Raw genomic sequence first — 72,089 nt, 5'->3', positions numbered from 1 at the left:
CCGTGACCTAGCCGTGCTCCGCCTTGCCGCGCGCCCTCTCCACGCTGCTGATAGTGTTCCCTCTCCTCCTCCGTGACCTAGCCGTGATCGACCTATCAAAACCGTGACCTAGCCGGTGCTCCGCCTACTTTCGGCTCCGTCTCTCCCTCTCAATCTCGGATTAGTCTTCTTCTTCTATAAATTCGATTTATTAGGGTATGAATGTGCTGATTTTGTGTGTATACCAAACTTTGAACTAACAGGGACCATTATGCAAAATTTTAGAATTTTGATTTTGAGTGTTATACCAGATTTGAACTAACAGGGTCCATTTTGCGAAATTTTAAAAGTGTAGGGGTTCATATACAAATTGTGAGATTGTTTAGAAATTAAGAATTGTTTAGAAATTAAGAATTGTTTAGAAATTGTTTATTAGAAATTGTTTAGAAATAATTGGTTTACAAATTGCTTATTAGAAATTGAACCAAGGCATTGCTTATTACAAATTGTTTATTAGGAATTGTACCAAGGCATTGCTGATTTTGTTTAGAAATACTTGGTACATTAGAATAATTGTTGGTACATTAGAATAATTGTTGATTTGGATTTATTTGTTGATTTAATTTGAATTGGTTTGAAGTTAGTTTGTGTATGATATATAATTAATTTAGGATGTGTTTTATTAATAATTAATTTAGGATGTGTTTTATTGAAAATTAATTTAGGATGTGTTTTATTGATAATTTAGGATCTGTGATAATTTGAAATTTCGGCCAGCTAAATAAATATGGAAGCTGGCCATTTAATAAAAAATATTTTTTAAAAATTCAAAAAAGTATCAGTATCGGTTCTTACGTAAGAACCGATACTGATAGTTATTTTCTGAATTTAAAAAATCTAATTTGAAATATACATTTGTATCGGTTGTACAGTACAACCGATACTGATAGTAACTATTAGTATCGGTTGTAACAACCGATACAGATTTGTTTGGTATCTGTGTCGCCCTCATCAGGATCGGTTGTGAACCGATACTGATATCAGTATATAACCGATCCTGATTCTATTTTTTCCAATGGTGTTACTTCCAGTCATTTTAAGATTCAGACTAGCGCGCGCAAGGACAATATTATTCTTGCTTTGAGTTTCATGCGAAGTTAAAATAACGGTCCAGATCCACTAATTAGAAAAATCATTCTAAAAGATTCTCTTGTGTTCATGTGTTGTACCCTATTAGATATGAATTCGCCTAAGTAGTATGGATCTTTTGCATTAACACACTATTTGAGTTTAGTTCTGCACCATCTGAATTTGATTGGAATTCATGCTAATTCAACCCGCTATTGTAATGCACAGTCCTTCGTGACTAGCGCACACTGTAATGAACGCATTGGGTCTAAACTCAATCAGTGCGTTAATGGAGAGGATATGAATTCGTGGGACTTGCACAGTTTAATCCCTTTTCCGATTTTCTCTTCTTCTATTTTTCTTTTCATAAAAAAATACACTACTAGAATTCTAGTTTTTAGCATGGATAAAATTTGACTTGTTGCATCGGCTTACCCATGCTACAACTCCAAAATTGTCAGTTGCATGAGTTACCCATGCAACAAGCCCCAAAATATACCGTTGCAACTACTCAATTTCCGACTTGTTGCATCTAGAATACTTGTTGCAATGGTGTGTCCATGCAATAAGTACCCATTCAACAAATCCGATGCAGAAAGTAGTTGCATGGGTAAAGTGTGTGAGTCCCATTGAGTAGTTGCACGGATAAATAACATGGGTCCCACATGGTTAGTTGCATGAGTAAAGAAGGTGGGCCCCACCAGGTTATTTACAAGCATTTTGTCTGAGCCCCATATTTGTATAGATTTTACGATGCAAAAAACTGTCGTTCATGAAAAAAAAAAATTCAAACCCAATTCTATAATTCACCCCGTACCAATTTGGTACCAACCAAATCTTTCACATTTCCCATGAAAATTGAAACAAAACAAGAACACAATAAAATATAAAGAGAAACATTGTATTTATCATTAATCAACATATCAAATTCAAGCATGCATTGTAACATAAAACCAAACAGAATTGTAACCACAATTATATAGAACTTGTTTCTATGCCCAAAATATATGCATGACCCATCAACAAACATTGCAGAAGGGCTGATTGTTCTGCCTTTCTTCCCCGGACCACTCGGTGTCAGCACCTAGACATGTTGCCAATTATTTGAAACTTCTTCCCAAACCTGCTGCAAAATTAAATAGGTGAATCAATTAACAAAAGGAACACCAAAAAGTCCTCTAGCATGACTACAATTGAAACTTTTCAAAATTTGGGGTTTTCCTTTTACTTTTCAAAATAGCTAAAAATTAAGTAAGTAAGAATAAAAGTCTTAGATCAACAGGTTCTGGCAAAACTTACAACTAAAATATCAAAGTATCTTTTTATATTTTGATAGCAAATACTAAAAAAATTGGGTGAGACAGATTATATCAAATGCTTTATCTTTTTAAATGCTTTGCGTAGTGCTTAAATCATAAACACCATAGTCACATATTTTTGGGTTTATTAAAATGATTTATATAAAGAATAAAAGAAATAAAAGGGGACCAAGAAAAGAGAAAATCAAAAACCTTATCCATGATTTAAGGCTGAGTTGCAGCAGTGTATTCCTCTCTTTTTTCTTTCATTTATCTAAAACCTTGTAGTCTTTTTCATTAATCATGAGCGAATGCTAGGCATTTCTCCTACTAATTCAGCAAAAAACACAAAAAAAATTGGGAGATAGTTAGTTTACAATTTCAAAAGGTAAACAAATTATATGATATATACATCAAAGCTCTAATTGGGGGCATGTAGAGGTTAATTTTGTTGCATTGATGCATGTAGAGGTTATAACCGATGAGGGAACCTGTAGCTTGGGAAATTTGCAAGATGCCGTCATTCTTGGCCTTCTTATTTAGTTGGGTTTGTTATAAAATATTCCACTCTGCACTCATTCAAGGGCAATTCTGTGATAAGTCCTAATACATATCCTCCCTTGAAACAATAAAAGTAGGTGCCCCATGAAGAATACTTATAATGCAACAGGAAAAGGGAGATAAAAGTAAAAGAGAAAATTAAAAATCTTTAAGAAGCGAGTGTGGAAAAAATGAATTGCTTGATGGCACACCAGTGGTGCAAGGTTCAACTTTCTTTCTTGCCGATAACCAAAAAGTTAAATTCATACAGAAGATTAACTTATGACATGTTTTAAATTCATCAGTCTTTTGTATGAAACTCTATGATTTTTTTTTTAATTTAGGTTATTCTAGGGTTGAAGTTGCTTATGCGATGTTTTAGGCAATTGTGTACCAGCTTGGTACCATATTTTTGTTCTAGAAACAGTATGTTAGGTTTCTGGTAAATGATGCTCCACTTAAAAAAAACTAAAACAGAAACCTAGAAACATTTATGGATAATGGTATTTACCAACCATTGGTGTTGCTTTCCACCGGTGCAATGGTTTCCTGTGGAAAGAGTTTCTCTTAATGCCTGCACATTTTGATTTTTATACCAGTGTGCATTAGCATGTTATCACCTTTAGATAATAAATGATACAACCCGAAGGAGTAAACAACAGATTACCAAATTTTGTGCAAAAGGAGTAACAGTAGTATTAGAGGAAAGGTTGATGGCACAATTGACAACACAAAATCACACTCTGCTAATTAATGGTACCGACTACCAATTGACAATGTATTGAATAAGAATACAACTAATGGACCTGTTGAGGCTGACTAGTGTTCTCCAAGGGTTGATATATGCCAGGAGGCACAAATTTGTGATAACTTCTAAGAACTGGTTTCCTAAGCCTAAAGCCTCTATGAAACCCTTAAAAACATATATAATACTGAAATTTCTCACAAAACTAAGTACATATACAATCAGCCATCAGAGATAAAAACAACTTGAGAACAAGTGATAAAAATGAAAATTTTACCTTGTTTGGGAGGTGAAGTGTCTTGTTGCGTGTTTGATGATATGTTACAGGTGTCAATTTTTACAGAAAATAAAAGATTGGACAGAATTAATTAAAGTCATATGAACAAGTAGAAAGGGAAGAAAAGTAGAAGGGGGGAGAGAGAGAGAAAGAGAGAAAGAGAGAGCTTAAACGGAGGGCTAAGCCTGAACGGTGGGTTCGAATTGGGTGAAGTTGTGTGGATCGAAACAAGGCCCTTTCTATTGACCGCCATGTCGGTTCTGTCTGCTACCAAGGTCTGTTTTGGTAGAACAATAGCTGTTCACAAAAAAAAAATTTAAATTGTTAATTGTGACAAGATCCTCCATTTCATTACTAGTTAATTCTTGGAATGGACCTGTTATTTAGAAATTGATATTGGAAATTAACTTAATTGTGCGGTATGTTACAGTTTTTTCAAGTTGGGTCAAAAGTTGAATCCTTTAGAAGTATATTAGTTATACAACACTCAACAACATTACACCAAATGGACAACCCAATACAAAACAGAAAGCTTACCACTGCAGACATGCACAAATGCATGAACAATAATGTCCCAATCTTTTCATTTCTTTTTTTCTGTGAAAGTAGCAACAGCTACCTGTTTCATTAATGAAACAAACCACATACAATATTCTGAAAATAAAAAAACAAACAAATGTGAAATTACTAAAACCTACATTAGGGAGCCTATTCTCAACAATGTACCAGTACCATATCTTTACTTGTAAGCAATCCGTCGAACACCTTGTAAGCAAGAAGGATATACGTATGAATCTTTTGACATTTCCTAATTTATAATGCCTTTGTAAGATTACTAAACAACTGGACCAAACTAAACAGTTTAAACACGAAGGCTCAACCCACTATCACCATGAGTATCACTGAGGCAAGGTTCACATGATAACACTGGAATGGTATGGCACTGAACCATGCTGCCCACTTTAGGTGCACATCATAAACCTATTACAAAAAATTAATACAAAATCACAAAATTATAAAAATAAATACACGAGTTATTTCATTTTGAGAGCGATAAATGAACATTTTAATTCTCACAGTTTTGAAGTACACATGCATCCATGAAAGAAGCACAAAGTAACCCTGTAAGATAAAGCATGGTAACAATTAGTTTTCAGATCACAAACAATTTCATGCAATGAGACATAAGCCTTATAAATCAATAGAATCAAGAATGAGAATGCAACGAGCCTAAATCTCAGTTGCAAGATCAATCGATCCCTCACACAGATAGCAAGTAAATTTTGGGTAATTTTGTAAAGAGATAAATCTGACAAGGATAAGAACTCGAATGCTAAGAAAGCAATTCGCCTATTTCATTGAGTAAAAAATCAAGAGATACAACTCCACAGGAGCTTAAGCCTTATATAGGCGATACAAACAGTAAAAGAAAGTAGATAAATTGGTAAAGGAAATAACAGTTTTACTTCTGAAGCGCCACGTCAGCGAGAGGCGATGACATGGCCTAACAAACTTCAACAGAATCAGCTACTGTCGCTAAACTGTTTGCTTTCCAATCGTCTCCAGTTTTACTTGAATGGACTCCCTCCTTCTGTATGCTTGTCCCCACCTTGTCAGCAATACTCTCCTCATTACTGCTCTTCACTTCACTTGATTTCTGGGTCCCATTTTCAGCCTTTGCGCCCCTTTTAATTAGCTGACCGACCCCTCTGACCTTTCCGCCCGAATCTCCTTCTTCTTCATTTACTTCTTCCTCTCCAACGGTTACTCCCAAATCGGTTATCTCTCGTCGCAATACCCCCTCCTTAAGATAATTCGTGTCCTCACGAATAAAATCGGGAAATTGTTGTGTCATCAACTCGAAATCTTCCCAAGTTGCATCTTCCGGTGCCTGATTTTTCCACTGAACTAGCAGTTGAGATTGAACGACATTCCGTCTCTTCAAAATGCGCCTTCCCAAAATCAGATGAGGTGCTCTCTCAGTCTCAACACCAGGTCCCCCAAGTGGTAATGTTGGGGAGGGTATCTGAGTCTCCCCAAGTTTAGCCTTTAGCTGAGAAACGTGAAATACAGGGTGTATGAGTGATCCCGGTGGTAAATTCAACTTGTAGGCAACTGGTCCCACGCATTTCAGAACCTCGAAAGGACCATAGTATCTGGAGCTCAATTTCTGATTGCGTACCCCTCCTACTGTCAATTGCCGATAAGGTTGTAATTTGAGATAGACCCAGTCGCCTTCTGAGAATTTCCGATCACGGCGATGTCTATCGTCATTCTTCTTCATTCTATTCTGAGCCTTCTTCAAATTAGCTTTCAATTGGGCTAATGCAGTTTGTCTATCTCTTAGAAATACGTTCACTGACTCTACTACACTCTTGGGAGTGCTACCCAGTGCTAGCAGTGGTGGAGGATACCCATACAGCGCTTCAAAAGGTGATATCTTTGTAGCACTATGCCAATTGGTGTTATACCACCATTCAATTATACGCTTCCAAGGTCCTAAGAAAGGGTAACTATGCTTATAAAGGTGCTTTTTTTTTTTCAAATTGTAACATTTTTTCTAATTTAAAGTTCAATTCGAGTGTCACAATCTTCAAATTTTCAATTATTTCAGGTGGATAATTTATCTCAAGAGAGGACGTGACGAGGTTGTCCCAGCAGAGGGACGAGATGGTGCACAGACTTGACATAATACTATAATAGTCCAGTTAAGTCTAGTTTCTCTCATCATAATAGTTTAGTTAAGTCCAATTTAATCAAATTGAGCCTTAATTTGTTAATAATAGGCAGGCATCTACTACCACTTTATATTAAATAAATAAAAAGTTTTATGTTGGTAGTTAGAATCAAAGAAATAAAATTATTTCACTCATGCACAATATAGGAACTGAATGTCATAACTTAATCAGATTGACATTTAAGTTTCTACAGCATAATCTTTTTTTTGATATACTGAGGTTGTATAGGGGCAGAAAAGGATATACTGAAGTACATATTTCCACAGTACACCTTTTTATTGTACCAGTATAAATCAATTCTGTATGATACATGTGTGTACATATTTTCTGAAATCTTGGCTGATGTTCCATGGAAAACCCTTGATCCAACCATACCCATAACTGTACCAGGAATTCGCATCCCCTGAGATATCTCTAACTTGAGTTGATACGTGGAAAATACGAACCGTTCAAATCCTTTCTGCATGAATCTCAAAGCACAATAATATTGCCCCCCTCATTCCGAATAGGCACTGTAAAAAATTGGCCCAGTTTTAGGTAAACTGAAAATTTGAGATATCTCAGAGGATACAGACTCCTGTACGAGTGGGGTATGATGCATCAGTACTGTTACTGAGAGTTCGATTGTTTTTTAGTATTTGTTATGTATAGGGACCTCTCATAATTTTACTTTTCTTTTTCTTTCTTTTATTTTTGGCGGCCGATATGGTACTAAAAGGTTGGCACATTGTTTGGAAGTTAAGATATTTTATATGACCCAATAAGAAACACAGCAACTTCTGATTAATATTTATATTTCTCAGGTTGGGTGATTTTTGGATGCTTGATACTGGTACGTGTCTCACTGTCTCTCTTGTGCTCTCTCTTGATACTGGTATTTATAGCTCACAGTTTGTTTGTACTAGTAAGAAACCGAGCATTGTTTGTTTGTACCAGTTATCAAGGTATGGTTACTTATTCTTCTTTATTATTCGTTTTCATACTTAAAACTAACATCACAAGGAGGTGCAGGATAATTCACGGCCCCAACAGATAATTCCAAACAAAAAAGACATAAAAGTAGGATTATTATGATAGAACTGCCTTATCATAATACAACTAGCAGGTCGGTTAGCTTAACTAAATCAAAATGTAGCACATTATTCTAAACCCTGGAAAATTTTATTTTTATAGGATGCCGACAAGAAGGGTTTGTCAGCAATAGCAGAGGAGGTGAAGGTGCTGGCTCAGAAAGCTAAGGAGAATAGCCACAAGCCCCAAGATTATGAGGTATGTGATGGAGTTCAGAATATCCAGATATAAATGGATTGGCGTATTGATATTTACCTGTCCTTGTGGAATATCTTTTGTTTTAATTAACTAATTTGATTCTTCACCTCTCTATCTGTGTGTTAATGCAGGGTGGGACATTTACGGTATCAAACCTGGGAGGACCATTCGGAGTAAAGTAATTATGTGCTATTGTTAACCCTCCTCAGTGTGCCATCTTGGCTGTTGGATCTGGTACTCACCATTTTTCTTTTCTTTCAGTTGTGCAAAAGGACTTTTTTTTTAAAATTTCTCTTGTTTCTCTTTATACCCTTACAAAAGGAATTAATTTGCTTAGAAATTATATACCTTCTGAGCCAGAATTTTCATCTACATCTCTGAAAAACTAATGTATTTTCCTTTCCTTTTGTTTCATCTTATTTTACATTTTTTTGTGAATTTGAAGATGTTGGGGATGAATTTACCTAATTGTTTATATGGACTTATCAAAGAACACCAAATGCCCTTACTAAGTTACACAATCCTTAAACCCGGTATATGTCTGCTAGGTAAAAGTAAAATAAAATGTGAACTTATCTAAATATCTTGAGTTCTACACTAAATATTGTTCAGGGCTAAAATCCCGAACTAGGCCCTATTAAGGAAGCACTTGGTTGGTGCCTAAACATTAACGATCAATCCGACGAAGATGGTTATTAATTGATAATTTTTTTGTGTAATGTGTTGCATGACAATTTGGTGAATTGTTTTGTATCTCAATTACTTTGTAAGATTTATTCTTAAGACTAAAATTTTAAGATTCTACAATTTAAGTTTCCAAATTATTTGTGTATCTCATTTACTTTTTAAGTACGATGTGAAATATATTAAGTAGGATGCGAACAAATTAATATAATGCTGTAATATTTATTGTTGTGATTTAGAAGAATTTATTATATTTGAAGGAAAATATCAAATATATACTCAAAAGGCACTGTCCAAGAATTCAGTACTTCTTGCATGGGTAAGCCCATGCAACAAATAGTTCTCAAATAATCATCAAAACTTGCTGCATGGGTTACCCATGCAACTGTTTAGTCTAAATTCGGGAGACTTCTTGCTGGGTAAAAGATGAGTTGTTGGATGGACATTTATTAAAATATATTTTCTATCTCTGCTGGCGGGTCATGGGTCATCAAATATTTGTTGCGTTGGTAAATAAGAGACAGTTGCATGGGTGACCATCAAACTTGTTGCATGAGTAACAGTTGCATGGGACTACCCATGCAACAAGTTTAACTGTGTCAAAAATGCCAATATTTCTTGCATGGACACTACTTACCCATGCAACAAATAATTTTACCCTTGCACAAAACCCAGATTCTAGTAGTGAATGTTTGTTAAAAAAATTTGACAATTTTACATATGATAAATGTATTATTGTTGTATAACAAACATAACGCACATAAACCTTTTCAAATTTTAATATTAAGATTACATTACAATTTTTTTTTTAATATCTGAAAATATGGATCAGTACTTTTACTGCATGAGTTGTATATTAGCGCAAATAAATTTACATACAAATAGTTTGACATTATTTTGAGGATTACTATTTAGTGTTTGATGAAGCGTGAAACATCTTAATTTTAAATGTCTTATACAGTATAATCCATGAATTTAATGATAAATAAGATTTTTTTTTTGACGTGAACAAAGAGGACAATACAACTTTGATCTCCATCAAAATGTAAATCGTTTAATCCATTTCGCTCACATTCATCATCAAATTAAGCTCATTGTGGCCACTAGTGTAAAAACAGGAATCTGGATCGACCTATTTGGATCTGTTATATGAGCCAACCGATCCTAAAAGATATCTGGATCGGTTTTTTTAAAATAACTGATCCTAAAAACTATTCAGATCGGGTTTTATTGTCAGCCGACCCTGATTTATGAACTATCAGGATCAGTTATTCTAAATAACCGATCCTAATAAAACTGATCCTGATAGAATCAGGATCAGTTCTAAAAAAAATCGATCCTGATAGTTGAATTATTAGGATCGGTTATTTAGAATAACTGATCCTGATAATATCAGGATCGTTTATTTATAAATAACCGATCCTAATAGTGCATATAAAGGTCAATTCAGTCTGATTTTTGTCAGAAACTCATCTCTCTTCCTAGGTCTCGCCTCTCTTAATTAGTGCAGCAGCTATTTCACCCTGCATTAAAGAAGCTATCTCAGCTCTCTTTTCTCAGGTACATTTAATCATCTATTTTCTCAAATTTGATATTATTGGAGCACCATTTATTGGCTAAGATTCGGTTCAAACCCTAAACCCTAAATCCTATATAGAAGTGAGTTATGATCCCCGCTCAAAATCTAAACCTTATAAGTCTTGATTTAGCTCTTTTATTGGTTCCACAAGCTTTTAAGTTTGAATACCTCTTCTCATTTCAAGTTTTTATTTAAATGTGGAGATTTGGATGCACATGAATATATTGTCTATATATGCTATATGTGCTATATATGAGCAAATATATCAGCTATATATTCTTTACATGTGGAGATTTTCTTTATAAGTTTGAATACCTCTTCTTATTTGAAGATTTGCATCCACACGCTTTTGAGTTTGTTATATATATGCTATATGAGCATTTTTTTTAATTTCAAGTTTGTAGGATGAGTAAAGCTAGCGTGTGACATGCTCACCAAGAAAGTTTGGTGAGCATAACTCCAAAAGTATATCGGATCGACGTCAAATGTCAAATCCAAACCGTTGAAATCCATGTACTTCATGAGTGATGAATATACATGCAAAATTTTGAAAGTTTCGAGTTTATTTGCTACACGGTCAAGTGGTCAAAGAAATAATAAAAATTGAATATATAAAATAACTTATAATAAAATGTTCATTTCTTTGACCACTTGACCGTGTAGCAAATAAACTCGAAACTTTCAAAATTTTGCATGTATATTCATCACTCATGAAGTACATGGATTTCAACGGTTTGGATTTGACATTTGACGTCGATCCGATATACTTTTGGAGTTATGCTCACCAAACTTTCTTGATGAGCATGTCACACGCTAGCTTTACTCTTGTAGGATATATAGCATGTTATATATGTACATCTCTTAATTAGATTCCGATCGATGGTTTAATTTTGTAGATTGGCTATTATTGAGAGATTTGGTGTAGCGATCTTCATCTCACTCGATCTGACATCCAAAAAAAAGATGTAAGTACAATCTATAACTCATGTTTAATTAGTTTTGTGCATTAATGTGTTTTTTTGGTAAGAGTGTATAGCTAGAGTACGTAGATGTACTTATATTAGGTATGTAGCTAGAGTATTGTCTTACGAGCCACAACCGCATCATTAATGCCTTTAGGTCATGATACTCGTTCAAAATTAATCCATTAGGGATTAATTTTGAATAGTCCCCATTTTGGGACTGCTCTGTGAATACTTTGTCTCATTTAGGATGTGGCCACATGTTAGTCGTGTTTTAGCATTTAAGAAAATTTCGGCAGCATTTCCCCTTATTAGTTCCCCGAATACCATAACGAAGAAAATGATGATATGGTGGTAGATAGATGTGATAATTTTGATCAAATGTTATGTGATTTAGAAGAAGATTTTGATAATGATAAGCAGTATTGTTTATTTGAGAATTTGTACGAAGATTCTAATAAGGAACTGTATCCTGGTTGTTCTAAATTTTCGAAATTGAAAGGTGTATTAAAATTGTATAACCTTAAAGCATCTAACGGTTGGAGTGACAGAAGTTTTATTGAGTTATTACAAATTTTGAAAGAAATGCTTTCGGATGGAAACAAGATACCACCTAATGTTTATGAAGCGAAGAAAATATTATGCCCAGTGGATTTGGAAGTTCAAATAATACACGCGTGTCCAAATGATTGTATATTATATCGAAATGAGTATAAAGATCTTCACCAGTGTCCAAAATGTGGTGTATCACGTTACAAACCAAAGCAGATAACCAGCGATAAAAGTGATGATTGTAAAATGGATAAAGGACCTCCAGCAAAAGCATTGTGGTACCTCCCTGTGAAACCGAGATTCAAACGTTTATTCTCAAATGCTAAAGATGCAAAATTAGTGCGTTGGCATGCCGATAACCCAAAACAAGATGGAAAATTACGGCACCCCGCTGATTCTCCTCAGTGGAGAAATATTGATAGAGAGTTCCCCGATTTCGGACGTGACCCTAGAAATCTTAAGCTTGGGTTGAGTGCAGATGGAATAAATCCGCACAGTAGCATGAGCAGTAAGCATAGCAGTTGGCCGGTTCTATTATGCATTTATAATCTTCCGCCTTGGTTATGTATGAAACGCAAATACATCATGTTGACCTTGCTCATATCAGGCCCCAAACAGCCCGGGAATGACATAGATGTGTATCTAGCGCCATTGATCGAGGATTTAAAAGAATTATGGCAATCTGGAGTGCAGATATTTGATGCATACAACAAGAAAAAATTCACTTTACGGGCCATGATTTTCCGGCTTATGGAAATTTTTCAGGTTACAGTGTCAAAGGAGAGAAAGTATGCCCTGTTTGCCTAAACGATGCAGTCGATGTGTGGCTACCTAATTCATCTAAAAATGTGTACATGGGTCATCGTAGATTTCTTCCTTCCAACCACGCACACCGAAAGAGAAAGAAAGAATTCAATGGAAAGACCGAGAATACCAGAGCAAATTATCCATTGACCGATAAAGCTATTTATTCACGAGTGAAGGATATCAAAGTTCAATTTGGGAAATTTAAAAAAAAGGTGGTGAGAAAGAAAGGGGCACCGAAAATTAGTTGGAAGAAGAGGTCAATATTCTGGGATTTACCGTACTGGCAGCACTTAGATGTTCGACACTATCTCGATGTGATGCATGTGGTTAAAAATGTGTGTGATAGCCTGGTTGAAACATTATTGAATATTCCGGGCAAGACTAAGGACGGTATCAATGCTCGGAAAGACATGCAATTCTTGAACATACGGCCGGATCTACAACCAGCAGAGAAGGAATGAGAAAATGGGAAAACTTGTACATATCTAAAACCCGCAATGCATACGCTGTCGAAAGCAGAGAAAAAAAAGCTTATTGGAATGACTTTATGGTGTCAAAGTTCCATCTGGATATTCTTCGAATTTTAAAAACCTAGTTTCACTAGAAGATTTAAAATTGATAGGAATGAAGTCTCACGACTGTCATGTTTTAATGACACAGCTTCTTCCTGCTGCAATTCGGGGCATATTGCCAAAGTGTGTTAGGCAGACCATCACTAAGCTTTATTTTTTTCTTTAACGCCATCTGTTGCAAAGTAAATGATCCTGATATGCTAGATGCTCTGCAGAAGGAAGTTGTTGTCACTCTTTGTCATCTTGAAATATATTTTCCGCCGTCCTTTTTTGATATCATGATTCATTTAATCGTTCACCTAATTAGAGAAATTAAGATGTGTGGACCTATTTTCTTGCGGTACATGTATCCGTTCGAGGGATACATGGGATTGTTAAAGACATATGTCAGGAATCGATATCGGCCTGAGGGCAGCATCGTAAGAGCTTATGCTGCCGAAGAGGTTATTGAGTTTTGTACTAATTATATGGATCATGTCAAAGCTATCGGCATTCCTAAATCTCGGCACAAGGGTAGACTTCACGGGGTAGGAACAATCGGTGCAAAATTATTCGAGCTTGATAGTACAACGATGTCACGAGCACATTTCCATGTTTTGCAACACCTTACTGACGTTCATCCTTTCTGGGACGAGCAAATGACTCTCTTGCGGCACCAAAATCCTAAGAAATCTGACAAGTGGTTAATTGGCGAACACAATAGAGTCATGCAAGCTCCGAAGGGAGAAAACATTAAAGAAACTGTCAAATTGTTGGCTCTTGGTCAGTCCATGTCGTTAGGACCTTCCAAGGATATGACATCAACGGGTACACATTTTACACAAGAAATCAAGATTCAAAGAGTGTCGTGCAAAACAGTGGAGTGACGTTAGTAGCTGTTTCAAGTGATTTGTCAGATCCTAAAGGTGCCGGACCATCGCATTCATCGATATCATATTACAGATTTATTGAAGAAATTTGGGAGCTAGATTACAGAAAATTTAACATCCCATTATTTATGTGTAAATGGGTCGATAACCGTAGGAGGGTTAAAGTCGACGAAGATGGATTTATTCTGGTGGATTTCAGTAAGGCTGGATATAAGGATGATCCATTTATACTTGCAAGACAAGCCACGCAAGTGTTCTACGTACCTGATCCCGCCGATCGTTCAAGACATGTTGTCCTCTATGGTAAAAGATGTATAATCGGGATTGATAATGTGGAAGACGAAGAAGCGTACGATCATTTTGATGAGATACCATCGTTTTCTACTGGCATGGCATTTTTACCAACCGGTCATGATAACGAAACAAGTCACATGCGCAACGATCATAATGAAGGAGAATGGATTGAAGGAGTTCCCACTAGCAACAATCCCTAAAAGCTTATTGGTATGTCAAAATATAAAAATATACAAAAGTGAGTTAATATTCGTTAATATTGTTGACTTTATAAAAAAAAATTTCAGGATGCATTGAAACACTAGACAGTGATAAGCATGCAAGTTATTTTTCGAAATTTGTTGTAGCTTATTTCTATTCACGTTGGATTCAAATTTCTTAGCTTGTTTTTTAATTTGTAATGTCATTTTTTAGTACCTTATTTTATTTCAAGTTATAACTAATTTTCAAGTTATTAAGATAATATACTAAAATCTTTTCTTTAATATACTAAAATACACATACACATACACATTTTTTATACAAATTATAAAATATCATCCTTAAAAGGTAAGATATTTATTTAATTATTTTGTATATAAATTTTCTTGTAAATGTAATATAGAAAGTTAATAAGTTTTTAAAAGGTAAGATATTTATTTAATTATTTTGTATCTTATAAAAATCTCAAATAAATCTTATTAATTGAAATATATCAGAAAAACTCATCTGGATCGGTTCTGTACATAATAACCGATCCAGATACCTATCTAGATCGGTTCTCTATTCAAAACCGATCCAGATATGTTTTTCCTTTCAATTATTATTTATAAAATTATAAAAGTAAATTACAAACATAACCATTAGAATAAATAACCTTATCATTATCTAATAAATTATTTCATAAAATATACCTTCCAAATTTTTATACATAATCCTGATATATTATATTAGAAATTAACTTATATATAATTAACATAACCATATGAATAGATTTTCCAAATAAAAGAAAAAACTATCAGGATCGGTTTTATTGCTAAAAACCGATCCTAATAGTATTTGGATCGGTTTTTAGTAATAAAACCGATCCTGATAGTTTTTTCTTTTATTTGGGAAATTATTAATTTGGTTTTGTTTAAGTAAATATAAAAAATTTGTTACCGAAGATATAAGTTAATTATTTAATAGAAATTTTATTTAATTTTCAAATTCTACTTAAATAATGTTAAACTGCAGAATGGTACTTATATATAAGATATTTATTTAAACATCAAATATTGGTTATAAAATCGTTTGTAATAATCTAGAAGTCAATAATACGATAAATTATCATAAAACTTTGTTCATTAATTGAATGTTTATTTATATATCATTTTGTTGCCTTGAGTATTATTGAATTTATGGATAATTTCAAGTTCATGACTGAAATTGTGAAACTCCATAATATAGATGATATATACTCTTAAAAAGTCACTGACCAAGGTAATTAGCAAGAACACTAATTACCGCAATAAGGTTAGTATCTATATTAAAAGATGGTTAAGTTTTACAAACCACCTGACACGAGATGTCATTTTAATCACATAGATACATGTTCTACGAACATGGTATTTGACAGACCCCGAATGAAACTGTTGTACCCTAAAAAGTCGGCATCTAGAAATAAATAAAAGGTTTAAAATAAAGAGAAATAGAGGTGTCCATTCTGGTTTGAAATGGAGAATTGATACATCCATTTAATCATGAAATGCTCACGGCATTGGTTGAAGTGAGAAATAAACTCATTTGAAATTGAAGCGGGCCGAACCTATTATGCGCCAAATTGAATTTTAGTCAATTGGAGACTTCGGCAATATTCAAATCAGAGGCGCAAATGACGACTCCCAATTAATCTGATTAATGGGACCCATTCACTCCCAGCCAATCAGCCACCAGCGACTCAATGCCTCGCGCGTGAGAATGAAATTGAAATCTGGAAGCCTTGCTCAACAGCTTGGTGCATGAAACACCGTACTGGAGCTCATTGCACGGCTCACAGTGCCAGGTCTATGAGACCTAAAAGCATCTTCTCCCAACGGTGAAATAAGCAAGCAAACAAAATGAGAAGGTTATAGCTGGCGCCTCTGCCAGAAGATGCTGTCTGCCTCTCCCTGTGCCTTCGACAACCGTCGGATTAAATTGCTCCAGATGATGCCAACACATGAATCTCCACCTAGTGCTGCCCTAATGCACGGCTATATAAAGCCCACAGCTGAAAGAAAGAAGGAGAGAGGAGAGATAGCCTCCATAGCCGAAATACACCCATAGATAGAAATTGCCTAATGGTATTCCTCAAATCAGCAAGCACAAAGCTTTGCTAAAAACCATATCACATCCCCAAATTCGACACAAAGCCTCAAATCCAAATAGAATAGGCAGAATTTTATGCAATTTTGCAATGTAGATGCCTTAAGAGGCTTATGTTTTGTAAATAAATCATGAAATCAATAAAGGTTCTTACATGGAGAGTGAATTTCTTTTGTTTACCGTCTCATTCTTCTTCTATTGTCTTTTCTTCTTTTATTTCTATTCTCTTGGCATTTGTTTGGTTTGATTAGGCCTCTTCTTCTTTCCTTTGATTGTCTCATATTCTTTTCAGTTTTTGATGCCTTTAAAACAATCAAAAGGGAGAGTTTGCATGATTTCTAGATTTGTCTCATGACAAATTAAAGAACATGAAAGCTTGATGATAAAAAATGCACTTTTCTTGTATTTTCTACTTTAAACAGCAATAAATCTATATATAAAAAATGTTATTTTAAATCCTTTGATGTTCTTATTTACTTCATCGTTGTTCTAAAACAAAATATATAAAAAGATGCATAAAAATCACTTTTGTAAACATCTTTCTTCTATTTTTCTGCCCTTTTCTTCTTCTCTGCCTCCCTTGTTTATTTTTATAAATTAATTGAAGGTAAATATGAGTGTAGTGAGCCACAGGCATCCTTGCTCATCTAACCCTCTGATTCTTTTATAAAAATAAGCAAAATAAGGGAATAAAGTGACTTAAAACAAAATATAAACACACAAGGGTTGTTTAAAGTGAGCCACAGGCATCCTTTGCAATTCTCAACCTAATGACCACTTGAAGGGCCTAATTACAAAGGAAGGAATCAAGAATATAAGGGGTTATGCTGCCAAAATGCTAATCTTTGCTATTCTTGAGAATTTCTTTGTAATTAGCGAAAGACTAAGGTCTAAAGTGTAAAAGGATAGCAGCTGATGTTGCTAGATTCTATTTACATCTTTTGATTCATGAAGTCTTGATGATCTTGCCCTTTCAATCAAGTGAGAAGGCTCAAAAACATGATTTTTGATAAAACCAGGGACCTCCTTGTAATATTTGATTTCTGTTGATGATTTGAAATACTCAAACTTTGATGCATATGGTTTTCTTGGAGATTTGGTCTTGTCTCTATGTTTGTTCATGTCAAAATGATGACTTAAATTCATTAAAACCATGCCATAACCCTAACTAGCACTTTAAAGCACTTGAGAACTGTAAAATATGTGATATATGACTTGAACTCAGCAACTAAACGCATAACAAGTACCATTGGTACCATGCTATACCTCAAAATACCCCTTTTTGCCCTCTCCTGGTAAAACAGTGATTCTGGACTGATACAGAGGTCAAGTAATAAAAATAATTACACCATCATCTGGAGAATAAAAAAATATGCGAAATGGACTCAAATTTCATATTATTTGGATTTTTATTCAATTTATTATGAATTTTCGAAGTTCAGCCTTTTGAAATACCAAAAACCAGCAAATACCAGAACCAGTTCTGAATCTGCCCCTATGTTCAACTCCCTGTTTGATACAGCTACGTAGCTCCAAAGTTCATGAAATTTTACCAGAATATAGAAGATTCTATCCTGAGAATTTTCATATAAAGAACATAAAATTTGGATTAGCAGAACTATTGGAATTAAATTCTGAAGTTAGCTATCAGCATGATGACAGCAGCTATTTACCAGCAAAGCTTCCCTGTACAAACACACGTGTTTCATATATCTCTGGATCGATTTTAATAAAACTGTTTTATGTGCATACAGGTTCGTTGTACCACCTGTTGACACCAGTTCGGTACTAGATCAATGCCAAATCAAAAAGCTTAAAGGAGGATCATGTCCAATTGGCAATCAAACTCCAAATCAATGTCTCTAATGGCATCCCACATCCAACACGATGCTAAATAACCGAATTCCCGAAGAAACTAGGATGAAATCGATCAAAAATCAATCCGGACCTCAATCGGTACCGACAGGTACTGTTCGTGCTAATATCGCTGCCTCTGATGATCGCCGACGACCGAAAACACCACCACTGGATTCCTGAAACCTCCACGATTATAGCCATACCCTTGTCCGGCGCCGCCGTGACCGGAACTAGCCGGACCCGTTTCGTCAGAGATGAACCCTAGCTCGACAACCCTCAGCACAGTTATTAAAGCAGGGAGCACATATCTTAAAGCAATCCTTTTGATCAGATGATCCAAATTCAAACTCAAATTCAACGATTCACTGATTGGCTGCGACCCACTTGTGGGTGATTCAAAAGGATTAAAGAGGATGTCATCAATCTCAAAGCCCAAATGAATGATAATTGATGACCCAGCACGTCCATTAAGGCCCAAAAGCCCAAATCTCAAAGCCCTTTGATCAAATCATCTCTGCACCGATCTTAAAGCCTAATGATCTCAATCCAATGGCTGGTGCACATCTCAAAGGCCCAAAAGCCCAAATCTCAAGGCTTTACACTAATCTTAAAGTCCACATGTGACCAAATGAAGCCCTTTTGCATATAAACCCCTCTATTTATTAAGAATATGCAGAGAAGCCCCCTGTAAATTTGCACAAAGGCCCCTGTCAGCATAAAGCAATCCTTTTCGTGTCATTTATGTTTTCATTCAGTGTCAGGTTCTACAGTATGAGGTATTTATCGTTCCCACTGAGAAATATGTATGTGTGATTGTTATCTAATGCTGTCCGTAAAAAACAATCATAACGGTAGCTTTTCCATATGTATAGCTTAACTGAAGAAGTGATAGTTTACCAAGAATACTATTTGTCCCTCGTATTTTATACGAGCTATAGCATCACTGGGCCCTTGATAGAGTAAGATTATCTGCTAGCGGTATAATTACAAGAGTAATTATATTTGATAATCTACTCAAGATCAATAAAAGATTCAGTTAGCAAGGATGACACACATCTACCTTGAAACTAATATGATAGCTATGAGACAGAAGAATAGACACAAGTAAATAGTTTACTGGATCGTGATATTGTACAGTACAGCATCATCTGTGTAATTGGATGGTCATGATGTATACTGCTAGATACCGCTCATGATTATAGAAGTTAAAACAGTTTTAAGTCTATTTACCAACATAACACAGATCCTATTGGGTCACACCATATAGGAGTTAATCGGAGAATCTTATTGTCATTGATTAGAAATTGGTTATGATCAATAGTAAGATGGTTATAATTAAATTATAAATGTCATATAAGATGACAAGCAAAAACAACGGTTAATTTATAAACGTACACAGTACATTGTATAAAAGTTACCGAAACAACAACCGCAAGAAATATAATTGTTCAGAATAATTATACGAATATTATTTGTATTCGGGCCGAGGGCATTCAGGTCTTTTCAGATTCGTCCTTATCCGCATGACATGTCATCGATCCTATCCAAATGACACGCATCAATCCTATCCACATAACACCTCACCCCCTAGGTGGCATGCCTTGTCATAGGGGTATTTTGGTCTTTTCACATCATTTTAGAGGCTATAAATAGAAGGGTGCATGAAGAGATTAAAATACTAATTCACTCGTATCGTTTCGTGTCGAAACGAATCGGTATTTTCTTTCTTTCTCAGTTTCTCTCCCAAATAGTGTTTCGGTTGAGAAAAGAAAGTTATACGTAGTTGACGTATAATCTTGCGGGTTGTTGTGAAGTATATTTACGGGATCGATGAATAGTGTTTTCTTGAATTTTGTGGTATTTCAGTTTTGCTCATTGATGAAACTGAGTAACCGAAAATTCGTGTTTACGGGTTTTCGTCTTTTTCTCCATGAATAGTGTTTTTGCATAATTCCGCGGTTTATAGTATTTCTGGCAAAAGAAATAAACCGCTCTCCGGTTAGTCCTGGTGATAACCGATAGAGGCATTAGTCGTCTGATGCTCCGAGGAGAATCATTCCCGTGATGTAGCTCTACTCGCTCGGTCTGCTTTCCAACTGTGATTTGGAAACAAGGTATAAATATATTATATTAATCTATTTAATTGGTAAGTAGATTAAAGTTTTAGAAATCAATCATGGAGTAGATCTGTAAAAAGAATTAAATTGGGTTTTGATGCCAAAGGAATACTGAAGGTGGACCGCCTTGGAAAGTTTCCTGACATACCTCGTTTAATCCTGAGCTTAAGTTGGCCGTAGAAATTTTTTGTTCTACGGTCATTCCGCAGCTTAAGCCTAAACGGATTTTGGTTACCTCGAAACCCAACAGTGGTATCAGAGCACAAGGCTCTCCCGCTGATTGATTTTCTAAAAGTTATAACTTATGCAAATTAGGTGCATATACCGCATATCAGTTTAATTCTTACATTTGCAGCTTAAGTCCAAAACCGATTAGAAATGAGATTTTCTTGGATCGGTTCTACTGACTAAGAAAGTTAAATTAGATTTAAACTTTCTTTATGCTTTCTTATGAAATGTAAACTTTTACATTTCTTGGATCGGTTTTCCGACCAAGAAAGATAAAATAGGATTTTATGCTTTCTTTATGTTTTTGTTTTCAAAACTTTCAACTGCGTTTGAGTATATCTAAGAATGTGATGAAGCAATAAAGTACCTGAGTAAGAACTGCTAATCTCCACCCGTAAAAGACAAGGTTAATGACAAGAAAAGTCTCGGCTTTTCGTCTAACCCTCGTTTACGTGTCCTGATAGCTGGCCCAAAGGGGACTTTGTCACGTTACCAAATTACTCTTACGCTTTTGAAATGGCAAAGTATAACTCTTTTGCCTTTTCGAAAACCTTCGGATAAGTAAAGTTCATCAAAGAATGTGATGAAGCAATAAAGTACCTTAGTAAGAGCTGTCATTTCCACACCGTAAAAGAGATGGTTCTGTCTAGGAAAGATTGAGTCTAAGCGGTCCTTGTGACCCCGATCTTTCATGGAAGCCCTTTTCACGTGTCCTAATGACTGGCCCAAAAGGAACTTTGTCACGTTACCAAATTGCTTTATGGACCAAAAAGAATATCTGATTTTAAAACATATAAATTGTTTATGTGCTTTAAATGGTATAAATAAGAACTGAGCACAGCTGCAAAATAAAGAATTGGTAACTGATAGATTATATACCCGACTTGGTCCCGTATATAAGTAAATTAGATTTACAGCTTAGAGTAAATTAGATTTACTGCTTTAAAATGAAAAATGGGTAAAACTAGATTTACCGTCTTTCTAAGGAACCGTGAAAGAAAATTTTCTTTGAAGAAAAATACGAATGTGGGATCACATTTGGCATTGTTTTCTTTCTGACTTCCTTTCCACGACTGCTTACAGAAGCATATGAAAGAGGTCTTTGAGGAAGATAGGAATTGGATCACAATCGATATTTTTTCTAACAAGCAACTTTCACGTGTCCGTAATGCTAACCAAGGTCAACATTACAAATTGAAAGAAATATAGGTGACTCGGTCACATATATAAGTAAATCAGATTTACTGCTATCATATAAAAACGTATAGATTAGATTTACCATTTTTATAAGAAACCATAAAAACTACCTCTACAATATAGACGGTAGCTAGAGTCAGTTTCAAGAACTGACTGCTTAACCAAGTCAAAGCATATGAAAAGGTACTACTAAGAATAGAAAGTAATGGGGATCATATTTGGTATTCTTTCTAGACTTCCTTTCCACTACTGCTTAATGAAGCATATGAAAGAGGTCTCCTTAAATACGAATAGAAACACATTAGTTGTTCTTTCTGGCGAAATGGTACTGCTAAGGATAGAAAGTAATGGGGATCACATTAGGTATTCTTTCTAGACTTCCTTTCCACGACTGCTTAATGAAGCATATGAAAGAGGTCTATTTAGATACGAATAAAATAACATTAGTCGTTCTTTCTGGCAAACCTCCTTTTAAATATTGCTGACACTATTAAGCATAAACACCAACCCATTAAAAATTTAGTAGTATGCCCTTCCCACTCTATCCTCCTCAAACCATTGTTCATTGGTTGATGATTAAACTACTCAGTAGACATCGCCTTTTACCTTTGGTGTTCGAGGGTTATGTCCGACATATCAAACCTTAATAGGGCATTTACAACCCTAATAAAACACTCCAATTTAAGGTGTTTGGAGCACTCCAATAGTGTCTCTATGTGGCACGATAATATGACACTTACAACCCTAATACAACACTCCAATTGAAGGTGCTTGGTGAACTCTAGGAGTGTTTCTAGATTGCAAGTTAACAGGGTATTTGCCACCCCAATACAACACTCTAATTGATGGAGTTTGGAGAATTCAAATAGTGTCTTTATACGGCAAGATAATAGAGCATTTACAACCCTTTTACAACACTCCAATTGAATGTTTTCGGAGCACTCTACTAGTGTCTCTATTTAGCACGATAATAGGGCAATTACAACCCTAATACAACACTCCAATTAAAGGTGCTCGGAGAACTCTAGGAGTGTTTCTAGATTGCAAGTTAACTGTGTATTTGAAACCCTAATACAATACTCCAATTGATGGAGTTTCGAGAATTCTAATAATGTCTCTATATTGTAAGATAATAGAACATTTAAATCCCTAATACAACACTCCAATTGAACGTATTTGGAGAACTCTAATAGTGTCTCTAGTTGACATGATCATATGGCATTTACAACCCTGATACAACACTCCAATTGAAGATGTTTGGAGAACTATAATAGTGTCTCTATATGGCAACATAATAGACCATTTACTACCCTTAAACAACACTCCAATTGAAGGTGTTTGGAGCACTTTAATAGTGTCTCTATGTGGCAAATTAATAGGGCATTTACAGCCCTTTTACAGGTCTCCAATTGAAGGTGTGTGGAGGACTCTAGTAATGTCTACAGATGGGAAGTTAACACGGTATTTACAACCCCAATACAACACTCCCAATAAAGGAGTTTGGAGAACTCTAATAGTGTCTTTATACGACAAGATAATAGAGCATTTACAACCCTTTTACAACACTCCAATTGAAGGTTTTCGGAGCACTCTAATAGTGTCTCCATGTGGCACGATAATAGGGCACTTACAACCCCAATACAACACTCCAATTGAAGATGCTCGGAGAACTCTAGGAGTGTGTCTAGATTGCAAGTTAATTGGGTATTTGAAACCCTAATACAACACTCCAATTGATGATGTTTGGAGAACTCTAATAGTGTCTCTATATTGCAAGATAATAGATGATTTACAACCCTTTTACAACACTCCAATTGAAGGTGTTCGCAGCAATCCAAGAAATTTAATAAGACTTGTCAAGGTGCCAAAATATCCAATTTTACAATTTCGCAAAATAGCCCCTTACAAGTTAGCAATTCATACACCATATTTAAGATATCTACATCTCATACATATCCACACCAAATTTCCAATAACACAATTCAATAAAGTCATGCAATTCAATCAAATTAAACTAGTTGAAATTCACCAATTTAACAATTCAAAACAAATTTAAACCATTTCAAAGCAACAATTCAACTAATACTACTAAATTAAAAGCAATTCAAACAATTAAAATTAAACATGCAATCAACAAACAATTCATGCAATTAACACACAATTTGAAATTAGCAAGTTTTTAATTTTGAAACTAGTGCGGTCTACTCGTCATTCATGGGGTCGTTTGGTGCGTCGGGCACTTCTTCTTCTCCATCACCTTCAAGCTCTGATACCAAGGCGCACCTCACAAGGTTGCGAAGCCCCGGAGACGTAGGCCTTTGTTTTGCCGAACTCCGTTATCACCCCGCGTGTTAAATTTCTCTAAACTCATTTCTTTACTTTCAATTGCAATTTAATTTCAGTTTTTGAGCAATTAGAGGTGTCCCTAAGTGTAACAAAGTGGTATCAGAGCAAGTTACTCGAATTAAGACACACTTAATTGGAGATTAGATCAACTTGACAAATGGCACCCTATAGATCCGTGAAAGAACCCCTAATTTTTGGTACTACTACCAAAAACTTCATGCATTGGAAGAAAACCATGATTAATTACTTGAATATCCTTGAGGTATGGTATGTTGTTGAAAACGGGTATACACCAACATACACAAGTGTAGCTACCGAGGGTTCAACCGATGCCAAAATTGAGACCGTCGATTCCAAACAAACCAAGAAAGACAATGACCTAGTAACCAATGCCATATTCAATTTGGTTAGTGAATCGGTAGCCTCACTCTTTGGGAGTGCATCAAGTGCAAAACAAATGTGTGATGCTCTTGTAAACCGGTATGAAGGAAATACCCAAATCAAACGAACCAAAATAACCGGTTTAGAAGCAAAATTTGAAACCTTTAAGGTTGAAGATGGTGAAAGCATTGAGGATATGTATAATAGACTTATGCATATCCAAAATGAGTTTACCGAATTGGGAGAACCACTTTCTAACAATAAAATTGTAGGAAAGCTATTGAGAGTGATGCTCATGAGGGATAGATGGTCCGGATTGGTGAGTGCTCTAGAAGCAATCCAAGGCACGCACGACACATTCACACCGGATGACCTCTATGCCCATTTTAGAAGTTTTGAAGAAAAACTTCGACAATTCGGTGATTTGAAGCAAAGCTCAAAATCCAAAACCGTAACTTTCCAAGCTCCTCAAACACCCGTCTCTCAAATGATCAATTTATCAACAAAATTCCAAGGATGCTCTTCTCTTATCCAAGATGTTTCAAGGAATGCTTGACTTTGAAAGAAAATACAACAAGGAACGAGAAGAGAAGAACAAAAGGGTAATGTGTTTCGCATGCCATAGAGAAGGGCATTCCATTCAAACATGTTTCAAGCTATTTCCACAATTGAAGAATATGGATGGCGAAACACAACAAGATCGAAAACCAAGACAAAAGTATGATGGGTATAAGAAGAAGAAGGCCAAAGCTATGCAAGCTTTGTTCTCGGATAGTGAGACGGAACAATCCGACACGGAATCGGAGAATGAAGAGGAGATCAACCTTGCATTGATGGCAAGTGTAGATGAAGATCCCTCGAAAATTGATATAGACTCAATTATAGCTAGCAAGAACATCACCGATGAAACAACCATCAACTTTCTCATGGAGCTTGTTAAATCAAGGAATGCCAAGGAGGGAGATGAAGGGGTCAACACCTCAACAAACTTTGCTAGTGAGGTACATTCAACTCTTAGTCTTGATGGTTATGAGACCGAACTTGAATTTGTAAATGAAGGTGGTGAAGAATATAGTGGTGAAATTGATATTGAAAATTGTATCATCACAAATGAGACCAATAATGACTTGAGTATAAATCGGTTAGACACCAATGATGCAAGCACTTTCAATAATGAAATTCTAATGCACGATGATAATGAATCTAGGTTGAAATCACTCCTTGATGAGTCCAATAGAACCTTGGTTGAGAAGGAATGTATTATCCAAAAATTAATTGCTAAAAATGACATGCTAGAACTTGAAAATAAAAAATTAAAAGCATCACACTTAGGTGAAATAGGCATTTTAAAAGTTAAAGTTCAAACTTTGAAAACCGAAATCCGGGCATTGAGATCTCCTAGTGAATTATCAAAAGTCACTAGTCTAGATCCCTACTATGTGAGCAAGTTGATAAATGATCAATCCTATTATAAAAATGATAGAGTTGGTCTTGAATTTGAGAAGGGTAAATCCTCACTTAAATCTAATCACATGCAAGGCCCTAAAGAAAAAGGGGAACATTCTCAAACTTCAAGTATTCCAAATGCCAAACTAAAGTTTAATTGTGAACAATACTCAAATTATCAATTTTTTACTAAAAAGGGTCTAACTCCTTTGAACAATGAGTCATCAAAATTGAAGTCTTCTCATGCCTCAAAGGCTAAACAACCAAACTATGCATTTAGGTACAAGTACAATAAAAGAAATTCCAAGAACAAGAATGCCTCTAAAGATAGTGAGAGGGACACTCTTAATCCAAAGGGGTCAAACAAAACATATTTCAAAGGACCCGATGGATGGTTTTATGAATTCAAAAATAAAAGTGCTTTACAAAACCAAACTCAAAGAAATGGTTTAGCTAGAGATGTTCCCCAACATCACAATAGATTTAATTCTAACAAAATCAAGAGTGTTGCATCTAAAGTTGCAAATAGGTCACATGATAGTAATAAGAGTAGTTTGTATGAAGTGAAGTACCAATCCATTCTCAAACAAGGTTCTACTACACTAAAGCAATCAAATAGAATGTGCAACTATTGTTGTAAACTTGGCCACACTTCCTTAGAATGTGGATTTAGGAATGTAAACAACAAACATAGTGTTGTTTGGGTTCCTAAATCTATTCTAGCTTAGGTTCACACTTAATCTCCCCTAAAATTTTGTAATTGCGAAACATAAAGGGGGAGATTAAAAACAAGGTATATGTTAGTTACTAACTCAATAATAACTAATATATACTTTGTAGGTGTGTTTGATTTCATCTCAAAAGGAAAGTGCTTGGATCATTGATAGTGGATGCTCACACCATATGACCGGTGACAAATCTAATTTTAAATTCTTAGAACCATATGATGGAGGTACGGTTACCTTTGGAAACAATCAAAGAAAGAGCTCTATTATTGGTATAGGCTCAATTGGTAACCAACACTTGACCATATCCAATATATATCTTGTTGATGGATTAGACTATAACTTACTTAGTGTAAGTAAGTTATGTGATTCGGGATACTATGCCAAATTTGATGCTAATGCTTGTCACATAGTTAGATCTTCGAATGATGCTCTAATCTATTCGGGTAAACGAAAGAAAAATGTTTATTACTTGTATTTTACTCATTTTGATTCCGGTGAAACTTGTCTAAGTGTCGTATCTAGTGGATCATGGTTATGGCATCGTAGGTTAGGTCATGTTTCAATTGATACCATTAAAAAATTGGTCAAACTAGACCTTGTGCGTGGTTTACCAACACATAAATTAGAACTTGAAGGATTATGTGATGCATGTGTTCAAGGTAAACAAACCAAGAGTAGTTTTAGATCCAAAGACATGGTTTCAATCGATCAACATTTGCAATTGTTACATATGGATTTATTTGGACCAATTAGTGTACCAAGTTTGGCCAAAAAAAAATACGCACATGTAATTGTAGATGACTATAGTCGCTTTACTTGGGTTTTATTCCTACAACACAAGGATGATGCAATTAGCAACTTCATTGAATTTTGCAAACGTGTTGAAAATGAAAAGAGGTCAAAAATCATTAGAATTAGAAGCGACCATGGGGGGGAATTTGAAAATGCAAAATTTGATCAACTTTGCTCTAAAAGGGGATACAAACATGAGTATTCGGCTCCTCGCACACCTCAACAAAATGGGGTAGTTGAGAGGAAGAACCGAACCTTAGTTGAGCTTGCCCGAACCATGCTAAACGAATACTCCTTACCTAAACACTTGTGGGCCGAGGCGGTAAATACGGCATGCTACGTGGTAAATCGCGTAAGCATAAGGACCATATTGAATAAAACACCATATGAGCTATGGAAAGGGTACAAGCCTAAGATATCTCATTTTAGAGTATTTGGTTCAAAATGCTTTGTTCTTGATGAATCTCCCAAAGTAACTAAATTTGATTCTAAATCAATTGAGGGAATGTTTGTAGGGTATTCAAATTCAAGTAAAGCTTATAGAATTTACATTCCATCTCAAAGAATTGTAATTGAATCCGTGCATGTTAAATTTGATGAAAATGCTAATCACAAGGTCGAGAAAGGTATTGAGATTGTAGGTGTTGAAGTGCCAATTCTTGATCAAGATGAAGTTGAGACAAGAACCGACACAATTGAGAATCAACCCGAGCAAACTCAACCCGAAATGGATACAACCAACATTATTGAAACGGATCAAATAATTGAAGATGCAACCAATAATGAGATGGATCCAATAGTTGAAGGAATGCAAACCGAAGAGATACAACCTTCACGAATTGAATATCAAATTCCTCAAGACCTAAGGGAAGTATCTTCTCATCCTCTTTCTAATGTAATTGGTGATCCTAGGGAAATGGTTAAAACAAGATCCGAATTAAATCAAATGATTGGTCATTGTGCATTTGTATCTCATATATAACCTAAAATTTTTAAAGATGCAAATGTAGACCCAAATTGGATTTGTGCCATGCAAGATGAACTTGTTCAATTTGAAAGGAACAAAGTTTGGGAACTTGTACCTAAGCCAAATGATAGAATGATTATTGGAACCAAATGAGTCTTTAGAAATAAAAAGGATGAAGATGGAAATGTAATTCGCAACAAAGCTAGGTTGGTAGCTCAAGGGTACAAACAACAAGAGGGTATTGACTTTGAAGAAACCTTTGCACCCGTAGCTCGTCTTGAATCCATTAGAATGCTTTTAGCATATGCCTCAAACAAAAATTTCAAACTATTTCAAATGGATGTTAAAAGTGCATTCTTGAATGGATTCATAGATGAGGAGGTGTATGTTAATCAACCTCAAGGCTTTGTTGATCCAACATTTCCTAATCATGTGTATAGACTCATCAAAGCACTCTATGGACTCAAACAAGCACCTAGGGTATGGTATGGTAGGTTAAGTTCCTTTCTAATTGACAATGAATTCATTAGAGGCAAAAATGATACAACTCTTTTCATCAAGAAGAGAGATGGATCACTATTGGTAGTGCAAATTTATGTAGATGATATAATTTTTTGTTCACCTAATGCGGCACTTGCCGAGGAATTTTCTTCTCTTATGAGTAGTGAATTCGAGATGAGCATGATGAGTGAATTGAATTTCTTCTTGGGACTTCAAATCAAGCAACTCATGGATGACACTTTTGTGAGCCAAACCAAGTATGCGAAGGAGTTGATCAAGAAATTTGGGATGACCGAAAGCAATACAAGCAAAACTCCAATGGCTACGAATGCAAATCTTGACTCGGATCCGAATGGCACATCGGTGGACATCACTCAATACCGAGCCATGATAGGTAGCCTACTCTATTTAACTGCTAGTAGACCCGATATAATGTTTGCGGTATGTCTATGTGCTAGGTATCAAGCAAATCCCAAAGAATTGCACTTGAAAGCCGTTAAAAGAATTCTTAAATATGTCAAGGGTAGTTTAAATTTGAGATTATGGTATGGCAAACAATCGGATTTAGACTTGATAGGATATGCCGATGCCGATTTTGCCGGAGACCGTATGGATAGAAAAAGCACAAGTGGTACATGCCAATTTCTTGGTGGTTCACTTGTATCTTGGTCAAGTCGCAAACAAACCTCGGTTGCCCTTTCCACAACGGAAGCCGAGTATGTAGCGGCCGGTAGTTGTTGCACACAAATTCTTTGGATGATTCAATCCCTAAATGATTATGAAATTCGCTTCCGCAACGTACCAATTATGTGTGACAATACTAGTGCCATTATGATATCCAAAAATCCGGTCCTTCATTCTAGAACTAAGCACATAGAGATAAGGCATCATTTTATTAGGAATCATATAGAAAAATGTGAAATTGAACTCATACATATCGACACCAAAGAACAAATTGCCGATATATTCACAAAACCCCTAAATACTCAACAACACAATGAATTGAGATTTAAATTAGGCATGCTTGTACTTAGAGAATAAACATATTCATAACTTATTTCAAAATAATCTTTTGCAATCAAAATAGTTCATTTAAAGAGTGTTCTACAGAAATAAAACGTTGTAACGTTTTGGGAAACGTTGGTAACGTTTTATGAAACTTCAAAAGTCCGAGAGGTGCACCAAAACGTTACACAAACGTTTCAAAAACGTTCCAACGTTTGAGAAACGTCACAACGTTTTTCAGAAACGTTGCAACGTTTGTCTGACAAGGGGCTAACATTGTAAAAGTTTCATTCAAAACGTTGGTAACGTTTGTAAAGCGTTATAACGGTTACCTGACAAGGGACCAAAATTGCAAAAATTACAAATGAAAACGTTGTAACGCTTTCCAAACGTTGGTAACGTTTTGTGAGACTTCAAAAGTCCGAAAGCTTCACAAAAACGTTGGACAAACGTTACAAAAACGTCATAACGTTTTAGGTAAAAACAATGTATTTTTAACAAACGTTGGTAACGATTTATAAATGTTGGTAACGTTTTATAGCGAAAAATGGTTATAATACCTCCAGACCCGTCCCTTCCTCTCATTTTTCTCCTCCTTCATTTCTTCTTCTTCCTCTCCCTCTCTCTCTCTCTCCCTCTACCCATTCCAGCCATTTACATCACCAAATCAAGAAATTCTTCTTGATTTCTCTTCTCCTCTCTTCTCTCTACTCTATTCTCCTCTCCAAATCTTATTTCTCTCTCTCTCCAAAACCCTAGCCAAAACCCTAGGCGCAAATCCGGCGATCCGACCGTTGGATTGACGATCCGGCTTCACCACTGCACTTCTAGGGTTCTCTTCTTCTCGGTTTAGCGCTTCACTTCTCAATCGGTAAACTTTCTCTCTAACCTGATCTAATGGCTCCAAAGAAAGGTGCGGTTGCTAAGGGTAAGAAAAGACTCCGTGTGGACCCGGAGAGTGGTCAAAATAGTGGGGGGAACCTAGAACCGAATTGGACAATTCACCGGTCAAATAGATACTTGTTTCGGGATATCGTTGCCTATGAGAACTATGTGGGGTCCTTCATGAATAGGAAAATAACCGATTGCTACCGGTTTGACAAATCAATAGTTACCTTCTCCCAACCCGAAGATGACAAGATAATTGAATATGTGAATCATTGGAGTTGTGAACCTATTGTGACTTGTAATGAACCTTACACTTAACTTCTTACCCGCACGTTCTATGCAAACATTAAAATCGAAAATGAACCCTTCATGGTCACTTCTTGGGTTGGCGGGCAAGAATTTGTACTTTCTCTGGATAATGTGGCTCAATGGCTTGAGGTTCAGAATGACGGGGAGGAAACCTATCCCTTGAGGAGTTGGCCTTTTTATGCCGATGGAACCTCAAATGACTATAAGAAATGGTTTGACCGAAACAACATAGCCGGGGCACCAATCTATGTCTCTCACCTTCCATCCCTACATCGGTTACTTTTTCTCTTCATCAACAACATCCTCATGCCCAAAGCCACAATCAAAACCAATATTGAGTGGGGACCCATGTACTTTCTTCGTCACCTCATTCAATTGGATGGAAAAAGCATCAACATACCCTACTTCATTCTTCGTCACATAAATGATGCATTTTCAACCACGGTCCACTCTCTGCCCTATGCCCATCTCATTCACAAAATCATTCGCCTCAACGGTATCCAATTACCTGAAGAAGCAGAAGTATCCTTCCCGACTAATTTGGTTGATCACCTAACAAGAATCGGGTGGGTTTATGGTCATTCAGATTCAGGTCTGAGGCGCTACGAGCCCGATGCAAGAGCCATCAACCAATGGATAAACCATCCGGAAGCCCTACCCAATCAATATTGGGACCCAGAAGAAGAAGAAGTGGCCCCAGCTCAACCTCAACCTCAACCACATTACATGCCACAAGCGGGTGCGTTTGTTCCTCCTCAAGGCCAAGAAGCGCAAATGTTGTGGTTATGCCAACTAATGAATGCTCAAAGCCTTCAGATCCAACAAAATTATCAAGAAACGCAAAGGAGGTTCGATAATCTGAAAAAGGGGCAAATGAAGATAAGGAAACAACTGCGAGCACATGCTCGAGCTCTCAATGTGCTTGATGAAGCACAATCCAGTCTCTCAAATTGCTTTATCAAGCAATATGGTCCCTCGGGAAGCCCGGCACGAGCACGTGAGAATCTAGTTGAGGAAGATGATCTAGATGATGAGGAAGAGGAGCTTGAAGGTGATGGAGAAGAAGAAGTGCCCGACGCACCAAACGACCCCATGAATGACGAGTAGACCGCACTAGTTTCAAAATTAAAAACTTGCTAATTTAAAATTGTGTGTTAATTGCATGAATTGTTTGTTGATTGCATGTTTAATTTTAATTGTTTGAATTGCTTTTAATTTAGTTGTATTAGTTGAATTGTTGCTTTGAAATGGTTTAAATTTGTTTTGAATTGTTAAATTGGTGAATTTCAACTAGTTTAATTTGATTGAATTGCATGACTTTATTGAATTGTGTTATTGGAAATTTCGTGTGGATATGTATGAGATGTAGATATCTTAAATATGGTGTATGAATTGCTAACTTGTAAGGGGCTATTTTGCGAAATTGTAAAATTGGATATTTTGGCACCTTGACAAGTCTTATTAAATTTCTTGGATTGCATGAATCGAAATGTTTTATATGCATGGTTTATGCATATTGATATATATATAAGTTGATATGGTGAATTGAAATTGAATTGTCTTGCATGTTAAAGTTATGCCCTCAACTTTATTCTTGTTTGTAAATTATTGTTGCTATATTACTAAATTAAGGGGGAGTGCATAATTTGAGGGGGAGCACTTTAAATTAGTGCTAATTTTTCACCCTTTCGTCGATTTCCAAAAGGGGGAGAAATTGGTACAAATGGATTGAAATGCAAAATCAAAATTGGATTAACTAATTTTTGAAAATTTTCGATTTATGCACTTACTCACATTGTATGTTTTTGCAAATCGCCAAAAGGGGGAGATTGTTGTTCGTACAATAATCTTTTACGTCTATTTGACTAATTTGCAAAAACATACAATTATTGAATTTTACGATTTCTTCTATTTTGAGAACTTATAGGTTCAAGAAGAGTAAAAACTGCGATATAATAAGCTTGGACTGAAGAAATCACGAAGACTTTTATCAAGAATACTAATTGTAAAATCAAAAGCTTGGTAAAGTATGTATGAGGTTGATTAAATTGAGATAAAACGTTAAGAACGTTTTCAAAACGTTGGTAACGTTTTATAATGATCAGAAGCTTCAAAATTATCAAAAGAAGAATCAAGTTATAACGTTATAACGTTATACAACCGTTGTGACGTTTTACAAACGTCATAACGGTTGACAAACGTTGTAACGTTTAACAGATACAGAACAACTGAAGTACAGCTGTTCAGTACAAACTAGAAACGTTGTAACGTTCGTAAAACGTTGTAACGTTCGTAAAACGTTGTAACGTTCGTAAAACGTTGTAACGTTCGTAAAACGTTGTAACGTTCGTAAAACGTTGTAACGATCGTAAAAAGTTGTAACGTTTTACTAAGCTGTCAGAGAATTAAAACCCTAAATCGCATTTGAATAAAACGTTGGTAACGTTTTATGTCAAACAGCTCATTTTTGAGCTGCCACTATAAATAGACTGAAGGGATCACTTTCAAATTATCTGAGCCGACCCTAATTATTCTAAAAACGATTTTCTGAGAGCTTAGCATACTCCATTGTTGTGAGAGCTTAAAACTTCAAAATCCCTCAAGCAACCTCAAACCTACTTCACTAATCTAGTTATAGATTAGGTTAGAGTGATCTATTGAGTGTTTCTCTTGTGTTCCTAGACAATCGAGACCTTGTTCTCATCTCTTTGAGTTGGCCGTTTGACTTTCCGCTTGGTGTGTAAGGGCTCAACGGTTCAAAAGTTGTAATCCTTTCGTATTGGGTAATAGGAAGGCGCACCTCACAAGGTTGGGAAGCCCCGGAGATGTAGTCCTTTGTTTTGCCGAACTCCGTTATCACCCGCGTGTCAAATTTCTCTAAACTCATTTCTTTACATTCAATTGCAATTTAATTTCAGTTTTTGAGCAATTAGAGGTGACCCTAAGTGTAACACCGAATTGAAGGTGTTTGGAGCACTCTAATAGTTTCTCTAGATAGCAAGATAATAGGGTATTTGCAACCATAATACAACACTTCAATTGATGGAGTTTGGAGAACTCTAATAGTGTCTTTATACGGCAAGATAATAGAGGATTCACAACCCCTTTACAGCACTCCAATTGAAGGTCTTCGGAGCACTCTCTCCATGTTACACGATAATAGGGCAGATACAACCCCAATACAACACTCCAATTAAAGGTGCTCAGAGAACTCTAGGAGTGTTTCTAGATTGCAAGTTAATTGTGTATTTGAAATCCTAATACAATCCTCCAATTGATGGAGTTTGGAGAACTCTAATAGTGTCTCTATATTGTAAGATAATAGAACATTTAAAACCCTAATACAACACTCCAATTGAACGTATTGGGAGAACTCTAATAGTGTCTCTCGTTGACATGATAATATGGTATTTACAAACCTGATACAACACTCCAATTGAGAATGTTTGGAGAACTCTAATAGTGTCTCTATATGGCAACATAATGGACCATTTACTACCCTTAAACAACACTCCAATTCAAGGTGTTTGGAGCACGCTAAGAGTGTCTCTATGAGGCAAGATAATAGGGCATTTACAGCGCTTTTACATTTCTCCAATTGAAGGTGTGTGGAGGACTCTAGAAATGTCTATAGATGGGAAGATAATAGGGCATTTACAATCCTAATACAACAATCCAATTGAAGGAGTTTGGAGAACTCTAATAGCGTCTTTATACGACAAGATTAGAGCATTTACAACTCTTTTACAACACTCCAATTGAAGGTGTTCGGAGCACTCTATAGTGTCTCCATGTGGCACGATAATAAGGCACTTACAACCCCAATACAACACTCCAATTGAAGGTGCTCGGAGAACTCTAGGAGTGTGTCTAGATTGCAAGTTAGTTTCATATTTGAAACCCTAATACAACACTCCAATTGATGATGTTTGGAGAACTCTAATAGTGTCTCTATATGGCCAGATAATAGAGCATTTACAACCCTAATACAACACCTCAATTGAAGGTGTTTGGAGCACTCTAAAAGTTTCTCTAGATGGCAAGATAATAGGGTATTTGCAACCCTAATACAACACTCCAATTGAAGGAGTTGGGAGAACTCTAATTGTGTCTTTATACAGCAAGATAATAGAGCATTTACAACCCTTTTGCAACACTCCAATTGAAGGTTTTCGGAGCACTCCAATAGTGTCTCCATGTTAAACGATAACAGGGCACTTACAACCCCAATACAACACTCCAATTGAAGGTGCTTGGAGAACTCTAATAGTGTCTCTATATGGCAACATAACAGACCATTTATTACCCTTATACAACACTCCAATTGAAGGTGTTTGGAGCACTCTAATAGTGTCTCTATGAGGCGAGATAATAGGGCATTTACTGTCCTTTTACAGCTCTGTAATTGAAGGTGTGTGGAGGACTCTAGTAATGTCTACAGATGGGAAGATAAAAGGGCATTTACAACCCTAATACAACAATCCAATTGAAGGAGTTTGGAGAACTCTAATAGTGTCTTTATACGACAAGATAATAGAGCATTTAGATCACTTTTACAACACTCCAATTGAAGGTGTTCGGAGCACTCTGTAGTGTCTCCATCTGGCACGAAAATAGGGCACTTACAACCCAAATACAACACTCCAATTGAAGGTGCTTGGAGAAATCTAGGAGTGTTTCTAGATTGCAAGTTTATAGGGTATTTAAAACACTTGTACAACACCCCAATTGATGGAGTTTGGAGAACTCTAATAGTGTCTCTATATGGCAAGATAATAGAGCATTTACAACCCTAATACAACACCCCAATTGAAGGTGGTTGGAGCACTCTAAACGTTTCTCTAGATGGCAAGATAATAGAGTATTTGCAACCCTAATACAACACTCCAATTGATGGAGTTTGGAGAACTCTAATTGTGTCTTTATACAGCAAGATAAAGGAGCATTTACAACCCTTTTACAACACTCCAATTGAAGGTTTTCGGAGCAATCTAATAGTGTCTCTATATAGCACGATAATAGGACACTTACAACCCTAATACAACACTCCAATTGAAGGTGCTTGGTGAACTCTAGGAGTGTTTCTAGAATGCAAGTTAAAAGGGTATTTGCAACCCTAATAGAACACGCCAATTGAAGGTGCTTGGAGAACTCCAGGAGTGTTTGTTAGATTGCAAGTTAATAGGGTATTTGCAACCCTAATACAACACCCCAATTGATGGAGTTTGGAGAACTCTAATAGTGTCTTTATACGGCAAGATAATAGCGGATTTACAAACCTTTTCCAGCACTCCAATTGAAGGTGTTCGGAGCACTCTAATAGTGTCTCTATATAGCACGATAATAGGGCACTGACAACCCTAATACAACACTCCAATTGAAGGTGCTTGGTGAACTCTAGGAGTGTTTCTAGAATGCAAGTTAAAAGGGTATTTGCAACCCTAATAGAACACTCCAATTGAAGGTGCTCGGAGAACTCTAGGAGTGTTTCTAGAATGCAAGTTAAAAGGGTATTTGCAACCCTAATAGAACACTCCAATTGAAGGTGCTCGGAGAACTCTAGGATTGTTTCTAGATTGCAAGTTGATAGGGTATTTGAAACCCTAATACAATACTCCAATTGATGGAATTTGTAGAACTCTAATAGTGTCTCTATATTGTAAGATACTAGAGTATTTAAAACCCTAATACAACACTACAATTGAATGTATTTCGAGAACTCTAATAGTGTCTCTTGTTGACAAGATAATATGGCATTTACAACCCTGATACAACATTCAATTTGGAGAACTCTAATAGTGTCTCTATATGGCAACATAATAGACCATTTCCTACCCTTAGACAACACTCCAATTCAAGGTGTTTGGAGCACGCTAACAGTGTCTCTATGAGGCAAGATAATAGGGCATTTACAGCGCTTTTACAGCTCTCCAATTGAATGTGTGTGGAGGACTCTAGTAATGTCTATAGATGGGAAGATAATAGGGCATTTACAACCCTAATACAACAATCCAATTGAAGGAGTTTGGAGAACTCTAATAGTGTCTTTATACGACAAGATTAGAGCATTTACAACTCTTTTACAACACTCCAATTGAAGGTGCTCGGAGAACTCTAGGAGTGTGTCTAGATTGCAAGTTAATTGGGTATTCGAAACCCTAATACAACACTCCAATTGATGGAGTTTGGAGAACTCTAATAGTGTCTCTATATGGCCAGATAATAGAGCATTTACAACCCTAAAACAACACCCCAATTGAAGGTGTTTGGAGCACTCTAAAAGTTTCTCTAGATGGCAAGTTAATAGCGGATTTACAAACCTTTTCCAGCACTCCAATTGAAAGTGTTCAGAGAACCCTAATAGTGTCTCTATATAGCACGATAATAGGGCACTTACAACCCTAATACAACACTCCAATTAAAGGTGCTTGGTGAACTCTAGGAGTTTTTCTAGAATGCAAGCTAAAAGGGTATTTGCAACCCTAATAGAACATTCCAATTGAAGGGGCTCAGAGAACTCTAGGAGTGTTTCTAGATTGCAAGTTGATAGGGTATTTGCAACCCTAATACAACACCCCTATTGATGGAGTTTGGAGAACTCTAATAGTTTCTTTATACGGCAAGATAATAGAGGATTTACAAACCTTTTACAGCACTCCAATTGAAGGTGTTCGGAGCACTCTAATAGTGTCTGCATGTTAAACGATAATGAGGCACTTACAACCCCAATACAACACTCCAATTAAACGTCCTCGGAGAACTCTAGGAGTGTTTCTAGATTGCAAGTTAATAGGGTATTTGAAACCCTAATACAACACTCCAATTGATGGAGTTCGGAGAACTCTAATAGTGTCTCTATATGGCAAGATAATAGAGAATTTACAACCCTAATACAACACGCCAATTGATGGTGTTTGGAGCACTCTAAAAGTTTCTATAGATGGCAAGATAATAGGGTATTTGCAACCCTAATACAACACTCGAATTGATGGAGTTGCGAGAACTCTGATTGTGTCTTTACACAGCAAGATAATAGAGCATTTACAACCCTTTTACAACACTCCAATTGAAGGTTTTCGGAGCACTCTAATAGTGTCTCTATATAGCACGATAATAGGGCACTTACAACCCTAATACAACACTCCAATTGAAGGTGCTTGGTGAACTCTAGGAGTGTTTCTAGAATGCAAGTTAAAAGGGTATTTGCAACCCTAATAGAACACTCCAATTAAAGGTGCTCAGAGAACTCTAGGAGTGTTTCTAGGATGCAAGTTAAAAGGGTATTTGCAACCCTAATAGAACACTCCAATTGAAGGTGCTCGGTTTACTCTAGGAGTGTTTCTTGATTGCAAGTTGATAGGGTATTTGAAACCCTAATACAATACTCCAATTGATGGAATTTGTAGAACTCTAATAGTGTCTCTATATTGTAAGATACTAGAGCATTTAAAACCCTAATACAACACTACAATTGAATGTATTTGGAGAAATCTAATAGTGTCTGTTGTTGACAAGATAATATGGCATTTACAACCCTGATACAACACTCCAATTGAAGATGTTTGGAGAACACTAATAGTGTCTCTATATGGCAACATAATAAACCATTTACTACCCTAAAACAACACTCCAATTCAAGGTGTTTGGAGCACGCTAACAGTGTCGCTATGAGGCAAGATAATAGGGCATTTACAGCGCTTTTACATTTCTCCAATTGAATGTGTGTGGAGGACTCTAGTAATGTCTATAGATGGGAAGATAATAGGGCATTTACAACCCTAATACAACAATCCAATTGAAGGAGTTTGGAGAACTCTAATCGTGTCTTTATACGACAAGATTAGAGCATTTACAACTCTTTTACAACACTCCAATTGAAGGTGTTCGGAGCACTCTATAGTGTCTCCATTTGACACGATAATAAGGCACTTACAACCCCAATACAACACTCCAATTGAAGGTGCTCGGAGAACTCTAGGAGTGTGTCTAGATTGCAAGTTAATTGGGTATTTGAAACCCTAATACAACACTCCAATTGATGGAGTTTGGAGAACTCTAATAGTGTCTCTATATGGCCAGATAATAGAGCATTTACAACACTAATACAACACCCCAATTGAAGGTGTTTGGAGCACTCTAAAAGTTTCTCTAGATGGCAAGATAATAGCGGATTTACAAACCTTTTCCAGCACTCCAATTGAAGGTGTTCGGAGAACCCTAATAGTGTCTCTATATAGCACGATAATAGGGCACTTACAACCCTAATACAACACTCCAATTGAAGGTGCTTCGTGAACTCTAATAGCTTCTTTATACGACAAGATTAGAGCATTTACAACTCTTTTACAACAGTTCAATTGAAGGTGTTCGGAGCACTCTACAGTGTCTCCATGTGGCACGATAATAAGGCACTTACAACCCCAATACAATACTCCAATTGAAGGTGCTCGGAGAACAATAGGAGTGTGTCTAGATTGCAAGTTAGTTGCGTATTTGAAACCCTAATACAACACTCCAATTGATGATGTTTGGAGAACTCTAATTGTGTCTTTATACAGCAAGATAATAGAGCATTTACAACCCTTTTACAACACTTCAATTGAAGGTGTTCGGAGCACTCTAATAGTGTCTCCATGTTAAACGATAACAGGGCACTTACGACCCCAATACAACACTCCAATTGAAGGTGCTTGGAGAACTCTAATAGTGTCTCTATATGGCAACATAATAGACCATTTATTACCCTTATACAACACTCCAATTGAAGTTGTTTGGAGCACTCTAATAGTGTCTCTATGAGGCGAGATAATAGGGCATTTACTGCCCTTTTACAGCTCTCTAATTGAAGGTGTGTGGAGGACTCTAGTAATGTCTACAGATGGGAAGATAAAAGGGCATTTACAACCATAATACAACAATCCAATTGAAGGAGTTTGGAGAACTCTAATAGTGTCTTTATACGACAAGATAATAGAGCGTTTACATCACTTTTACAACACTCCAATTGAAGGTGTTCGGAGCACTCTGTAGTGTCTCCATGTGGCACGAAAATTGGGCACCTAGAACCCAAATACAACACTCAAATTGAAGGTACTTGGAGAAATCTAGGAGTGTGTCTAGATTGCAAGTTAATTGTGTATTTGAAACCCTAATACAACACTCCAGTTGATGGAGATTGGAGAACTCTGATAGTGTCTCTATATGGCCAGATAATAGAGCATTTACAACCCTAATACAACACCCCAATTGAAGGTGTTTGGAGCACTCTAAAATTTTCTCTAGATGGCAAGTTAATAGCGGATTTACAAACCTTTTCCAGCACTCCAATTGAAGGTGTTCGGAGAACCCTAATAGTGTCTCTATATAGCACGATAATAGGGCACTTACAACCCTAATACAACACTCCAATTGAAGGTGCTTGGTGAACTCTAGGAGTGTTTCTAGAATGCAAGTTAAAAGGGTATTTGCAACCCTAATAGAACATTCCAATTGAAGGAGTTTTGAGAACTCTAGGAGTGTTTCTAGATTGCAAGTTGATAGGGTATTTGCAACCGTAATACAACACCCCTATTGATGGAGTTTGGAGAACTCTAATAGTGTCTTTATACGGCAAGATAATAGAGGATTTACAAACCTTTTACAGCACTCCAATTAAAGGTGTTCGGAGCACTCTAATAGTGTCTGCATGTTAAACGATAATGGGGCACTTACAACTCCAATACAACACTCCAATTAAACGTCCTCGGAGAACTCTAGGAGTGTTTCTAGATAGCAAGTTAATAGGGTATTTGAAACCCTAATACAACACTCTAATTGATGGAGTTTGGAGAACTCTAATAGTGTCTCTATATGGCAAGATAATAGAGCATTTACAACCCTAATACAACACCCCAATTGATGGTGTTTGGAGCACTCTAAAAGTTTCTCTAGATGGCAAGATAATAGGTTATTTGCAACTCTAATACAACACTCCAATTGATGGAGTTGGGAGAACTCTAATTGTGTCTTTATACAGCAAGATAATAGAGCATTTACAACCCTTTTGCAACACTCCAATTGAAGGTTTTCGGAGCACTCTAATAGTGTCTCTATATAGCACGATAATAGGGCACTTACAACCCTAATATAACACTCCAATTGAAGGTACTGGGTGAACTCTAGGAGGGTTTCTAGAATGCAAGTTAAAAGGGTATTTGCAACCCTAATAGAACATTCCAATTGAAGGTGCTCGGAGAACTCTAGGAGTGTTTCTAGAATGCAAGTTAAAATGGTATTTGCAACCCTAATAGAACACTCCAATTGAAGGTGCTCGGAGAACTCTAGGAGTGTTTCTAGATTGCAAGTTGATAGGGTATTTGAAACCCTAATACAATACTCCAATTGATGGAATTTGTAGAACTCTAATAGTGTCTCTATATTGTAAGATACTAGAGCATTTAAAACCCTAACACAACACTACAATTGAATGTATTTGGAGAACTCTAATAGTGTCTCTTGTTGACAAGATAATATGGTATTTACAACCCTGATACAACACTCCAATTGAAGATGTTTAGAGAACTCTAATAGTGTCTCTATATGGCAACATAATAGACCATTTACTACCCTTAGACAACACTCCAATTCAAGGTGTTTGGAGCACGCTAACAGTGTCTCTATGAGGCAAGATAATAGGGTATTTACAGTGCTTTTACATTTCTCCAATTGAATGTGTGTGGAGGACTCTAGTAATGTCTATAGATGGGAAGATAATAGGGCATTTACAACCCTAATACAACAATCCAATTGAAGGAGTTTGGATAACTCTAATAGTGTCTTTATACGACAAGATTAGAGCATTTACAACTCTTTTACAACACTCCAATTGAAGGTGTTCGGAGCACTCTATAGTGTCTCAATGTGGCACAATAATAAGACACTTACAACCCCAATACAACACTCCAATTGAAGGTGCTCGGAGAACTCTAGGAGTGTGTCTAGATTGCAAGTTAATTGAGTATTTGAAACCCTAATACAACACTCCAATTGATGGAGTTTGGAGAACTCTAATAGTGTCTCTATATGGCCAGATAATAGAGCATTTACAACCCTAATACAACACCCCAATTGAAGGTGTTTGGAGCACTCTAAAAGTTTCTCTAAATGGCAAGATAATAGCGGATTTACAAACCTTTTCCAGCACTCCAATTGAAGGTGTTCAGAGAACCCTAATAGTGTCTCTATATAGCACGATAATAGGGCACTTACAACCCTAATACAACACTCCAATTGAAGGTGCTGAGTGAACTCTTGGATGGTTTCTAGAATGCAAGTTAAAAGGGTATTTGCAACCCTAATAGAACACTCCAAATGAAGGTGCTCGGAGAACTCTAGGAGTGTTTCTAGAATGCAAGTTAAAAGGGTATTTGCAACCCTAATAGAACACTCCAATTGAAGGTGCTCGGTTTACTCTAGGAGTGTTTCTAGATTGCAAGTTGATAGGGTATTTGAAACCCTAATACAATACTCCAATTGATGGAATTTGTAGAACTCTAATAGTGTCTCTATATTGTAAGATACTAGAGCATTTAAAACCCTAATACAACACTACAATTGAATGTATTTGGAGAAATCTAATAGTGTCTTTTGTTGACAAGATAATATGACATTTACAACCCTGATACAACACTCCAATTGAAGATGTTTGGAGAACACTAATAGTGTCTCTATATGGCAACATAATAAACCATTTACTACCCTAAAACAACACTCCAATTCAAGGTGTTTGGAGCACGCTAACAGTGTCTCTATGAGGCAAGATAATAGGGCATTTACAGCGCTTTTACATTTCTCCAATTGAATGTGTGTGGAGGACTCTAGTAATGTCTATAGATGGGAAGATAATAGGGCATTTACAACCCTAATACAACAATCCAATTGAAGGAGTTTGGAGAACTCTAATCGTGTCTTTATACGACAAGATTAGAGCATTTACAACTCTTTTACAACACTCCAATTGAAGGTGTTCGGAGCACTCTATAGTGTCTCCATGTGACACGATAATAAGGCACTTACAACCCCAATACAACACTCCAATTGAAGGTGCTCGGAGAACTCTAGGAGTGTGTCTAGATTGCAAGTTAATTGGGTATTTGAAACCCTAATACAACACTCCAATTGATGGAGTTTGGAGAACTCTAATAGTGTCTCTCTATGGCCAGATAATAGAGCATTTACAACACTAATACAACACCCCAATTGAAGGTGTTTGGAGCACTCTAAAAGTTTCTCTAGATGGCAAGATAATAGCGGATTTACAAACCTTTTCCAGCACTCCAATTGAAGGTGTTCGGAGAACCCTAATAGTGTCTCTATATAGCACGATAATAGGGCACTTACAACCCTAATACAACACTCCAATTGAAGGTGCTTGGTGAACTCTAGGAGTGTTTCTAGAATGCAAGTTAAAAGGGTATTTGCAACCCTAATAGAACATTCCAATTGAAGGAGTTTGGAGAACTCTAGGAATGTTTCTAGATTGCAAGTTGATAGGGTATTTGCAACCGTAATACAACACCCCTGTTGATGGAGTTTGGAGAACTCTAATAGTGTCTTTATACGGCAAGATAATAGAGGATTTACAAACCTTTTACAGCACTCCAATTAAAGGTGTTCGGAGCACACTAATAGTGTCTGCATGTTAAACGATAATGGGGCACTTACAACCCCAATACAACACTCCAATTAAACGTCCTCGGAGAACTCTAGGAGTGTTTCTAGATTGCAAGTTAATAGGGTATTTGAAACCCTAATACAACACTCTAATTGATGGAGTTTGGAGAACTCTAATAGTGTCTCTATATGGCAAGATAATAGAGCATTTACAACCCTAATACAACACCCCAATTGATGGTGTTTGGAGCACTCTAAAAGTTTCTCTAGATGGCAAGATAATAGGGTATTTGCAACGCTAATACAACACTCCAATTGATGGAGTTTGGAGAACTCTAATAGTTTCTTTATACGGCAAGATAATAGAGGATTTACAAACCTTTTACAGCACTCCAATTGAAGGTGTTCGGAGCACTCTAATAGCTTCTTTATACGACAAGATTAGAGCATTTACAACTCTTTTACAACAGTTCAATTGAAGGTGTTCGGAGCACTCTACAGTGTCTCCATGTGGCACGATAATAAGGCACTTACAACCCCAATACAATACTCCAATTGAAGGTGCTCGGAGAACAATAGGAGTGTGTCTAGATTGCAAGTTAGTTGCGTATTTGAAACCCTAATACAACACTCCAATTGATGATGTTTGGAGAACTCTAATTGTGTCTTTATACAGCAAGATAATAGAGCATTTACAACCCTTTTACAACACTTCAATTGAAGGTGTTCGGAGCACTCTAATAGTGTCTCCATGTTAAACGATAACAGGGCACTTACGACCCCAATACAACACTCCAATTGAAGGTGCTTGGAGAACTCTAATAGTGTCTCTATATGGCAACATAATAGACCATTTATTACCCTTATACAACACTCCAATTGAAGTTGTTTGGAGCACTCTAATAGTGTCTCTATGAGGCGAGATAATAGGGCATTTACTGCCCTTTTACAGCTCTCTAATTGAAGGTGTGTGGAGGACTCTAGTAATGTCTACAGATGGGAAGATAAAAGGGCATTTACAACCATAATACAACAATCCAATTGAAGGAGTTTGGAGAACTCTAATAGTGTCTTTATACGACAAGATAATAGAGCATTTACATCACTTTTACAACACTCCAATTGAAGGTGTTCGGAGCACTCTGTAGTGTCTCCATGTGGCACGAAAATTGGGCACCTAGAACCCAAATACAACACTCAAATTGAAGGTACTTGGAGAAATCTAGGAGTGTGTCTAGATTGCAAGTTAATTGTGTATTTGAAACCCTAATACAACACTCCAGTTGATGGAGATTGGAGAACTCTGATAGTGTCTCTATATGGCCAGATAATAGAGCATTTACAACCCTAATACAACACCCCAATTGAAGGTGTTTGGAGCACTCTAAAATTTTCTCTAGATGGCAAGTTAATAGCGGATTTACAAACCTTTTCCAGCACTCCAATTGAAGGTGTTCGGAGAACCCTAATAGTGTCTCTATATAGCACGATAATAGGGCACTTACAACCCTAATACAACACTCCAATTGAAGGTGCTTGGTGAACTCTAGGAGTGTTTCTAGAATGCAAGTTAAAAGGGTATTTGCAACCCTAATAGACCATTCCAATTGAAGGAGTTTTGAGAACTCTAGGAGTGTTTCTAGATTGCAAGTTGATAGGGTATTTGCAACCGTAATACAACACCCCTATTGATGGAGTTTGGAGAACTCTAATAGTGTCTTTATACGGCAAGATAATAGAGGATTTACAAACCTTTTACAGCACTCCAATTAAAGGTGTTCGGAGCACTCTAATAGTGTCTGCATGTTAAACGATAATGGGGCACTTACAACTCCAATACAACACTCCAATTAAACGTCCTCGGAGAACTCTAGGAGTGTTTCTAGATAGCAAGTTAATAGGGTATTTGAAACCCTAATACAACACTCTAATTGATGGAGTTTGGAGAACTCTAATAGTGTCTCTATATGGCAAGATAATAGAGCATTTACAACCCTAATACAACACCCCAATTGATGGTGTTTGGAGCACTCTAAAAGTTTCTCTAGATGGCAAGATAATAGGTTATTTGCAACTCTAATACAACACTCCAATTGATGGAGTTGGGAGAACTCTAATTGTGTCTTTATACAGCAAGATAATAGAGCATTTACAACCCTTTTGCAACACTCCAATTGAAGGTTTTCGGAGCACTCTAATAGTGTCTCTATATAGCACGATAATAGGGCACTTACAACCCTAATATAACACTCCAATTGAAGGTACTGGGTGAACTCTAGGAGGGTTTCTAGAATGCAAGTTAAAAGGGTATTTGCAACCCTAATAGAACATTCCAATTGAAGGTGCTCGGAGAACTCTAGGAGTGTTTCTAGAATGCAAGTTAAAATGGTATTTGCAACCCTAATAGAACACTCCAATTGAAGGTGCTCGGAGAACTCTAGGAGTGTTTCTAGATTGCAAGTTGATAGGGTATTTGAAACCCTAATACAATACTCCAATTGATGGAATTTGTAGAACTCTAATAGTGTCTCTATATTGTAAGATACTAGAGCATTTAAAACCCTAACACAACACTACAATTGAATGTATTTGGAGAACTCTAATAGTGTCTCTTGTTGACAAGATAATATGGTATTTACAACCCTGATACAACACTCCAATTGAAGATGTTTAGAGAACTCTAATAGTGTCTCTATATGGCAACATAATAGACCATTTACTACCCTTAGACAACACTCCAATTCAAGGTGTTTGGAGCACGCTAACAGTGTCTCTATGAGGCAAGATAATAGGGTATTTACAGCGCTTTTACATTTCTCCAATTGAATGTGTGTGGAGGACTCTAGTAATGTCTATAGATGGGAAGATAATAGGGCATTTACAACCCTAATACAACAATCCAATTGAAGGAGTTTGGATAACTCTAATAGTGTCTTTATACGACAAGATTAGAGCATTTACAACTCTTTTACAACACTCCAATTGAAGGTGTTCGGAGCACTCTATAGTGTCTCAATGTGGCACAATAATAAGACACTTACAACCCCAATACAACACTCCAATTGAAGGTGCTCGGAGAACTCTAGGAGTGTGTCTAGATTGCAAGTTAATTGAGTATTTGAAACCCTCATACAACACTCCAATTGATGGAGTTTGGAGAACTCTAATAGTGTCTCTATATGGCCAGATAATAGAGCATTTACAACCCTAATACAACACCCCAATTGAAGGTGTTTGGAGCACTCTAAAAGTTTCTCTAAATGGCAAGATAATAGCGGATTTACAAACCTTTTCCAGCACTCCAATTGAAGGTGTTCAGAGAACCCTAATAGTGTCTCTATATAGCACGATAATAGGGCACTTACAACCCTAATACAACACTCCAATTGAAGGTGCTGAGTGAACTCTTGGATGGTTTCTAGAATGCAAGTTAAAAGGGTATTTGCAACCCTAATAGAACACTCCAAATGAAGGTGCTCGGAGAACTCTAGGAGTGTTTCTAGAATGCAAGTTAAAAGGGTATTTGCAACCCTAATAGAACACTCCAATTGAAGGTGCTCGGTTTACTCTAGGAGTGTTTCTAGATTGCAAGTTGATAGGGTATTTGAAACCCTAATACAATACTCCAATTGATGGAATTTGTAGAACTCTAATAGTGTCTCTATATTGTAAGATACTAGAGCATTTAAAACCCTAATACAACACTACAATTGAATGTATTTGGAGAAATCTAATAGTGTCTTTTGTTGACAAGATAATATGACATTTACAACCCTGATACAACACTCCAATTGAAGATGTTTGGAGAACACTAATAGTGTCTCTATATGGCAACATAATAAACCATTTACTACCCTAAAACAACACTCCAATTCAAGGTGTTTGGAGCACGCTAACAGTGTCTCTATGAGGCAAGATAATAGGGCATTTACAGCGCTTTTACATTTCTCCAATTGAATGTGTGTGGAGGACTCTAGTAATGTCTATAGATGGGAAGATAATAGGGCATTTACAACCCTAATACAACAATCCAATTGAAGGAGTTTGGAGAACTCTAATCGTGTCTTTATACGACAAGATTAGAGCATTTACAACTCTTTTACAACACTCCAATTGAAGGTGTTCGGAGCACTCTATAGTGTCTCCATGTGACACGATAATAAGGCACTTACAACCCCAATACAACACTCCAATTGAAGGTGCTCGGAGAACTCTAGGAGTGTGTCTAGATTGCAAGTTAATTGGGTATTTGAAACCCTAATACAACACTCCAATTGATGGAGTTTGGAGAACTCTAATAGTGTCTCTCTATGGCCAGATAATAGAGCATTTACAACACTAATACAACACCCCAATTGAAGGTGTTTGGAGCACTCTAAAAGTTTCTCTAGATGGCAAGATAATAGCGGATTTACAAACCTTTTCCAGCACTCCAATTGAAGGTGTTCGGAGAACCCTAATAGTGTCTCTATATAGCACGATAATAGGGCACTTACAACCCTAATACAACACTCCAATTGAAGGTGCTTGGTGAACTCTAGGAGTGTTTCTAGAATGCAAGTTAAAAGGGTATTTGCAACCCTAATAGAACATTCCAATTGAAGGAGTTTGGAGAACTCTAGGAGTGTTTCTAGATTGCAAGTTGATAGGGTATTTGCAACCGTAATACAACACCCCTGTTGATGGAGTTTGGAGAACTCTAATAGTGTCTTTATACGGCAAGATAATAGAGGATTTACAAACCTTTTACAGCACTCCAATTAAAGGTGTTCGGAGCACACTAATAGTGTCTGCATGTTAAACGATAATGGGGCACTTACAACCCCAATACAACACTCCAATTAAACGTCCTCGGAGAACTCTAGGAGTGTTTCTAGATTGCAAGTTAATAGGGTATTTGAAACCCTAATACAACACTCTAATTGATGGAGTTTGGAGAACTCTAATAGTGTCTCTATATGGCAAGATAATAGAGCATTTACAACCCTAATACAACACCCCAATTGATGGTGTTTGGAGCACTCTAAAAGTTTCTCTAGATGGCAAGATAATAGGGTATTTGCAACGCTAATACAACACTCCAATTGATGGAGTTGGGAGAACTCTAATTGTGTCTTTATACAGCAAGATAATAGAGCATTTACAACCCTTTTGCAACGCTCCAATTGAAGGTTTTCGGAGCACTCTAATAGTGTCTCTATATAGCACGATAATAGGGCACTTACAACCCTAATATAACACTCCGATTGAAGGTGCTGGGTGAACTCTAGGATGGTTTCTAGAATGCAAGTTAAAAGGGTATTTGCAACCCTAATAGAACATTCCAATTGAAGGTGCTCGGAGAACTCTAGGAGTGTTTCTAGAATGCAAGTTAAAAGGGTATTTGCAACCCTAATAGAACACTCCAATTGAAGGTGCTGGGAGAACTCTAGGAGTGTTTCTAGATTGCAAGTTGATAGGGTATTTGAAACCCTAATACAATACTCCAATTGATGGAATTTGTAGAACTCTAATAGTGTCTCTATATTGTAAGATACTAGAGCATTTAAAACCCTAACACAACACTACAATTGAATGTATTTGGAGAACTCTAATAGTGTCTCTTGTTGACAAGATAATATGGTATTTACAACCCTGATACAACACTCCAATTGAAGATGTTTCGAGAACTCTAATAGTGTCTCTATATGGCAACATAATAGACCATTTACTACCCTTAGACAACACTCCAATTCAAGGTGTTTGGAGCACGCTAACAGTGTCTCTATGTGGCAAGATAATAGGGTATTTACAGCGCTTTTACATTTCTCCAATTGAATGTGTGTGGAGGACTCTAGTAATGTCTATAGATGGGAAGATAATAGGGCATTTACAACCCTAATACAAAAATCCAATTGAAGGAGCTTGGAGAACTCTAATCGTGTCTTTATACGACAAGATTAGAGCATTTACAACTCTTTTACAACACTCCAATTGAAGGTGTTCGGAGCACTCTATAGTGTCTCAATGTGGCACGATAATAAGGCACTTACAACCCCAATACAACACTCCAATTGAAGGTGCTCGGAGAACTCTAGGAGTGTGTCTAGATTGCAAGTTAATTGAGTATTTGAAACCCTAATACAACACTCCAATTGATGGAGTTTGGAGAACTCTAATAGTGTCTCTATATGGCCAGATAATAGAGCATTTACAACCCTAATACAACACCCCAATTGAAGGTGTTTGGAGCACTCTAAAAGTTTCTCTAGATGGCAAGATAATAGCGGATTTACAAACCTTTTCCAGCACTCCAATTGAAGGTGTTCAGAGAACCCTAATAGTGTCTCTATATAGCACGATAATAGGGCACTTACAACCCTAATACAACACTCTAATTGAAGGTGCTTCGTGAACTCTAGGAGGGTTTCTAGAATGCAAGTTAAAAGGGTATTTGCAACCCTAATAGAACACTCCAATTGAAGGTGCTCGGAGAACTCTAGGAGTGTTTCTAGAATGCAAGTTAAAAGGGTATTTGCAACCCTAATAGAACACTCCAATTGAAGGTGCTCGGTTTGCTCTAGGAGTGTTTCTAGATTGCAAGTTGATAGGGTGTTTGAAACCCTAATACAATACTCCAATTGATGGAATTTGTAGAACTCTAATAGTGTCTCTATATTGTAAGATACTAGAGTATTTAAAACCTTAATACAACACTACAATTGAATGTATTTCGAGAACTCTAATAGTGTCTCTTGTTGACAAGATAATATGGCATTTACAACCCTGATACAACACTCCAATTGAAGATGTTTGGAGAACTCTAATAGTGTCTCTATATGGCAACATAATAGACCATTTCCTACCCTTAGACAACACTCCAATTCAAGGTGTTTGGAGCACGCTAACAGTGTCTCTATGAGGCAAGATAATAGGGCATTTACAGCGCTTTTACAGCTCTCCAATTGAATGTGTGTGGAGGACTCTAGTAATGTCTATAGATGGGAAGATAATAGGGCATTTACAACCCTAATACCACAATCCCATTGAAGGAGTTTGGAGAACTCTAATAGTGTCTTTATACGACAAGATTAGAGCATTTACAACTCTTTTACAACACTCCAATTGAAGGTGTTCGGAGCACTCTATAGTTTCTCCATGTGGCACGATAATAAGGCACTTACCAATACAACACTCCAATTGAAGGTGCTCGGAGAACTCTAGGAGTGTGTCTAGATTGCAAGTTAATTGGGTATTTGAAACCCTAATACAACACTCCAATTGATGGAGTTTGGAGAACTCTAATAGTGTCTCTATATGGCCAGATAATAGAGCATTTACAACCCTAATACAACACCCCAATTGAAGGTGTTTGGAGCACTCTAAAAGTTTCTCTAGCTGGCAAGATAATAGCGGATTTACAAACCTTTTCCAGCACTCCAATTGAAGTTGTTCGGAGAACCCTAATAGTGTCTCTATATAGCACGATAATAGGGCACTTACAACCCTAATACAACACTCCAATTGAAGGTGCTTGGTGAACTCTAGGAGTGTTTCTAGAATGCAAGTTAAAAGGGTATTTGCAACCCTAATAGAACATTCCAATTGAAGGAGTTTGGAGAACTCTAGGAGTGTTTCTAGATTGCAAGTTGATAGGGTATTTGCAACCGTAATACAACACCCCTATTGATGGAGTTTGGAGAACTCTAATAGTGTCTTTATACGGCAAGATAATAGAGGATTTACAAACCTTTTACAGCACTCCAATTAAAGGTGTTCGGAGCACTCTAATAGTGTCTGCATGTTAAACGATAATGGGGCACTTACAACCCCAATACAACACTCCAATTAAACGTCCTCGGAGAACTCTCGGAGTGTTTCTAGATTGCAAGTTAATAGGGTATTTGAAACCCTAATACAACACTCTAATTGATGGAGTTTGGAGAACTCTAATAGTGTCTCTATATGGCAAGATAATAGAGCATTTACAACCCTAATACAACACCCTAATTGATGGTGTTTGGAGCACTCTAAAAGTTTCTCTAGATGTTAAGATAATAGGGTATTTGCAACCCTAATACAACACTCCAATTGATGGAGTTGGGAGAACTCTAATTGTGTCTTTATACAACAAGATAATAGAGCATTTACAACCCTTTTGCAACGCTCCAATTGAAGGTTTTCGGAGCACTCTAATAGTGTCTCTATATAGCACGATAATAGGGCACTTACAACCCTAATATAACACTCCAATTGAAGGTGCTTGGTGAACTCTAGGAGGGTTTCTATAATGCAAGTTAAAAGGTTATTTGCAACCCTAATAGAACATTCCAATTGAAGGTGCTCGGAGAACTCTAGGAGTGTTTCTAGAATGCAAGTTAAAAGGGTATTTGCAACCCTAATAGAACACTCCAATTGAAGGTGCTCGGAGAACTCTAGGAGTGTTTCTAGATTGCAATTTGATAGGGTATTTGAAACCCTAATACAATACTCCAATTGATGGAATTTGTAGAACTCTAATAGTGTCTCTATATTGTAAGATACTAGAGTATTTAAAACCTTAATACAACACTACAATTGAATGTATTTCGAGAACTCTAATAGTGTCTCTTGTTGACAAGATAATATGGCATTTACAACCCTGATACAACACTCCAATTGAAGATGTTTGGAGAACTCTAATAGTGTCTCTATATGGCAACATAATAGACCATTTCCTACCCTTAGACTACACTCCAATTCAAGGTGTTTGGAGCACGCTAACAGTGTCTCTATGAGGCAAGATAATAGGGCATTTACAGCGCTTTTACAGCTCTCCAATTGAATGTGTGTGGAGGACTCTAGTAATGTCTATAGATGGGAAGATAATAGGGCATTTACAACCCTAATACCACAATCCCATTGAAGGAGTTTGGAGAACTCTAATAGTGTCTTTATACGACAAGATTAGAGCATTTACAACTCTTTTACAACACTCCAATTGAAGGTGTTCGGAGCACTCTATAGTTTCTCCATGTGGCACGATAATAAGGCACTTACCAATACAACACTCCAATTGAAGGTGCTCGGAGAACTCTAGGAGTGTGTCTAGATTGCAAGTTAATTGGGTATTTGAAACCCTAATACAACACTCCAATTGATGGAGTTTGGAGAACTCTAATAGTGTCTCTATATGGCCAGATAATAGAGCATTTACAACCCTAATACAACACCCCAATTGAAGGTGTTTGGAGCACTCTAAAAGTTTCTCTAGATGGCAAGATAATAGCGGATTTACAAACCTTTTCCAGCACTCCAATTGAAGGTGTTCGGAGCACTCTAATAGTGTCTGCATGTTAAACGATAATGGGGCACTTACAACCCCAATACAACACTCCAATTGAAGGTGCTTGGTGAACTCTAGGAGTGTTTCTAGAATGCAAGTTAAAAGGGTATTTGCAACCCTAATAGAACATTCCAATTGAAGGAGTTTGGAGAACTCTAGGAGTGTTTCTAGATTGCAAGTTGATAGGGTATTTGCAACCGTAATACAACACCCCTATTGATGGAGTTTGGTGAACTCTAATAGTGTCTTTATACGGCAAGATAATAGAGGATTTACAAACCTTTTACAGCACTCCAATTAAAGGTGTTCGGAGCACTCTAATAGTGTCTGCATGTTAAACGATAATGGGGCACTTACAACCCCAATACAACACTCCAATTAAACGTCCTCGGAGAACTCTCGGAGTGTTTCTAGATTGCAAGTTAATAGGGTATTTGAAACCCTAATACAACACTCTAATTGATGGAGTTTGGAGAACTCTAATAGTGTCTCTATATGGCGAGATAATAGAGCATTTACAACCCTAATACAACACCCCAATGGATGGTGTTTGGAGCACTCTAAAAGTTTCTCTAGATGGCAAGATAATAGGGTATTTGCAACCCTAAGACAACACTCCAATTGATGTAGTTGGGAGAACTCTAATTGTGTCTTTATACAGCAAGATAATAGAGCATTTACAACCCTTTTGCAACGCTCCAATTGAAGGTTTTCGGAGCACTCTAATAGTGTCTCTATATAGCACGATAATAGGGCACTTACAACCCTAATATAACACTCCAATTGAAGGTGCTTGGTGAACTCTAGGAGGGTTTCTAGAATGCAAGTTAAAAGGTTATTTGCAACCCTAATAGAACACTCCAATTGAAGGTGCTCGGAGAACTCTAGGAGTGTTTCTAGAATGCAAGTTAAAAGGGTATTTGCAACCCTAATAGAACACTCCAATTGAAGGTGCTCGGAGAACTCTAGGAGTGTTTCTAGATTGCAAGTTGATAGGGTATTTGAAACCCTAATACAATACTCCAATTGATAGAATTTGTAGAACTCTAATAGTGTCTCTATATTGTAAGATACTAGAGTATTTAAAACCCTAATACAACACTACAATTGAATGTATTTTGAGAACTCTAATAGTGTATCTTGTTCACAAGATAATATGGCATTTACAACCCTGATACAACACTCCAATTGAAGATGTTTGGAGAACTCTAATAGTGTCTCTATATGGCAACATAATAGACCATTTCCTACCCTTAGACAACACTCCAATTCAAGGTGTTTGGAGCACGCTAACAGTGTCTCTATGAGGCAAGATAATAGGGCATTTACAGCGCTTTTACAGCTCTCCAATTGAAGGTGCTCGGAGAACTCTAGGAGTGTTTCTAGATTGCAAGTTGATAGGGTATTTGAAACCCTAATACAATACTCCAATTGATGGAATTTGTAGAACTCTAATAGTGTCTCTATATTGTAAGATACTAGAGTATTTAAAACCCTAATACAACACTACAATTGAATGTATTTCGAGAACTCTAATAGTGTCTCTTGTTGACAAGATAATATGGCATTTACAACCCTGATACAACATTCAATTTGGAGAACTCTAATAGTGTCTCTATATGGCAACATAATAGACCATTTCCTACCCTTAGACAACACTCCAATTCAAGGTGTTTGGAGCACGCTAACAGTGTCTCTATGAGGCAAGATAATAGGGCATTTACAGCGCTTTTACAGCTCTCCAATTGAATGTGTGTGGAGGACTCTAGTAATGTCTATAGATGGGAAGATAATAGGGCATTTACAACCCTAATACAACAATCCCATTGAAGGAGTTTGGAGAACTCTAATAGTGTCTTTATACGACAAGATTAGAGCATTTACAACTCTTTTACAACACTCCAATTGAAGGTGTTCGGAGCACTCTATAGTGTCTCCATGTGACACGATAATAAGGCACTTACAACCCCAATACAACACTCCAATTGAAGGTGCTCGAAGAACTCTAGGAGTGTGTCTAGATTGCAAGTTAATTGGGTATTTGAAACCCTAATACAACACTCCAATTGATGGAGTTTGGAGAACTCTAATAGTGTCTCTATATGGCCAGATAATAGAGCATTTACAACCCTAATACAACACCCGAATTGAAGGTGTTTGGAGCACTCTAAAAGTTTCTCTAGATGGCAAGATAATAGCGGATTTACAAACCTTTTCCAGCACTCCAATTGAAGGTGTTCGGAGCACTCTAATAGTGTCTGCATGTTAAACGATAATGGGGCACTTACAACCCCAATACAACACTCCAATTAAACGTCCTCGGAGAACTCTCGGAGTGTTTCTAGATTGCAAGTTAATAGGGTATTTGAAACCCTAATACAACACTCTAATTGATGGAGTTTGGAGAACTCTAATAGTGTCTCTATATGGCAAGATAATAGAGCATTTACAACCCTAATACAACACCCCAATTGATGGTGTTTGGAGCACTCTAAAAGTTTCTCTAGATGGCAAGATAATAGGGTATTTGCAACCCTAATACAACACTCCAATTGATGGAGTTGGGAGAACTCTAATTGTGTCTTTATACAGCAAGATAATAGAGCATTTACAACCCTTTTGCAACGCTCCAATTGAAGGTTTTCGGAGCACTCTAATAGTGTCTCTATATAGCACGATAATAGGGCACTTACAACCCTAATATAACACTCCAATTGAAGGTGCTTGGTGAACTCTAGGAGGGTTTCTATAATGCAAGTTAAAAGGTTATTTGCAACCCTAATAGAACATTCCAATTGAAGGTGCTCGGAGAACTCTAGGAGTGTATCTAGAATGCAAGTTAAAAGGGTATTTGCAACCCTAATAGAACACTCCAATTGAAGGTGCTCGGAGAACTCTAGGAGTGTTTCTAGATTGCAATTTGATAGGGTATTTGAAACCCTAATACAATACTCCAATTGATGGAATTTGTAGAACTCTAATAGTGTCTCTATATTGTAAGATACTAGAGTATTTAAAACCTTAATACAACACTACAATTGAATGTATTTCGAGAACTCTAATAGTGTCTCTTGTTGACAAGATAATATGGCATTTACAACCCTGATACAACACTCCAATTGAAGATGTTTGGAGAACTCTAATAGTGTCTCTATATGGCAACATAATAGACCATTTCCTACCCTTAGACAACACTCCAATTCAAGGTGTTTGGAGCACGCTAACAGTGTCTCTATGAGGCAAGATAATAGGGCATTTACAGCGCTTTTACAGCTCTCCAATTGAATGTGTGTGGAGGACTCTAGTAATGTCTATAGATGGGAAGATAATAGGGCATTTACAACCCTAATACCACAATCCCATTGAAGGAGTTTGGAGAACTCTAATAGTGTCTTTATACGACAAGATTAGAGCATTTACAACTCTTTTACAACACTCCAATTGAAGGTGTTCGGAGCACTCTATAGTTTCTCCATGTGGCACGATAATAAGGCACTTACCAATACAACACTCCAATTGAAGGTGCTCGGAGAACTCTAGGAGTGTGTCTAGATTGCAAGTTAATTGGGTATTTGAAACCCTAATACAACACTCCAATTGATGGAGTTTGGAGAACTCTAATAGTGTCTCTATATGGCCAGATAATAGAGCATTTACAACCCTAATACAACACCCCAATTGAAGGTGTTTGGAGCACTCTAAAAGTTTCTCTAGCTGGCAAGATAATAGCGGATTTACAAACCTTTTCCAGCACTCCAATTGAAGTTGTTCGGAGAACCCTAATAGTGTCTCTATATAGCACGATAATAGGGCACTTACAACCCTAATACAACACTCCAATTGAAGGTGCTTGGTGAACTCTAGGAGTGTTTCTAGAATGCAAGTTAAAAGGGTATTTGCAACCCTAATAGAACATTCCAATTGAAGGAGTTTGGAGAACTCTAGGAGTGTTTCTAGATTGCAAGTTGATAGGGTATTTGCAACCGTAATACAACACCCCTATTGATGGAGTTTGGAGAACTCTAATAGTGTCTTTATACGGCAAGATAATAGAGGATTTACAAACCTTTTACAGCACTCCAATTAAAGGTGTTCGGAGCACTCTAATAGTGTCTGCATGTTAAACGATAATGGGGCACTTACAACCCCAATACAACACTCCAATTAAACGTCCTCGGAGAACTCTCGGAGTGTTTCTAGATTGCAAGTTAATAGGGTATTTGAAACCCTAATACAACACTCTAATTGATGGAGTTTGGAGAACTCTAATAGTGTCTCTATATGGCAAGATAATAGAGCATTTACAACCCTAATACAACACCCTAATTGATGGTGTTTGGAGCACTCTAAAAGTTTCTCTAGATGTTAAGATAATAGGGTATTTGCAACCCTAATACAACACTCCAATTGATGGAGTTGGGAGAACTCTAATTGTGTCTTTATACAACAAGATAATAGAGCATTTACAACCCTTTTGCAACGCTCCAATTGAAGGTTTTCGGAGCACTCTAATAGTGTCTCTATATAGCACGATAATAGGGCACTTACAACCCTAATATAACACTCCAATTGAAGGTGCTTGGTGAACTCTAGGAGGGTTTCTATAATGCAAGTTAAAAGGTTATTTGCAACCCTAATAGAACATTCCAATTGAAGGTGCTCGGAGAACTCTAGGAGTGTTTCTAGAATGCAAGTTAAAAGGGTATTTGCAACCCTAATAGAACACTCCAATTGAAGGTGCTCGGAGAACTCTAGGAGTGTTTCTAGATTGCAATTTGATAGGGTATTTGAAACCCTAATACAATACTCCAATTGATGGAATTTGTAGAACTCTAATAGTGTCTCTATATTGTAAGATACTAGAGTATTTAAAACCTTAATACAACACTACAATTGAATGTATTTCGAGAACTCTAATAGTGTCTCTTGTTGACAAGATAATATGGCATTTACAACCCTGATACAACACTCCAATTGAAGATGTTTGGAGAACTCTAATAGTGTCTCTATATGGCAACATAATAGACCATTTCCTACCCTTAGACTACACTCCAATTCAAGGTGTTTGGAGCACGCTAACAGTGTCTCTATGAGGCAAGATAATAGGGCATTTACAGCGCTTTTACAGCTCTCCAATTGAATGTGTGTGGAGGACTCTAGTAATGTCTATAGATGGGAAGATAATAGGGCATTTACAACCCTAATACCACAATCCCATTGAAGGAGTTTGGAGAACTCTAATAGTGTCTTTATACGACAAGATTAGAGCATTTACAACTCTTTTACAACACTCCAATTGAAGGTGTTCGGAGCACTCTATAGTTTCTCCATGTGGCACGATAATAAGGCACTTACCAATACAACACTCCAATTGAAGGTGCTCGGAGAACTCTAGGAGTGTGTCTAGATTGCAAGTTAATTGGGTATTTGAAACCCTAATACAACACTCCAATTGATGGAGTTTGGAGAACTCTAATAGTGTCTCTATATGGCCAGATAATAGAGCATTTACAACCCTAATACAACACCCCAATTGAAGGTGTTTGGAGCACTCTAAAAGTTTCTCTAGATGGCAAGATAATAGCGGATTTACAAACCTTTTCCAGCACTCCAATTGAAGGTGTTCGGAGCACTCTAATAGTGTCTGCATGTTAAACGATAATGGGGCACTTACAACCCCAATACAACACTCCAATTGAAGGTGCTTGGTGAACTCTAGGAGTGTTTCTAGAATGCAAGTTAAAAGGGTATTTGCAACCCTAATAGAACATTCCAATTGAAGGAGTTTGGAGAACTCTAGGAGTGTTTCTAGATTGCAAGTTGATAGGGTATTTGCAACCGTAATACAACACCCCTATTGATGGAGTTTGGTGAACTCTAATAGTGTCTTTATACGGCAAGATAATAGAGGATTTACAAACCTTTTACAGCACTCCAATTAAAGGTGTTCGGAGCACTCTAATAGTGTCTGCATGTTAAACGATAATGGGGCACTTACAACCCCAATACAACACTCCAATTAAACGTCCTCGGAGAACTCTCGGAGTGTTTCTAGATTGCAAGTTAATAGGGTATTTGAAACCCTAATACAACACTCTAATTGATGGAGTTTGGAGAACTCTAATAGTGTCTCTATATGGCGAGATAATAGAGCATTTACAACCCTAATACAACACCCCAATGGATGGTGTTTGGAGCACTCTAAAAGTTTCTCTAGATGGCAAGATAATAGGGTATTTGCAACCCTAAGACAACACTCCAATTGATGTAGTTGGGAGAACTCTAATTGTGTCTTTATACAGCAAGATAATAGAGCATTTACAACCCTTTTGCAACGCTCCAATTGAAGGTTTTCGGAGCACTCTAATAGTGTCTCTATATAGCACGATAATAGGGCACTTACAACCCTAATATAACACTCCAATTGAAGGTGCTTGGTGAACTCTAGGAGGGTTTCTAGAATGCAAGTTAAAAGGTTATTTGCAACCCTAATAGAACACTCCAATTGAAGGTGCTCGGAGAACTCTAGGAGTGTTTCTAGAATGCAAGTTAAAAGGGTATTTGCAACCCTAATAGAACACTCCAATTGAAGGTGCTCGGAGAACTCTAGGAGTGTTTCTAGATTGCAAGTTGATAGGGTATTTGAAACCCTAATACAATACTCCAATTGATAGAATTTGTAGAACTCTAATAGTGTCTCTATATTGTAAGATACTAGAGTATTTAAAACCCTAATACAACACTACAATTGAATGTATTTTGAGAACTCTAATAGTGTATCTTGTTGACAAGATAATATGGCATTTACAACCCTGATACAACACTCCAATTGAAGATGTTTGGAGAACTCTAATAGTGTCTCTATATGGCAACATAATAGACCATTTCCTACCCTTAGACAACACTCCAATTCAAGGTGTTTGGAGCACGCTAACAGTGTCTCTATGAGGCAAGATAATAGGGCATTTACAGCGCTTTTACAGCTCTCCAATTGAAGGTGCTCGGAGAACTCTAGGAGTGTTTCTAGATTGCAAGTTGATAGGGTATTTGAAACCCTAATACAATACTCCAATTGATGGAATTTGTAGAACTCTAATAGTGTCTCTATATTGTAAGATACTAGAGTATTTAAAACCCTAATACAACACTACAATTGAATGTATTTCGAGAACTCTAATAGTGTCTCTTGTTGACAAGATAATATGGCATTTACAACCCTGATACAACATTCAATTTGGAGAACTCTAATAGTGTCTCTATATGGCAACATAATAGACCATTTCCTACCCTTAGACAACACTCCAATTCAAGGTGTTTGGAGCACGCTAACAGTGTCTCTATGAGGCAAGATAATAGGGCATTTACAGCGCTTTTACAGCTCTCCAATTGAATGTGTGTGGAGGACTCTAGTAATGTCTATAGATGGGAAGATAATAGGGCATTTACAACCCTAATACAACAATCCCATTGAAGGAGTTTGGAGAACTCTAATAGTGTCTTTATACGACAAGATTAGAGCATTTACAACTCTTTTACAACACTCCAATTGAAGGTGTTCGGAGCACTCTATAGTGTCTCCATGTGACACGATAATAAGGCACTTACAACCCCAATACAACACTCCAATTGAAGGTGCTCGAAGAACTCTAGGAGTGTGTCTAGATTGCAAGTTAATTGGGTATTTGAAACCCTAATACAACACTCCAATTGATGGAGTTTGGAGAACTCTAATAGTGTCTCTATATGGCCAGATAATAGAGCATTTACAACCCTAATACAACACCCGAATTGAAGGTGTTTGGAGCACTCTAAAAGTTTCTCTAGATGGCAAGATAATAGCGGATTTACAAACCTTTTCCAGCACTCCAATTGAGAGTGTTCGGAGCACTCTAATAGTGTCTGCATGTTAAACGATAATGGGGCACTTACAACCCCAATACAACACTCCAATTAAACGTCCTCGGAGAACTCTCGGAGTGTTTCTAGATTGCAAGTTAATAGGGTATTTGAAACCCTAATACAACACTCTAATTGATGGAGTTTGGAGAACTCTAATAGTGTCTCTATATGGCAAGATAATAGAGCATTTACAACCCTAATACAACACCCCAATTGATGGTGTTTGGAGCACTCTAAAAGTTTTCTAGATGGCAAGATAATAGGGTATTTGCAACCCTAATACAACACTCCAATTGATGGAGTTGGGAGAACTCTAATTGTGTCTTTATACAGCAAGATAATAGAGCATTTACAACCCTTTTGCAACGCTCCAATTGAAGGTTTTCGGAGCACTCTAATAGTGTCTCTATATAGCACGATAATAGGGCACTTACAACCCTAATATAACACTCCAATTGAAGGTGCTTGGTGAACTCTAGGAGGGTTTCTAGAATGCAAGTTAAAAGGGTATTTGCAACCCTAATAGAACACTCCAATTGAAGGTGCTCGGAGAACTCTAGGAGTGTTTCTAGAATGCAAGTTAAAAGGGTATTTGCAACCCTAATAGAACACTCCAATTGAAGGTGCTCGGAGAACTCTAGGAGTGTTTCTAGAATGCAAGTTAAAAGGGTATTTGCAACCCTAATAGAACACTCCAATTGAAGGTGCTCGGAGAACTCTAGGAGTGTTTCTAGATTGCAAGTTGATAGGGTATTTGAAACCCTAATACAATACTCCAATTGATGGAATTTGTAGAACTCTAATAGTGTCTCTATATTGTAAGATACTAGAGTATTTAAAACCCTAATACAACACTACAATTGAATGTATTTTGAGAACTCTAATAGTGTATCTTGTTGACAAGATAATATGGCAATTATAACCCTGATACAACACTCCAATTGAAGATGTTTGGAGAACTCTAATAGTGTCTCTATATGGCAACATAATAGACCATTTCCTACCCTTAGACAACACTCCAATTCAAGGTGTTTGGAGCACGCTAACAGTGTCTCTATGAGGCAAGATAATAGGGCATTTACAGCGCTTTTACAGCTCTCCAATTGAAGGTGCTTGGAGGACTCTAGTAATGTCTATAGATGGGAAGATAATAGGGCATTTACAACCCTAATACAACAATCCAATTGAAGGGGTTTGGAGAACTCTAATAGTGTCTTTATACGACAAGATTAGAGCATTTACAACTCTTTTACAACACTCCAATTGAAGGTGTTCGGAGCACTCTATAGTGTCTCCATGTGACACGATAATAAGGCACTTACAACCCCAATACAACACTCCAATTGAAGGTGCTCGGAGAACTCTAGGAGTGTGTCTAAATTGCAAGTTAATTGGGTATTTGAAACCCTAATACAACACTCCAATTGATGGAGTTTGGAGAACTCTAATAGTGTCTCTATATGGCCAGATAATAGAGCATTTACAACCCTAATACAACACCCCAATTGAAGGTGTTTGGAGCACTCTAAAAGTTTCTCTAGATGGCAAGATAATAGCGGATTTACAAACCTTTTCCAGCACTCCAATTGAGAGTGTTCGGAGCACTCTAATAGTGTCTGCATGTTAAACGATAATGGGGCACTTACAACCCCAATACAACACTCCAATTAAACGTCCTCGGAGAACTCTCGGAGTGTTTCTAGATTGCAAGTTAATAGGGTATTTGAAACCCTAATACAACACTCTAATTGATGGAGTTTGGAGAACTCTAATAGTGTCTCTATATGGCAAGATAATAGAGCATTTACAACCCTAATACAACACCCCAATTGATGGTGTTTGGAGCACTCTAAAAGTTTTCTAGATGGCAAGATAATAGGGTATTTGCAACCCTAATACAACACTCCAATTGATGGAGTTGGGAGAACTCTAATTGTGTCTTTATACAGCAAGATAATAGAGCATTTACAACCCTTTTGCAACGCTCCAATTGAAGGTTTTCGGAGCACTCTAATAGTGTCTCTATATAGCACGATAATAGGGCACTTACAACCCTAATATAACACTCCAATTGAAGGTGCTTGGTGAACTCTAGGAGGGTTTCTAGAATGCAAGTTAAAAGGGTATTTGCAACCCTAATAGAACACTCCAATTGAAGGTGCTCGGAGAACTCTAGGAGTGTTTCTAGAATGCAAGTTAAAAGGGTATTTGCAACCCTAATAGAACACTCCAATTGAAGGTGCTCGGAGAACTCTAGGAGTGTTTCTAGAATGCAAGTTAAAAGGGTATTTGCAACCCTAATAGAACACTCCAATTGAAGGTGCTCGGAGAACTCTAGGAGTGTTTCTAGATTGCAAGTTGATAGGGTATTTGAAACCCTAATACAATACTCCAATTGATGGAATTTGTAGAACTCTAATAGTGTCTCTATATTGTAAGATACTAGAGTATTTAAAACCCTAATACAACACTACAATTGAATGTATTTTGAGAACTCTAATAGTGTATCTTGTTGACAAGATAATATGGCAATTATAACCCTGATACAACACTCCAATTGAAGATGTTTGGAGAACTCTAATAGTGTCTCTATATGGCAACATAATAGACCATTTCCTACCCTTAGACAACACTCCAATTCAAGGTGTTTGGAGCACGCTAACAGTGTCTCTATGAGGCAAGATAATAGGGCATTTACAGCGCTTTTACAGCTCTCCAATTGAAGGTGCTTGGAGGACTCTAGTAATGTCTATAGATGGGAAGATAATAGGGCATTTACAACCCTAATACAACAATCCAATTGAAGGGGTTTGGAGAACTCTAATAGTGTCTTTATACGACAAGATTAGAGCATTTACAACTCTTTTACAACACTCCAATTGAAGGTGTTCGGAGCACTCTATAGTGTCTCCATGTGACACGATAATAAGGCACTTACAACCCCAATACAACACTCCAATTGAAGGTGCTCGGAGAACTCTAGGAGTGTGTCTAAATTGCAAGTTAATTGGGTATTTGAAACCCTAATACAACACTCCAATTGATGGAGTTTGGAGAACTCTAATAGTGTCTCTATATGGCCAGATAATAGAGCATTTACAACCCTAATACAACACCCCAATTGAAGGTGTTTGGAGCACTCTAAAAGTTTCTCTAGATGGCAAGATAATAGCGGATTTACAAACCTTTTCCAGCACTCCAATTGAAGGTGTTCGGAGAACCCTAATAGTGTCTCTATATAGCACGATAATAGGGCACTTACAACCCTAATACAACACTCCAATTGAAGGTGCTTGGTGAACTCTAGGAGTGTTTCTAGAATGCAAGTTAAAAGGGTATTTGCAACCCTAATAGAACATTCCAATTGAAGGAGTTTGGAGAACTCTAGGAGTGTTTCTAGATTGCAAGTTGATAGGGTATTTGCAACCGTAATACAACACCCCTATTGATGGAGTTTGGAGAACTCTAATAGTGTCTTTATACGGCAAGATAATAGAGGATTTACAAACCTTTTACAGCACTCCAATTAAAGGTGTTCGGAGCACTCTAATAGTGTCTGCATGTTAAACGATAATGGGGCACTTACAACCCCAATACAACACTCCAATTAAACGTCCTCGGAGAACTCTCGGAGTGTTTCTAGATTGCAAGTTAATAGGGTATTTGAAACCCTAATACAACACTCTAATTGATGGAGTTTGGAGAACTCTAATAGTGTCTCTATATGGCAAGATAATAGAGCATTTACAACCCTAATACAACACCCCAATGGATGGTGTTTGGAGCACTCTAAAAGTTTCTCTAGATGGCAAGATAATAGGGTATTTGCAACCCTAAGACAACACTCCAATTGATGTAGTTGGGAGAACTCTAATTGTGTCTTTATACAGCAAGATAATAGAGCATTTACAACCCTTTTGCAACGCTCCAATTGAAGGTTTTCGGAGCACTCTAATAGTGTCTCTATATAGCACGATAATAGGGCACTTACAACCCTAATATAACACTCCAATTGAAGGTGCTTGGTGAACTCTAGGAGGGTTTCTAGAATGCAAGTGAAAAGGTTATTTGCAACCCTAATAGAACACTCCAATTGAAGGTGCTCGGAGAACTCTAGGAGTGTTTCTAGATTGCAAGTTGATAGGGTATTTGAAACCCTAATACAATACTCCAATTGATGGAATTTGTAGAACTCTAATAGTGTCTCTATATGGCAAGATAATAGAGCATTTACAACCCTAATACAACACCCCAATTGATGGTGTTTGGAGCACTCTAAAAGTTTCTCTAGATGGCAAGATAATAGGGTATTTGCAACCCTAATACAACACTCCAATTGATGGAGTTGGGAGAACTCTAATTGTGTCTTTATACAGCAAGATAATAGAGCATTTACAACCCTTTTGCAACGCTCCAATTGAAGGTTTTCGGAGCACTCTAATAGTGTCTCTATATAGCACGATAATAGGGCACTTACAACCCTAATATAACACTCCAATTGAAGGTGCTTGGTGAACTCTAGGAGGGTTTCTAGAATGCAAGTTAAAAGGGTATTTGCAACCCTAATAGAACACTCCAATTGAAGGTGCTCGGAGAACTCTAGGAGTGTTTCTAGAATGCAAGTTAAAAGGGTATTTGCAACCCTAATAGAACACTCCAATTGAAGGTGCTCGGAGAACTCTAGGAGTGTTTCTAGAATGCAAGTTAAAAGGGTATTTGCAACCCTAATAGAACACTCCAATTGAAGGTGCTCGGAGAACTCTAGGAGTGTTTCTAGATTGCAAGTTGATAGGGTATTTGAAACCCTAATACAATACTCCAATTGATGGAATTTGTAGAACTCTAATAGTGTCTCTATATTGTAAGATACTAGAGTATTTAAAACCCTAATACAACACTACAATTGAATGTATTTTGAGAACTCTAATAGTGTATCTTGTTGACAAGATAATATGGCAATTATAACCCTGATACAACACTCCAATTGAAGATGTTTGGAGAACTCTAATAGTGTCTCTATATGGCAACATAATAGACCATTTCCTACCCTTAGACAACACTCCAATTCAAGGTGTTTGGAGCACGCTAACAGTGTCTCTATGAGGCAAGATAATAGGGCATTTACAGCGCTTTTACAGCTCTCCAATTGAAGGTGCTTGGAGGACTCTAGTAATGTCTATAGATGGGAAGATAATAGGGCATTTACAACCCTAATACAACAATCCAATTGAAGGGGTTTGGAGAACTCTAATAGTGTCTTTATACGACAAGATTAGAGCATTTACAACTCTTTTACAACACTCCAATTGAAGGTGTTCGGAGCACTCTATAGTGTCTCCATGTGACACGATAATAAGGCACTTACAACCCCAATACAACACTCCAATTGAAGGTGCTCGGAGAACTCTAGGAGTGTGTCTAGATTGCAAGTTAATTGGGTATTTGAAACCCTAATACAACACTCCAATTGATGGAGTTTGGAGAACTCTAATAGTGTCTCTATATGGCCAGATAATAGAGCATTTACAACCCTAATACAACACCCCAATTGAAGGTGTTTGGAGCACTCTAAAAGTTTCTCTAGATGGCAAGATAATAGCGGATTTACAAACCTTTTCCAGCACTCCAATTGAAGGTGTTCGGAGAACCCTAATAGTGTCTCTATATAGCACGATAATAGGGCACTTACAACCCTAATACAACACTCCAATTGAAGGTGCTTGGTGAACTCTAGGAGTGTTTCTAGAATGCAAGTTAAAAGGGTATTTGCAACCCTAATAGAACATTCCAATTGAAGGAGTTTGGAGAACTCTAGGAGTGTTTCTAGATTGCAAGTTGATAGGGTATTTGCAACCGTAATACAACACCCCTATTGATGGAGTTTGGAGAACTCTAATAGTGTCTTTATACGGCAAGATAATAGAGGATTTACAAACCTTTTACAGCACTCCAATTAAAGGTGTTCGGAGCACTCTAATAGTGTCTGCATGTTAAACGATAATGGGGCACTTACAACCCCAATACAACACTCCAATTAAACGTCCTCGGAGAACTCTCGGAGTGTTTCTAGATTGCAAGTTAATAGGGTATTTGAAACCCTAATACAACACTCTAATTGATGGAGTTTGGAGAACTCTAATAGTGTCTCTATATGGCAAGATAATAGAGCATTTACAACCCTAATACAACACCCCAATGGATGGTGTTTGGAGCACTCTAAAAGTTTCTCTAGATGGCAAGATAATAGGGTATTTGCAACCCTAAGACAACACTCCAATTGATGTAGTTGGGAGAACTCTAATTGTGTCTTTATACAGCAAGATAATAGAGCATTTACAACCCTTTTGCAACGCTCCAATTGAAGGTTTTCGGAGCACTCTAATAGTGTCTCTATATAGCACGATAATAGGGCACTTACAACCCTAATATAACACTCCAATTGAAGGTGCTTGGTGAACTCTAGGAGGGTTTCTAGAATGCAAGTGAAAAGGTTATTTGCAACCCTAATAGAACACTCCAATTGAAGGTGCTCGGAGAACTCTAGGAGTGTTTCTAGATTGCAAGTTGATAGGGTATTTGAAACCCTAATACAATACTCCAATTGATGGAATTTGTAGAACTCTAATAGTGTCTCTATATGGCAAGATAATAGAGCATTTACAACCCTAATACAACACCCCAATTGATGGTGTTTGGAGCACTCTAAAAGTTTCTCTAGATGGCAAGATAATAGGGTATTTGCAACCCTAATACAACACTCCAATTGATGGAGTTGGGAGAACTCTAATTGTGTCTTTATACAGCAAGATAATAGAGCATTTACAACCCTTTTGCAACGCTCCAATTGAAGGTTTTCGGAGCACTCTAATAGTGTCTCTATATAGCACGATAATAGGGCACTTACAACCCTAATATAACACTCCAATTGAAGGTGCTTGGTGAACTCTAGGAGGGTTTCTAGAATGCAAGTTAAAAGGGTATTTGCAACCCTAATAGAACACTCCAATTGAAGGTGCTCGGAGAACTCTAGGAGTGTTTCTAGAATGCAAGTTAAAAGGGTATTTGCAACCCTAATAGAACACTCCAATTGAAGGTGCTCGGAGAACTCTAGGAGTGTTTCTAGAATGCAAGTTAAAAGGGTATTTGCAACCCTAATAGAACACTCCAATTGAAGGTGCTCGGAGAACTCTAGGAGTGTTTCTAGATTGCAAGTTGATAGGGTATTTGAAACCCTAATACAATACTCCAATTGATGGAATTTGTAGAACTCTAATAGTGTCTCTATATTGTAAGATACTAGAGTATTTAAAACCCTAATACAACACTACAATTGAATGTATTTTGAGAACTCTAATAGTGTATCTTGTTGACAAGATAATATGGCAATTATAACCCTGATACAACACTCCAATTGAAGATGTTTGGAGAACTCTAATAGTGTCTCTATATGGCAACATAATAGACCATTTCCTACCCTTAGACAACACTCCAATTCAAGGTGTTTGGAGCACGCTAACAGTGTCTCTATGAGGCAAGATAATAGGGCATTTACAGCGCTTTTACAGCTCTCCAATTGAAGGTGCTTGGAGGACTCTAGTAATGTCTATAGATGGGAAGATAATAGGGCATTTACAACCCTAATACAACAATCCAATTGAAGGGGTTTGGAGAACTCTAATAGTGTCTTTATACGACAAGATTAGAGCATTTACAACTCTTTTACAACACTCCAATTGAAGGTGTTCGGAGCACTCTATAGTGTCTCCATGTGACACGATAATAAGGCACTTACAACCCCAATACAACACTCCAATTGAAGGTGCTCGGAGAACTCTAGGAGTGTGTCTAGATTGCAAGTTAATTGGGTATTTGAAACCCTAATACAACACTCCAATTGATGGAGTTTGGAGAACTCTAATAGTGTCTCTATATGGCCAGATAATAGAGCATTTACAACCCTAATACAACACCCCAATTGAAGGTGTTTGGAGCACTCTAAAAGTTTCTCTAGATGGCAAGATAATAGCGGATTTACAAACCTTTTCCAGCACTCCAATTGAAGGTGTTCGGAGAACCCTAATAGTGTCTCTATATAGCACGATAATAGGGCACTTACAACCCTAATACAACACTCCAATTGAAGGTGCTTGGTGAACTCTAGGAGTGTTTCTAGAATGCAAGTTAAAAGGGTATTTGCAACCCTAATAGAACATTCCAATTGAAGGAGTTTGGAGAACTCTAGGAGTGTTTCTAGATTGCAAGTTGATAGGGTATTTGCAACCGTAATACAACACCCCTATTGATGGAGTTTGGAGAACTCTAATAGTGTCTTTATACGGCAAGATAATAGAGGATTTACAAACCTTTTACAGCACTCCAATTAAAGGTGTTCGGAGCACTCTAATAGTGTCTGCATGTTAAACGATAATGGGGCACTTACAACCCCAATACAACACTCCAATTAAACGTCCTCGGAGAACTCTCGGAGTGTTTCTAGATTGCAAGTTAATAGGGTATTTGAAACCCTAATACAACACTCTAATTGATGGAGTTTGGAGAACTCTAATAGTGTCTCTATATGGCAAGATAATAGAGCATTTACAACCCTAATACAACACCCCAATGGATGGTGTTTGGAGCACTCTAAAAGTTTCTCTAGATGGCAAGATAATAGGGTATTTGCAACCCTAAGACAACACTCCAATTGATGTAGTTGGGAGAACTCTAATTGTGTCTTTATACAGCAAGATAATAGAGCATTTACAACCCTTTTGCAACGCTCCAATTGAAGGTTTTCGGAGCACTCTAATAGTGTCTCTATATAGCACGATAATAGGGCACTTACAACCCTAATATAACACTCCAATTGAAGGTGCTTGGTGAACTCTAGGAGGGTTTCTAGAATGCAAGTGAAAAGGTTATTTGCAACCCTAATAGAACACTCCAATTGAAGGTGCTCGGAGAACTCTAGGAGTGTTTCTAGATTGCAAGTTGATAGGGTATTTGAAACCCTAATACAATACTCCAATTGATGGAATTTGTAGAACTCTAATAGTGTCTCTATATTGTAAGATACTAGAGTATTTAAAACCCTAATACAACACTACAATTGAATGTATTTCGAGAACTCTAATAGTGTCTCTTGTTGACAAGATAATATGACATTTACAACCCTGATACAACATTCAATTTGGAGAACTCTAATAGTGTCTCTATATGGCAACATAATAGACCATTTCCTACCCTTAGACAACACTTCAATTCAAGGTGTTTGGAGCACGCTAACAGTGTCTCTATGAGGCAAGATAATAGGGCATTTACAGCGCTTTTACAGCTCTCCAATTGAATGTGTGTGGAGGACTCTAGTAATGTCTATAGATGGAAAGATAATAGGGCATTTACAACCCTAATACAACAATACCATTGAAGGAGTTTGGAGAACTCTAATAGTGTCTTTATACGACAAGATTAGAGCATTTACAACTCTTTTAAAACACTCCAATTGAAGGTGTTCGGAGCACTCTATAGTTTCTCCATGTGGCACGATAATAAGGCACTTACCAATACAACACTCCAATTGAAGGTGCTCGGAGAACTCTAGGAGTGTGTCTACATTGCAAGTTAATTGGGTATTTGAAACCCTAATACAACACTCCAATTGATGGATAGTGTCTCTATATGGCCAGATAATAGAGCATTTACAACCCTAATACAACACCCCAATTGAAGGTGTTTGGAGCACTCTAAAAGTTTCTCTAGATGGCAAGATAATAGCGGATTTACAAACCTTTTCCAGCACTCCAATTGAAGGTGTTCGGAGAATCCTAATAGTGTCTCTATATAGCACGATAATAGGGCACTTACAACCCTAATACAACACTCCAATTGAAGGTGCTTGGTGAACTCTAGGAGTGTTCTAGAATGCAAGTTAAAAGGGTATTTGCAACCCTAATAGAACATTCCAATTGAAGGAGTTTGGAGAACTCTAGGAGTTTTTCTAGATTGCAAGTTGATAGGGTATTTGCAACCGTAATACAACACCCCTGTTGATGGAGTTTGGAGAACTCTAATAGTGTCTTTATAAGGCAAGATAATAGAGGATTTACAAACCTTTTACAGCACTCCAATTAAAGGTGTTCGGAGCACTCTAATAGTGTCTGCATGTTAAACGATAATGGGGCACTTACAACCCCAATACAACACTCCAATTAAACGTCCTCGGAGAACTCTCGGAGTGTTTCTAGATTGCAAGTTAATAGGGTATTTGAAACCCTAATACAACACTCTAATTGATGGAGTTTGGAGAACTCTAATAGTGTCTCTATATGGCAAGATAATAGAGCATTTACAACCCTAATACAACACCCCAATGGATGGTGTTTGGAGCACTCTAAAAGTTTCTCTAGATGGCAAGATAATAGGGTATTTGCAACCCTAAGACAACACTCCAATTGATGTAGTTGGGAGAACTCTAATTGTGTCTTTATACAGCAAGATAATAGAGCATTTACAACCCTTTTGCAACGCTCCAATTGAAGGTTTTCGGAGCACTCTAATAGTGTCTCTATATAGCACGATAATAGGGCACTTACAACCCTAATATAACACTCCAATTGAAGGTGCTTGGTGAACTCTAGGAGGGTTTCTAGAATGCAAGTGAAAAGGTTATTTGCAACCCTAATAGAACACTCCAATTGAAGGTGCTCGGAGAACTCTAGGAGTGTTTCTAGATTGCAAGTTGATAGGGTATTTGAAACCCTAATACAATACTCCAATTGATGGAATTTGTAGAACTCTAATAGTGTCTCTATATTGTAAGATACTAGAGTATTTAAAACCCTAATACAACACTACA

The sequence above is a fragment of the Carex rostrata genome, chromosome 4 (assembly GCF_964058835.1).
Source record: "Carex rostrata chromosome 4, lpCarRost1.2, whole genome shotgun sequence".
Taxonomy (NCBI): Eukaryota; Viridiplantae; Streptophyta; class Magnoliopsida; order Poales; family Cyperaceae; genus Carex; species Carex rostrata.
The sequence above is the reverse complement of the archived record's forward strand: the minus strand, read 5'-3'. Positions refer to the sequence as shown.